This window comes from Chiloscyllium plagiosum, unplaced genomic scaffold (genome assembly GCF_037043375.1).
Source record: "Chiloscyllium plagiosum isolate Xiang-an unplaced genomic scaffold, Cpla_swu_hap1 HiC_scaffold_5, whole genome shotgun sequence".
Lineage (NCBI taxonomy): Eukaryota > Metazoa > Chordata > Chondrichthyes > Orectolobiformes > Hemiscylliidae > Chiloscyllium > Chiloscyllium plagiosum.
In genome coordinates, this window is record NW_028270143.1 from 99,594,073 (window position 1) to 99,666,161 (window position 72,089).

Below are 72,089 nucleotides of genomic sequence, written 5' to 3' on the forward strand. Positions count from 1 at the left end.
TTTGCCAATTTGCCTTGCATTGGATTTTCAAACAATAAATCTGAGATTGGGTAAATTTGGCAGGCTGGCTCTCTCTCATCACATCTCCTTCCAATGGAAGGACAGCAGCGACTGGATTCAGGGATAACATTTCCCCAGGTCAGGGTGGGCTGCAGACAAAGGGACTATGCTATCAGGTAACACGGTAGATCATGTTGGACTGAGATCAGGAGACATATCTTTGCTCATCCATCATAAACATTTTTTTTTCTGCTGTGAGAATCTGGGTAGGTCTGTGCATGGCAGTGAATCCAGCGTGTGGAAATCAATACATCAGTGCATCACCTAGCATGCATGGGACCTCCGAGTGGCTGCACTACTGCTCAGCTTAGAGGGAGCATTGCTCAGAAGGTAGTACACCTGTGGGAGTCTCTACTATGGATAGCAGTAAAACAGAGGCAAAGTCACTGATGATAAGGAAGAAATGGATAGACTTTGAGAAGCTAAAGTCTCAAGGGGTATGGGCAGACTGTGGGATTATGACTCTGTGGTACAGGATCAACCAAGATCACATTGAATGGCAGAGTCGGCTTGATGCACTGAAGGGTCATCCTACACATATGCGAAGACATGCTTTGTGCCATTTTGAGCTTGGATGTCAATGTGACTTTAAACTCATTGAAATGAACAGATGGAAAATCACAAAGGAAATACCAACTTCTTCAGGTCAAATAGTGATTTAAGCTCCCAATGCAGAAAACTGCGCCTGTGGTGTACATTTATTAGATCTACTCCAACACAAGTGTTAAGACCAGAAACATAGCTAATGTTAGTAACTAATGTAATAGCTAATGATAAACTAGCCTCCAGATCCCCGAGCTTGCCATTTTTATTCATGGTGTTCCTAGCTGAGACTACAATGCTGGAATACGTAGCCACATTAACACAATAAAACACATCAGATGCTGCAAGGGAGAAAAATTAGACAAAAAAAATGAATTCAAACCAAAAGAAAGATAATCAGGATGACACAGGAAATGTTTGGTCAAATTGGTTGGTTTTAAGAGCTGCTTTGAGGAGCAAGAGTTAGAGGTGGGTAGATGTTTGTGGATGGATGTTCAGAGCTTAGGACCTACAAATGGCTGAAGATACGACTACCAATGGTGTAACAAAGGAAGTGGAGTGGTATAAGAAGAATATATAGAGTTTGCAGAGAGTGGTCGTGCAGAAAAATAACAAGCATTCAAATTAGGAGCTAGAGTAGGCTATTCAGCGCATCATGCCTGTCCTGCCATAGAGTCATAGAAATGTACAGCACAGAAACAGACCCTTCGGTCCAACTCATCCATGTCGACCAGATATCCCAACCCAATCTAGTCCCACTTGCCAGCACCCAGTCCATATCTATTCAAACCCTTCCTATTCATAGACCAATCCAGATGCCTTTTAAATTGTTCAAGCCTCCACCACTTCCTCTGGCAGTTCATTCCATACATCTACCACCCTCTGCATGAAAACGTTGCCCCTTTGGTCTCTTTTTTATATCTTATCCCTCTCACTCAAAACCTATGCCCTCTAGTTCTGGACTCCCCGCCCCAGGGAAGAGACTTTGTCTATTTATCCTATGCCCCTCATGATTTTATAAACCTGTATAAGGTCACCCCTCAGCCACGGATGTTCTAGGGAAAAAGAGTCCCAGCCTATTCAACCTCTCCCTAAAGCTCAAATCCTCCAACCCTGGCAAAATCCTTGTAAATCTTTTCTGAACCCTTTCAAGTTTCACAACATCTTTCTGATAGGAAGGAGACCAGAACTGCATGCATTATTCCAAAAGTGGCGTAACCAATGTTCTGTACAGCCGCAACATGACCACCCAACTTCTGTACTCAATACTCTGACCAATAAAGGAAATCATGCCAAACACCTTCTTCACTATCCTATCTACCTGTGACTCAACTTTCAAGGAACTACGAACCTGCACTCCAAGGTCTCTTTGTTCAGCAACATTCCCTAGGACCTTAACATTAAGAGTTTAAGTCCTGCTAAGATTTGCCTTCCCAAAATGCAGCACCTCACATTTATCTGAATTAAACTCCATCTGCCACTTCTCAGCACATTAGTCCATCTGATCAAGATCCCATTGCACTCTGAGGTAACCTTCTTCGCTGTACGCTACACCTGCAATTTTGGTGTCATCTGCAAACTTACTAACTATAACTCTTATGCTCACATTCAAATCATTTATACAAATGATGAAAAGTAGTGCATCCAGCACTGATCCTTGTGGCACTCCACTGGTCACAGGCCTCCAGTCTGAAAAACAACCCTCCACTATGACCCTCTGTTTTCTACCTTTGAGCCAGTTCTGCATCCAAATTGTTAGTTCTCCCTGTATTTCATGAGATCTAACCTTGCTAACCAGTTCCCATGGGGAATCTTGTCGAATGCCTTACTGAAGTCTATATAGATCACGTCCACCACTCTACCCTTATCAATCCTCTTTGCTACTTCTTCAAAAAACTCAATCAAGTTTGTAAGACACGATTTGCCATTCAATAAGATCAGGGCTGATCTGATTGTAGCACAAATCCGCATTTCTGCCTCCACCTGAGAACCGTTGGGTCTCTTGTAGGTCAAAAATTTATCTGCCTCTAAATTATTAAATGACTTTGCCTGCACCACCCTGTGCAGAAGAAAGTTCCAAGATTCTTATGCCTCTATGAGGAAAAAAAGTCCTTATTTCTCTTAAAAAGAAGAGCCAATGATTTTTAGATAATGTCCCATTTTAAACTGCGTTATAGAGATATGGATGATGTGAGGTAAAGGAGGGATTTGATGGGTTGGCATCTGACTCAACTGCCTAAAGTTATTTTCAGAATTAATTTTCATTCAAAAAATTACCTTTTTTTAGCCAATATTCATGTTCAAAACCTTGCACAATGGAAATAAGAACAGAAGTAAAGGCATCAGTTCTTAAGATGGGGTCACCACTCGGTTTTTGGCTTTGCAACTTCCAAACTATAAAGCTTTCATTTCCTTCCAGCATTTTAACATCAAACTGATTTGTGATAAATAACAAACTGAGTGTTGACTGTAAATTGACAGGAAGATTGTGTGGTACTCTTCACGGAGGTATTATTTGTGATAATGCAGAGCAGTAACGTACTGCTTTTCTGGGTCGTTGATTCATCAGTTGTGGAAAGGTTTGGACTGCTTGATCTGAAAATATGTAGTGCATGAAAATAGTTAATTACTGTAGCAGAGCTCAAGCCATGGACATTATAATGATTTAATGTGAGGCTTCGATTTCAGTTGCAACCCAAGCTTTTGTTTGCACATCTATCAGAGAATGGATACACTGCAGAAGGAGGCCATTTGGCTCACCATATCTTCGCCAATTCTATTAACTAGAACCAATCTTTTGCCTTTTCCCAATATTCTTACACACCACTTCTATCCAAATAATTATCCAGTGCCCTCTGACCTGATGTCACAGTGTTAGGTCAACCTATCAACTTTCTGACAGAGAGTAAACTTAAATAGAGTCATACAGCTGTACAGCACGGAAACAGATCCATCGAGCCAACTTCTTCTGTCAACCAGGTTTGCTAAACTGAAGTAGTCCCATTTTCCTGTGATTGGCCGATATCCCTCTAAATATATCCTCTTCATGTATTTGGCTAAACAGCTTTTAAATATCGTAACTGTACCAGCCTCCACCACTTCCTCTGGCAGCTCATTCACAAACCGCCCTCTTAGTGAAAAAATTGCCCCTCGGGTCCCTTTTAAATCTTTCCTCTCTCACCTTAAACCTGTGCCGTCTAGTTTTGAACTCCCTTATACTGGGAAAAAGACCTTGGCTATTCACCTCATCTATGGCCCTCATGATTTCATAAACCTCTATAAGGTCACCCCTCAGCCTTTGATGCTCCAGGCAAAAAAGAAGATAATTCTTTTTCAAGAAGGTGTAAGAAGGCACTACCTTTCCAAGGTAAAAACAATGACTGCAGATGCTGGAAACCAGATTCTGGATCAGTGGTGCTGGAAGAGCACAGCAATTCAGGCAGCATCTGAGGACAGGCAAAATCGACGTTTCGGGCAAAAGCCCTTCATTAGGAATAGAGAGAGGAGGAAAACTTCTTCAAGGCAGGCATCCTTGCAAGAGGATTCACAGTAGGGTTAAAATCAACGAGGTAAAAACAATGACTGCAGATGCTGGAAACCAGATTCTGGATCAGTGGTGCTGGAAGAGCACAGCAATTCAGGCAGCATCCGAGGACAGGCAAAATCGACCTTTCCAAGGGCAACTATGGACAGCCAATAAATGTTGGCAGAAGGTATTTCTCCATGAGTGAACTTTTAAAAAGTCTTTCAGGATATGAGTCTCACTCCCAGACATGAGACATTCCTTTATATACCCCTGAGTGTTCAGCTGCTTTCTGGTCATTGTAAAATGCCACAAATCATTTTTAATTGCTTTTCTCTCAAATCTAAAACCTAAGGCCTTAAAGTTATTCGATGAGGTTTTAAACATTAATAGTCAACTTATTCCTGGTATAATAGGGTTAACTAATGAAGAACAATTTGAAAGATTAGGCCTATACCCATTGGAGCTTAAAATAAGATGTGATTTTATTTTAAGATCTTGAGAGGACTGAATAGGTTAGAGACCTAGTGGATGTTTCGTCTCATGAGAGAGACTAAAACTAGGAGATGTCATTTATTCATAAGAGTCCTCCCTTTTTAAGACAGAGATAATGAGACTTTTTATCTCTCACAGGGTCAAAAGAGTGTGGGACCCTTCTTAAAGAAGATGGTGGATATTGGGTCTTTATATTCATTGAAGGCTGAGCTAGATAGATTTCTGATAGGCAAGGGAGCCAAAGATCATGGGATATGGACAGGAAAGTGGGGTGGCACGGTGGATCACAGCACCAGGGACCCAGGTTCGATTCCCTTCTTGGGTGACTGTCTGTGTGGAGTTTGCACATTCTCCCCGTGTCTGCGTGGGTTTTCTCTGGGTGCTCCGTTTCCTCCCACAATCCAAATAAGTGCAGGTCAAGTGAATTGGTCATGCTAAATTGCCATAGTATTAGGTGCATTAGTCAAGGGTAAATATAGGGTAGGGGAATGGGGCTCAGTGGGTTACTCTTCAGATGGTCAGTGTGGACTTGTTGGGCTGAAAGGCCTGTTGCCATACTGTAGGGAATCTAATCTAATCTAATCAGTGAAAGTGACAGGGCTACCAGAGCTTATTGAATGGCAGGGCTGGCTTGGACGGCCAAATAGGCCTACTTCTGATCCTAAGTCCTGTGTTGTTCGCCTGTATTTTATTATGACAAACAAAGATGGCAAACATGGTCAGATTGAGACCTTGAAGTTATCAGTGGATGTTTCAGTAGCAATTTGGTGGATCTATGATCTAGCAGAATTTGATTCAAGATATCGTCACTTTGCACATAGTTCAGGTGCATTAACTCACTACCAGGTCTGAGCTTTGGCTCAGAAAAAGCATTCTTGTCTCAGAAACAGGAAGGTTGAACTTGTATGTATAAGACCTAATGGAGCCATTTGAAGAGAAGGGAAGCATTCTTAGCTAACATTTATACCTCAATCAATATTACTAACAAATAAATTATCCCTTCATTCTCTTTGCAGTGTGGAAATTTCTCAACATTACAATGGTATCTATATTACAAAGGTATGAAATTGTTAAAGTCTATCCATGCAAATAACATCACATCACATAGGACATCAGACTGTAGAGCTTATGCTGGCTATTTGAAACAACTATTCAATTTGCCCCACCTCCACCCCCATATTACATTTGAATCAAGGATTACAGTTTGAGTCATTGATTTCAGGAAATGATATCTTGGTGGCCCTGGAATGGTCTCTGCAATGATATTACCTTAGATCTGCTTCCTGTCCACAAGCGTTCATCTGAGCACAGACCAAGCAGGTCATATTGAATTTGGCAGGGTGACACATTCCATCCCAGCATGTCAACATTGGATTGGCTCAAAGTCCCATTTGAATAAAGGTTGTGCTGTAGCATTTGCCAAGAATTTGAAATACTTTGGAGAAAGACGATTTATTTCCATACCAAGTATCAACACAAAAGCAAAAGATCAACTCACTTGACCTCAAACCCATCAGATTCAGACATTTTGATTGTGGCAATGCAATTTAGTGAAATCTGTTTCTAACATTAAATATAATTATCCTGTTCCTCATTTTAAAAAGGCATGGTGAAAATGCTGATACCATCAATTTTAAATGCAGTCAATCAATAGAATTAAGTTTTGGTCTTCTTCTTCATCGTAAGTAGTCCCTTGAGACTGAGGGTGATTTTCACTTTCAAGTTGTGGTCCTGAGGTAAATAAACAGTCCAGTGCTGGACTGGCACATCCAGGTAGGGCAGGTGGCGTATGAAGAGCTGGGATGCTTGGGCTTTCACACCTTCCTTCCCCCAGGGGGCTTATGGAGCTGGTAGAGATGGTTGGCCTCTTCACAAATGTGTCATTGCCAGTTTGGGCAATTCTGGGCAAGAGGTTGCTGTAAGTCAACAGCTTGTTGCATTTTGACGGAGAGGCTTTTCTCAGCACTTCTGGTCATTGCTTCCCTTGATGAAGCTTGGAATAAAGAAAGCAGAGTGTAGAGAGAATGCAGAGCTTGGAACTGCTGGAAAAATACAGTAGATCAGGCAGTAGCTGTGGAGAGAAAGCAGAGTTACATAGAACAACATAGAACATAGAACAATACAGTGCAGTACAGGCCCTTTGGCCCTCGATGTTGCACCGCCTTGTCATACTAATCTGAAGCCCATCCCATCTACACTATTCCATGTACGTCCATATGCCTGTCCAATGACGACTTAAATGCACTTAAACTTGGCGAATCTACTACCGTCGCAGGCAAAGCATTCCATACCCTTACTACTCTCTGAGTAAAGAAACTACCACTGACATCTGTCTTATACCTATCTCCCCTTACTTTAAAGTTGTGTCACCTCGTATTTGCCGTTCCCATACTTGGAAAAAGGCTCTCCCTGTCCACCCTTTCTAACCCACTGATTATCTTGTATGTCTCTATTAAGTCACCTCTCAACCTTCTTCTCTCTAACGAGAAAAGCCTCAAGGGCCTCAGCCTTTCCTTGTAAGACATTCCTTCCATACCAGGCAACATCCTAGTAAATCTCCTCTGCACCCTTTCCAAAACTTCCACATCCTTCTTATAATGCGGTGACCAGAACTGTACACAATACTCCAAGTGTGGCCGTACCAGAGCTTTGTACAGCTGCAGCATAACCTCCTGGTTCCGGAACTCAATCCCTCTATTAATAAAGGCCAAAACACTGTATGCCTTCTTAACAACCTTGTCAATCTGGGTGGCAATTTTCAGGGATCTGTGTACATGGACACCGAGATCTCTGCTCATCTGCACTCCCAAGAATCTTACCATTAGTCCAGTACTTTGCAATCTGATTACTCCGGCCAAAGTGTATCACCTCACACTTGTCCACATTAAATTCCATTTGCCACCTCTCAGCCCAGCTCTGCATCCTATTTATGTCTCTCTGCAACCTACTACATCTTTCGTCACTATCCACAACTCCACTGACTTTAGTGTCGTTCGCAAATTTACTAACCCACCCTTCTAAGCCCTCATCCAGGTCATTTATAAAAATGACCAACAGCTGTGGACCCAACACCGACCCTTGCAGTACACTGCTAGTAACTGGGCACCAAGATGAACATGTTCCATCAACTATAACCCTCTGTTTTTTTTCAGCAAGCCAATTACTGATCCAAACTGCTATGTCTCCCACAATCTCATTCCTCCGCATTTTGTATAATAGCCCACTGTGGGGAACCTTATCGAACGCCTTGCTGAAATCCATATACACCACATCAACCTGTTTACTCTCATCTACCTGTTTGGTCACTTTGTCAAAAAAGTCAATCAGATTCGTTAGGCATGACCTACCCTTCACAAAACTGTGCTGACTGTCCCTGATCAGATTATTCTTTTCTAGAGGGTTATAAATCCTATCTCTTATAACCTTTTCCAACACTTTGCTTTCTCTCTGCAGATGCTGCCAGACCTGTTGTGTTTATCCAGCAATTTCTGTTTTTCTCTTGGAGTAAAGTGTTTGTTTTGCAACATTTGTGTCAGTCCCAAAGACTACAACAAAAAATAAGGTGAACCAATCTTAGTTGGGATCATTTTACATTCTAAAATTAGCCTTCCCTCTCCAGTCACCACTTGGCCCCATTTAAAAATGATTATTCTTTTCCATTTGTGGCTTCTGTGCCTGCATTTTGCCAATTTAATGGTTGGCATTTCTCTTCTATTCCTAACTGGCATGAAAGCAGCAGGACAATTTGTGGGTTTAGTTAATAACTGGCAGGCTGAGCTAACCTTCTATCCCAGAGAATTTGGATTCCCCGATCCATCAGTGAGAATAGGCAGGCGCTGCATTGTATCTGTCAGTGGAAGCATTTTCCATTGAAGAGCTCCCCAATCACTTAGCTTTTGAAGCTGCAACAAAAACAGGAATGGGGAAGGGACTTGGGAAAGCTGTTCACTGGGTATCACACTTTTAGTTTGAGGTCCTGCTGAGGGATGTGATGGGCTGCAGTGAAGTGATTCTGCCAAAGGATAGAAGAAAGAGGGTAACATCTCAAAACCAGCAGGCATGAATGGAAGTGACCAGGCATGTTCACAGCTGAAGTGTGCTTCCTCCAACCTGAGTATAGACCAGGAAGTGGATCCAGGATCTCAGGAGGACAGGAAAGCTCAAGAGTCATATCACTTGGTGATAACTTTCCCAACATTCTACTGTAAGGCAGCCTTCCGAACAACACACCTCGCAAGCCTACTTATTCCTCATTTCCGTGTCCCAACAGCCAACTATTCACACTCAACCTCAACAGATAGCTGTCTTGCACCCAACCTTCCCAATCACCTGCAACAAGTGATACCCTCCCTCCTCAGCACAAATGCCATTATGAATGGTAGAAGGTCTGAGCATAAAGGCTGTGGCAAACTTTCCACATCATTGAAGAAGATATTTCTGCTGTGCATTCAAATCCTGTGACCCTAATACATTGTTGACAGATTGGGAAACATAGCTGCAAATATCAGTACCCAAGGCTAAACGTGCCTTTATAAATGCTTCTCACCCCATTGAAGGGGGTTCCCCATGAGCCTCAGAACCCACCATGGGAATCACTGAAGAAGGTGAGATGACCTAAAGATCCCAACCCTATGTTGAATTCAACAGATGTAATATCCCGTGGGCAGGCAAAGCTACCTCACCTGGGCTGGGAAAGATCCTGGCATTGTCTTCACATCTTGAGGTGAGACGTTGTTTTGCAAGCGCTGTTCTGGAACTTGTCATTTCTCATTGGAACAACAGGTCTCCTTGAATTTTGAATCCCTTGAGTATATATCTGTGTATAGGAGACATAAATAGTTATCAAAGTCAAAGCTTGACAACCACAGATCAATACTGGTTTCCCAGTAAAAGGCACCTGGTATTTTATCAACAGACCCTTTAAGGATCTGGATAACTTAATTAGCAGGGGTATTAAGACAGGGAGAATTATCAACAGATGATTGAATGTTTTATGGATGCAATAAATCTTTTGGTTGCTTTGCTGTTCAATCATTGCTAATGCTCCTGAAAGGAACTTAAATACAGCATTTCAGACCTCCAACCTTCATTATCTTAGCATTCATATTGTTTCAAAGAAGTTTAGATAATGCAGACATCATTTATTGCCCTTCACCAATATCATGAATACAGAAGTTCATTAAACAAAATACATTCAAGGGATGTTTGAAATAGTCAACAAGTCATGTTGTATCAGGTTGATAAATTTCTATCAGAATCAATTCTAACCAAAGGTCTTGACGCATTCTCCTCACAGATGCTACCTCATCTGCTAAGAGGTTCCATAAATATTTGCTCCTTCATTCAGATGCCCAATGTCCACTGCATTTTGATTTTATATCAGTGAATGGTCCTTTTCTAATTTCTTATTGTTTGATGGTGCTGTGCTCAAATTGGCTTGTTTTTTGCACTACAACATGTGACCGCACTTTGCAATTATTTTTATTGTTTACATCAGACTTTGGAACATCTTGGGTTCACGAAAGACTAATGGATATCGTTACAACAATATTTAGACGATAAAGTTCAAAATAAATTTAGGTCATTGTCAAAGCATTGGCTTATGGTGACGAAAGAGTCAAATTTCATTTTGTGTTAGTTTGCTTTCAGTAATGTTTATTTTTTCTTTTGGAGTTTGTGTTCTCTAATTCCGTATGTTTCATTTTTTCTTGATAATGGAAAACCTGCTCTTTAATGTGCCTTTGACTATCATTTACTATCGGAAAGTCATTTCCAACAATGGAAAAGAAACAAAGAAAATTCTGGAGAAGCTCAGCAAGTTTGGCAGCAACTGTAGAGAGAGAAAACAGAGTTAACCTTTTGAGTCTGGCATGACTCTTCTTCAGATCTATTTTGTCTTTAATCAAAAAGGATACTTTTTAATTAGCATACTAAATAATTTTCAGTCGCACTTCAGAATGCTTGCAGAACCAAAAAGGGGAAATCACACTGTATTCTAATCTGTAAATAGTCAGGGAAGGTGAGAAAGCTTGTAAGTGGGCAAATTCCTGAGATATCCAAAACAAAATTTCAGTATGGCAGAGGATTCAACTATCCTAAGACTAACTGCGCCAGAATCAGTGCAAAATTCTTAAGATTCATTCAAGTGTTATTTCAGTGACTACACAGTAATCCCATCAAAAGATGAGCAGCTTTGGACTTAGTTTTTAGGGGATGAAGCTGGCAGGTGAAAAGGGTATCAAAAGGAGACTTTGGTGGTCATGATAATTTGATTAGATTAAACATAGCAGTGAATAGGTCAGTGATAGACCTAGAATAAAGGTACTCAATGAAAGAAAGAACAATGTTACTCAGCTCAAATTTACTTATGCAAAAATGGACAGAAGCAACTATCTGAAAGTGTTGAAGTAGTGGGAGGTAAACAGAGAGGAGTTAGTCAAAGCTCAAAGCAAATGTAGTCACACAAAGAGAAAAGGTGGAACTCACAGCCCAACATTGCAGAAAATGTAGGGTATAGAATACAGCTTTGAAATGAGGAAAGCAAAGAGAAGACGTGGAGTCATCGAGTCATTCAGCATGGTAACAGACCCTTCGGTCCAATCAGTCCATGCCAAACATAATCCCAAACTAAACTAGTCCCACCTGCTGCTTCGTGCCCAAATCCCTCCAAAGATTTCCTATTCATGTCTTTACCCAAATTTAAACATTGCAATTGTGCCCACATCCACCACTTCCTCAGGAAGTTCATTCCGCATGGAAACATGAAAAAAATTGGTAAGTTTAACCAGTTTACAATTCGTAAAGAATAAGACGATAAAAAGAGTAAAGCCTATCAGAGATCTGAAAGGAAACCAGATCTGGATGAAAAAGGTGGAAGGATGGATCTTTCTTTTGGGCCATGCTCCATGAAATAGTCAGAACAATGCAAACATTGCAGTTAAGATCTTGGTTGGAATAAACAAATTGAGAGAGCAAATAAATTAGGTGTTTAATCTTCAATTATTTGTAAATAAATCATTGGGCCCAAAGTATATTCTAATCTATTAGGGAGAATCATAGCTGAATCATTTAAGGTGTTGGATTTCCCGGCCCATCCCCTGGCTATAAAGGTATGAGGTGTTGGATTTCCCGGCTCATCCCCTGGCTATAAAGGTATGGCAAACAGATATCAAAAGTAACACTGGCAGTGGCTCCATAATGGGAAATAATGAACTGGAGAAAGACTTGGCCCACCTTTTCAGTAACAGAAAGTCCTGCTTCAGCTGCCAATCAATTGGAGGCTGGACATTGTCTAACATTTTCATGCAGAGGCAATAGAACTGGATCCAAGCTTTGCTTGGGTGTTCAGTGATCTTGTTTGGGTTAGTCAACAGGCCCCGCTAAAGGGGGTGGGGCTAGAATTTGAGGGACCATTTAGGGAAGTCAACATTGGGGACAGGGTTTAAACCTTCAAACTTCATTCCATTAAGGGGACCCAAAACTTGAGTGTCAATCCATCAAGGGGACCCAATCAAAAGAGACTCCCTAACACCCAACTCCTGCCCATTTCCCACCAGCATCTATAGGGAAATCTGTTAAGCTGGGCTGGATGAGGCCCTTAAGAGGGCACTCATTGTCTGCCCCTCACCAGCACTGATACAATTACAGTGACTTAGGGGTAGACCATAAGTAGTGGGCAACTTCCTACTGGATTTAACATGGGCTCTCCTGCCCACCTTCAAACCTATCACCTCTCACACGCTCACACCTTCCAACATAGCTGTCCAATGCCTCACTGCCCAGAAGTACCACACATATATAAGCCCATGTCCTCTGTGATTCATTTCTCTTTTCATCGTGGGCTATTTCTAACTTCAACACTGGCCACTGCTGAATTTCTGAGACAGTCAGAGCTGACAGGAAAGCAGTTCGTATAGACATTCTCAATGGTGGGACTTCTTCCAATGGAAGGGCAGAAGTCTCATTCTCTGCTGGCTCAGGCCAACTACAGCATGATAATGGTGGCTTCATTTTCCAAGTTTGCTGGCTTGCAAGAAATCATACGATTTAAATTATTTGGACAGGTGACAAGGAAAGTTGATGAGTACAGTGCTTCTAACATTATTCACCTCTGGATTTCAATGATGCTTTTGACATGGTCCCACACGTTAAACTGGATAGCAATATAAAAGTGCACTGGTCCAAGGGAAATTAACTAATTGGATCTAGCAAAGGGAGCAAGGGTCAATAAGGCTATGGGAGGTTTTGTGATTTGAAGGATGTTTCCAGTGGGATACTTCAGGGCTCAGTAAAGTCCTGGACATGGCTTTCTGTGACATTAATGGTTTAATTGCAATGTTTGCAAATGAAACAATTGTCCATGTGCTTGATAGTGAGGAATAAAGCTTTAGCCTACAGGAAGATATCATGGATTGGTCAGGTGAAATTAACAGTGACAACAGGAATTCAATCTGGTGAAATGTGAGACAATGACACTTGGAGAGGGTGAACAAGTCAAGGGAATACACAATTAATAACAAGTTTCTGAGAAGTATAAGGGAGTATATGTCAACAGATATCAGTTAGTTGAAGGAAAAAGAGATAAAGTGCTTAAGAAGGCACATGGGTTACCTTCCTTTATTAGCTAAGGCATATAGTGCAAGAGCTAGGAGGTTTTTGCTATACTTGTATAACAGACAAGTTTGTTTCCAGCTGGAAATCTCTGTGCAGCTGTTGTCAGTACACAACAGGAAGGATGTTATCACATTGGCAAGGGAATAGAGGAGAATTACAAGGTTGTTGTCAGGAATGGAACATTTTAGCAGTGACAAGAGATTGGATAGGCGGCGTTTTTTTAGGAACAGAGGCAGCTGGGAGAAGGTTTAATTGAGATGTATGGGGCCTTGATAGGGTGCGTAGAAGGGCCCATTGTCTTAGCAGAGAGGCCAATACCTAGAAAATATAGACTAAATATAATTGGTAGAAGGATTAGTAGGGGACTGAGGAGATTCTCTTTTACCCAAAGGATGCCAAGAGTCTCCAACTCATTGCCTGAAAGCATGCTTATGGTAGAAACTCTAACTTCATTTAAAAAAAATACTTGGATATATGCTTGAAGTGTCATAACCTACAGATCTACAGATCATTATGGAACAGTGGCGTTAAGTTGAATGGCTCTTTTTTTGTGTGACAAGCATGGAAAAGACAAACAGCCTCTCATTTTTACCTTAAATTTTGACAACGGATTCTCTTTAAATCATTAGTACTGATGAATTGTAGCAGATTCTATAAAGTAGAGTGTGATTGCAGTTCATGAAAAAATAACCAGCTGAGTGAGTGGTTTGTCATTTTTTTGGTGGTATCAATTGGGGATGCACGGTGACCAACTAGAGCAAGTAAGAATTTTTACATTAACATGGTAATTCAGACATCTTATTTCTTTTTGGTAAATGTTTTGGTGATAGAAGATATATTTCTCTCATGCTGCTAATTTTAGCCAAATATTGCTTTGAGTAAAAATTGGGAGATAAACCTGTAAAATACCAGTCATACTTGGTAATAAATGTACTGGTTGTGCTGGAGCTCCATTTTTAAGTGTACAAGACAATGCAGAGGAGTGTGTCACATTTGCCAGTTTGATTGGATGTTCCTTCTGAGTTCCTATTTTATACTTGCATCATTTTGTGGTAAAATTAACAGCAGAAGAAACTTGATTCCAAAATATTCTGTGTGTTTTCTCCAGTTAGCGGGGTACTTATGTGATAGTGAATCACACTGACTGAATCAGCTGCAGGACACAGTGTTGTGATTAAATGTTTTGTGAAGCAGAGATGTGAAAAACCCACCTCCATTTTCTCAGCCAAAAACAAGCAAGATGAATATGTTGACTGAATGACCCTGATATTTATGGTGAGATGTAGATGGTGCAGGAGAGGCTGGAAAATGTGTGGAAAATGCTTTGAGGCTAATGATGCAAATTTCTTCCTATCTGCTCCATTAATTTTGAATGTCTCTATTGAGAAACAGAAAAACAAGCAAAAAAAATTCATCCCTCATCCCCCACTTATTTCCCATGCCAGCTAATATCTGCACCCTCCCTTGATCCCTTGACCTTTCATGCCAATTTATGTCCCCTATTCTTGTTCCAATGGCCTATACATACCAACCGATGCCTGATTACTAAGCCCCTCGATCCTTAGGCCTTCTAAGGAAACCCTTGGTCCTAACCTATCCCTATCCCTCTTCTTGGCCAACCAAGGTCTCTACACACTGCATGACCCAAAATAAGAATCCATGGAAACCTATGTCCCTCTAATTCATCCCCATGTCCCCTTTTAGACCATATGTCAACTTAGTGCCAACACATGCACTTACCTACCACATTTTACACATACTAATGTCAACTCATCAAATATCCACCATGTGAGAATATCCAGGAATTGATTTCTATTGATGAATTCACTTTTTAATAAATAACACTTACTGATTAAAAAAAACTTTAATATATTTAACATTCTTTACTCCCTTATAAAAGCAAACAATGGAATTTATAGTCCAACTTTAAAGAGTTTATGACCACTTGGAACTGTCAATCACATCACAATGGGGCGGCACGGTGGCTCAGTGGTTAGCACTGCTGCTTCACAACACCAGGGTCCCTGATTTGATCCCAGCCTCGGGTGACTGTCTGTGTAGAATTTGCACATTCTCCCTGTGTCTGCGTGGGTTTCCTCCTACAGTACAAAGATGTGCAAGTCAGGTGAATTGGCCATAGTGTTAGGTGCATTAGTGAGAGAGAAATGGGTCTGGGTGGGTTACTCTTCAGAGGTCCGGTGTGGACTTGTTGGGCCGAAGGGCCTGTTTCCACACTGTAGGGAATCTAATTTAAATTGACTTACACCTTATTTTGAGAAAGAAAGGTTGTGAAATCAGTCATTCAGCATTAATCACATAATGATGGTTCTCATGCTTATGCTACTATAAAGAGTGAAATAGCAATCAATACGTTTTAAAATGTTGAATAGTGTTTTCTTTTTCAAATAATTAAAGCATTTATATTCCCTAACAGATTGCACAACCTTTACACAGTTTTTTTTGACAGCTCCTTTGGTCATTCAAATCAGTTGACAATTCCACTCAATTTATATGCACTTTATGCACATTCATGTCTACTTTTAGCATTTCTGAATATCGCTTTATCTCTACAAAGGGATACACTTATCTTCCAAAGAACTCTGTCAGCTTGAAATCATCTTCTGCCACATTTAAAGTATAAGTCGTTTTGGACATCCCAATAGCAACATCAGCTCAAACTGAGGCAAGTGTCTTTAAGATGAACAGTTGCCCATCTGCACAATGGATATGCAACTCAGAACATACCTTTATTCCATTCCAAAAACACTCTGCAAAATTTGTAGGTGCTATGTTCAGAGGTAGAACTTCAAAATTCAAGCTTGCATTGCCATTTCCCTAAGGGGAAGGCAAAGGCCTAGTCGTATTATTGCTGGACTGTTAATCCAGAGGCCCATATGATGTTCTGGGGTTCAAATCTCATCATGGTAGAATTTGAATTTAATTTTAATTGATTGTCTGGAATTAAGAATCCATTGTCGATTGTCAGAAAAACCCAACTGTACACAAATGCGAAGCTGCCGTCTTTACTTGGTCTGGCCTACATGTAACTCTAGACCCACAGCAATGTGATTGACTCCTAACTGCCCTCTGGGCAATTATGGATGGGCAACAAATTCTGGCCTAGCCAGTGATGCCCTCATCCTATCAATGAATTAAAAAAAACACTGGAGAGGATCTGTGCAAAATTACGAGTCTCAATTTCCATATGAAAAGCTTTTAATTTTTTATTTTATTGCCATCTAGTTCTCTGGTTGGTATAAGTGGACAGTTGTTTACAACAACAACTTACATCTATAAATCACTGATAATGAATGAAAATCTGAAGATGCTTCAGAGGAGCATTACCAAATAAAATATGGTATTGAGGCATGAAAAGGAGATATTAAGAACCATAACCAAAGCATTTTCAAAGATGTAGTTTTAGGAAGTGTTGTGAAAGTGAAAGATGAGGTAGAGATGAAGAGAGGTGTAGTGAAATGTTATGAAGATTTGGGTGTACTGTATCTTTAAGAGAGTTAAAAGCTAGCAGTGACAGAACCAATTGTTCTCAATAAGATACAATGTATCATTTGGTTCAGAACAGATAGCACTGGCTGAGTTGCTAGAGACAAAAAAAACAAATTTGAATTTGTCCAATTGGTTTAAGGTATACCCCAAAGATACCAAATTCCATTTGAATTGAGTAAATTGACAATCTTAAAAGCCAATGACACAATCCGATGTTTTGGGGGCTGTAAGACTGGAGAAAATTGAACAGCTGGGAGGAGAACTACTAAGCCAAAGACATCTGCAGACTGCCCAGAAAAATAGGTCTCTGACAGGTGCCTTTATAAATCAGTAACCTGTGAAGCAGAATCCCTCAGAAGAAGAAAAGAAGGCAGGAATACAGAGAGAATAGAAAGCTGCCTGGTTTTGAGATTAAAAAAGTCTTGTTTTGTCAATCTTAATCGGGGGTTTTATCGGACCAGTATTGTAGAAGAGGAAGGTAAAAGATAGGTTAGAGGAAGGAGTTGTGAATAGTTGTCAGTTGATTATTCTGTTATGCTTTAAGAAATGAATTTGTTAATTTTTACTTTGAATAGTTTTTGGCCTCTCAAATTTTGACAGATTACTGCATGGGATAAATCTTTTCTGTGTTGCTGGTTTAGATTAAGCAGGAGAGTTTACCCCATGTCATAACAGAAATCATTCCAAAGAAATCATTCCAAATCACTCCACTGCCTTGTCACTGAAGGCAGTGGAGCAGTTAAAATTACAGATTCTCAGTAGGCCAAAATAAGGTAAGTGGAGATTTCCTAAAGTGTTGTGAGGTTAGAGGAGATTATTTTCATCAGGAGGTGTTAGGCTATTGAGGGATTTGAAAACAAATGAGAATTTCAAAATCAAGATATTGCATGACCAACCACATGTTGGTCTGTGAGAACAGGGGTGATAAGTGAACACGATTTGTTGTGAGTGAAGAGATATGCAGCAGAGGTTTGGATGACCTCAAGTTTAGGAAGGGTAGAATGTGGAAGACCAGCCAAAATGTGTTAAAGTAGTCAAGTCTAGAAATAACAATGGTGTGAGTGAAGGTAAGACAGAGACCAGGTCTAGCAATATTATGAAGTTGGACATGTGTGGTCTTAATTAACATTGAGATCTCTATTGTACCTCCCAAATGTACCATGATTAACAAATTTTGAATCAGATACATTTGTTAGATTCAGGGATTTTTGATCATACCAGTCTGAACCTGAGTCCAACCATAATGGGATTGGTTTAGATAGACTAGAATATTACTTTCGGCAACATTATTCCTTTTGAAGATGACTGAATTCACAAGTTTCATAATATCATAAGGTCATAAGATAAAGGAACAGCATTAGGCCAGTCAGCCTATCACGTCTACTCCACCATTCAATCATGTATGTTATGTTTAACTATTCTCAATCACTTGGTCTCCACAGCCCTCTGCAACAATGAGTTCCACAAATTAATCACTGATATCTTGAGACATTAATGTTTTGTTTTTCATTGTTTTTAAAGATGTGGTTTTTCACTGAAACATAAATAAATAATTTTGCAGATATATTTTAATAGTAAAACAGAAGTTTTACTAAATAAAGATAAAATAGAATAAATCAAACTATTAACATATAGCAAAAGTTTAAAAGGTTTCAAAACACAAAGTAAACTAGATTAGATTAGATTAGATTACATTACAGTGTGGAAACAGGCCCTTCGGCCCAACAAGTCCACACCGCCCCGCTGAAGCGAAACCAACTCATACCCCTACATTTACTCCTTACCTAACACTACGGGCAATTTAGCATGGCCAATTCACCTGACCTGCACATCTTTGGACTGTGGGAGGAAACCGGAGCACCCGGAGGAAACCCACGCAGACACGGGGAGAACGTGCAAACTCCACACAGTCAGTCGCCTGAGGCGGGAACTGAACCCGGGTCTCTGGCGCTGTGAGGCAGCAGTGCTAACCACTGTGCCACCGTGCCGCCCACAAAAAAAAAATCTAAAATCTAAACTACAATCCCACTAATCCCAACAACACTCTTTTATAGCACCCAAACACTTGATATAATTCTCTTCAATATTAAACAAATCATTTGACTTAGGTGCGATTCAATTTTGTGGTTTGAAGAATTTGATCACATCTTCCACGAACCATTTTTACAGTTGAGCATAGACTTTCTCAGCTTTAAATACATCACTCAGGGTTTTAACCAACACTTCCAGTCTGGTACCTTAAACTTAAAACTCCTTAAACCTAAACTCTTGGAATATGAGGAGAATTTGGAGACAGAACTGGCTCAAAGATAGAAGGCAGAGGGTGGTGGTGGAGGGTTGTTTTTCAGACTGGAGGCCCGTGACCAGTGGAGTGCCACAAGGATCGGTGCTGGGTCCACTGGTTTTCATCATTTATATAAATGATTTGGATGTGAGCATATGAGGTATAGTTAGTAAGTTTGTAGATGGCACCAAAATTGGAGGTGTTAGTGAACAGTGAAGAAGGTGACCTCAGATTACAGTGAGACCTTGATCAGCTGGACCATTGGGCTGAGGAGGGGCAGATGGAGTTTAATTTAGATAAATGTAAGGTGCTGCATTTTGGGAAAGCAAATCTTAGCAGGACTTATGCACTTAATGGTAAGGTCCTAGGGAGTGTTGCTGAACAAAGAGACCTTAGAGTGCAGGTTCATAACTTCTTGAAATTGGAGTCGCAGGTAGCTGGGTAGTGAAGAAGGCATTTGGTATGCTTTCCTTTATTGGTCAGAACACTGAATATCAGAGTTGGGAGGTCATGTTGTGGCTGTACAGGACGATGGTTAGGCCACTTTTGGAATATTGCGTGCAATTCTGGTCTCCTTCCTATCGGAAAGATGTTGTGAATCTTGAAAGGGTTCAGAAAAAATTTACAAGCATATTGCCAGGGTTGGAGGATTTGAGCTACAGGGAGAGATTGAATAGGCTGGGGCTTTTTTCCCTGGAGCAATGAACGCTGAGGGGTGACCTTATAGATGTTTATAAAATCATGAGGTGCATGGACAAGATAAATAGACAAAGTCTCTTCCCTGGGGTGGGGGAGTACAGAAGTAGAAGACATAGTTTAGGGTGAGAGGGGAAAGATATAAAGGAAACCTAAGGGGCAACCTTTTCACACAGAGGGTGGTACGAGTATGGAATGAGCTGCCAGAAGATGTGGTGGAGGCTGGTACAATTGCAACATTTAAAAGGCATCTGGATGGGTATATGAATAGAAAGGGTTTGGAGGGATGCTGGCAAGTGAGACTAGATTAGGTTGGGATATCTGGTCAGCATGGATGAGTTGGTCTGTTTCCGTGCTGTACATCTCTATGACTCTATGACTCTGAACCTTCTGCAAATCCTGCTAAATTCATAAGCTCTCAATGTTTCCCAGAATCAAAAGTAAACAAAATAAAACTGATCTTTTTAACTGAAAGCCTAACACACATATATTTATTTTGTTTGCTCATAAAACATCTCCCAGTGTACATGATTTGCCATGAGTATGCAACAAGTATCTCCCTTATCCTTTTTAAAAATTAATCACCATGGCTACAGAAATAGTTACAAATTAAGCAGTCAACTCATTCAGACATACGGATCAAAATCCACACACAGTAAGGTGAAAATGACTCTAAAATAAATATTAAAATATTGATAAATTACGCATCTTACAGAAGAACATAAGGCATAGGAGCAGGATTAGGCCATTTGGCCCATCGAGTCTGCTCTGCCAGTCGATCATGATTGATCTGTTTCTCAACCCCATTTTCCTGCCTTCTTCCCATAACTCTTTATCCCCTCATCAATCAAGACCTTTCTATTTCTGTCTTAAAGGCAATCAATTACTTGACCTCCACAGCCTCTGAAGTAATGAATTCCACAGATTCACCACCATTTGGCGAAAGAAATTCCTCTTCATCTCCATTTTAAAGGGTCATCCCTTCATTCTGAAGTTCTGCCCTCGGGTTCTAGTCTCTTACTAGTGAAAGCATCTTTTTGATGGCTAGTTCATCCAGGCCTCTCAGTATTCTGTAAGTTTCAATCATATACCACGCATCCCCCGTCCTTCTAAACTCAATCAAGCACAGGCCAAGATTCTTCAACAGCTCCTCAGATATCCCTGGGATCATTCTGGACCCCTCCAAGGCCAGCACATCCTTCCTTCAGTATGGGGCGCAAAACTGCTCCCAACATTCCAGCGGTCTGACCTGTGCTTCAGCAGTTTTCTCTGCTCTTGTGTTCTAATCCTCTCAAAATGAATGCTAACATTACGTTTACCTTCCTAACTGCCAACTAACCCTGCATGTTAACCTTAAGAGAATCCTGAACTCGGACTCCCAAGTTGGTTTGTGCTTCAGCCTTCTGAAGCCTTTCCCTTTTTAGAAAATATGCCCCAATTGCTCCTACTAAAGTGCATAACCTTACACTTTCCCACATTCTTTGCCATCTGCTACTTCTTTGCCCACTGTCCCAGTTTGGGCTAGTCCTTCCACATCCTCCCCAGTTTCTCAACACCATCTGTCCCTCCACCTATCTTTGTGTCATGTATCTTCATTTATCTTTGTTTCATAAAAAGTCCAAATGTGTATCATTGAGCATGAGGTAATAGTGATTGCCTTTCAGACAATTAAGAAGTGATTCTCAAAACTGAAATTGGAGAACTATTCTTTTTCAGTGGGATCAATCTAAAATGAGATTGTTGCTTTCCTTTGAAATTTCTACATGGCGACCTTCTTAATGAATCTAGACAGTGAATGCAACAATGAGTTGCAGAGTCGAGTGAGGTATCAGTTTGAAAGAATTAACAATGGCTCCATTTAGTCGCTCACTTTGCATAGATACAATGAGTATCAATGAAAGGTTAATCTAGCGAGGCTCATGGAGCTGATCTCCAGTAAGCGAATTCTATCTCACCAAGAACGTTTGATAACATCTGCTCATAAATCTTGGAATATAGCTTTAGTCTTGGAATTTCCCAACAACTGTAGAATGTATCAGGAAATTTAAAACTAATGTGTGCCACACACAAAGCCACACAATTAGTTCAGTGACTCATTTCCATGGTTATGCAGCTCTGCACAAAGTACGTTTGTGCCAATGAAGTTGAAAAGTCAGGCTGTCAATTTTAAGAATCTGTTTCTCAGTGTGAACAAATTTGTTGACAAATGATGAATAACTGACCATTGAATTTGATGCTTCATCCTGTTAAAGTACTATGATGGATCAGTGCTAACCCTGAGTCAAACAGACCAGGATGATCCCAAGCTTTGACTCCAGGACTACCACAGGAATGAAAATTGGATTGACTGGGCTTGAACTTGCTGGAATTAAGAAGACTGAGAGGGGATCTCATAGAAACATACAAAATCCTGATGGGATTGGCTAGTTCAGATGTGGGGAAAATGATGCCAATGTTGGGGAAGTCCAAAACTTGGGGTCAAAATCTGCGAATAAGGGGTAAAGCATTCAGGACTCAGATGAGGAAGAGTTTCTTCACTCAGAGAGTTGTGAACCTGTAGGATTGTCTACCACAGAAAGCTGTTGGGCCAGTGCATTAAGATATGTTCAAGAGAGAGCTGGATGTGGCCTTTGTGGCTGAAGGGATCAAGGGGAATGGGGAGAAAGCAGAAATGGGATACTGAGATCGCATGATCAGCCATGATCATGTCAAATGGTGGCGCAGCCTTGAAGGGCCGAATGGCCTATGCTTGCACCTATTTTCTATGTTTCTATGACTGTGTAGAAACAGGTAAAATAGCCAATGTGCCATTGGTTGCATTACCACTGTTCTTGGGTAGGGATGGGAAGAAATTGTTTCAAGTCAATCAGTACCCCTGATAAACAAATATGAACTGTTGTTACCCTTTGACTATTGAACACTTGTCAACAATCATTGTAAAATTAATTTTGGATCATTCTAGGAAAGAGCCAGCAGAGAAATGATGTAATGAATAATATCCTTTCATGGCCCTATTTCGAACATAGTCACTTTAGTGAGGTTTTGGAAAGCTGTATTCAAAGCACAAGTTTCTTAAATCATATGTCCCTTTAAAAACAAGCACATATGCCAATGCTGTCCAGTGAAATTTGCATCTTACAAAATCGGCTGGAAACAATTGAAATGCTGAAACTTTTTGAAAATGCAACAGGAGCAACAATAACAGAGATATTAAGAAGTAGATTCTATTAAATTCTAAAGCAGTGATTATTGATTGTTTAACTTGAAGAATAGTCTCTTTAGTAAAACAGCAAAATGAAATAATCTCTGAATAACAAGAAATACTCATAAGCTGAGCTATTCAACTAAACAAGCAGGCACATTGTTTAACACTGTAACAAGCTTTCAAATGTTATTCTGTGAGGTTCATGTGGATAAGTAAGTCATAACAAAGCAAATGATGCATGACACCAGCAGATACCCATGTGCGATATTGTGGAATCTCTGTGAAACCTGGCTTCATTAGTGCTTTGTAGGCAATTGGGAGGGGGGTTGGGTAAGTGAGATTGTTTAAGAGAAAGTGAGGACTGCAGATGCTGGAGATCAGAGCTGAAAAATGTGTTGCTGGAAAAGCGCAGCAGGTGAGGCAGCATCAAAGGAGCAGGAGAATCGACATTTCAGGAAGAAGGGCTTATGCCTGAAACAGTCGATTCTCCTGCTCCTTTGATGCAGCAACACACTTTTCAGTAAGTGCGATTGTTTCACTTGTTAAACAAATGCATTGAATACCTTTAACATTCTATTCGGCTTATCTTTGGAAAAATTGAAATATCAGTGGGGCAACACCAAATTTGGTGCTGCTATAAACCATTCTAACTTAAAAATGAGCTGATAATCAAGCCAACATATCATTCAGTTTCCTCTGTACCAATTTGCAGATATATCTCTATCTGAGTGACCAAAGCCCCCAGAGGGAATGGAAAGAATTATTGTGCTTATACACACATTGGGATCAGATGTCAATGATAAGACTTTTGATATCATTTTCATTCCGGCCTGCCCTCCATCTGATCCTTCTCACCACTACAAATCAGAGGTGGCACAGTGCAGAAAATGGCCATTTAAGAACTATAATTGAGAGGTTTCTCTGTTGTAGTCAGAGAAGGCGAGGTGGATGTTCAGAATATAATCCTATGACCTGTTACTTTAAAGTTTTCAGACTAACTGCTTCCATGTTTAAAGCAGTTACTGCTGTAGATTTTGCAGTTCAGATATAGTCATTGTAAAGTATTACTTTTTTCCACTCCTGGTGTCTTTTGGTGTGTTTCTGTGGGACCCTTTACATTTTCCCTATTTGGCAGCACAGTAGCTCAGTGGTTAGCACTGCTGCCTCACAGCACCAGAGACCTGAATTTGATTCCCGCCTTGGGTGTAGGACAATGAGGAGTTTGCACATTCTCCCTGTGTCTGTGTGGGTTTCCTTTGGGTGCTCTGGTTTCCACCCACATTCCAAAGATGTGCAAGTTAGGAGAATTGGCCATGCTAAATTGCCCATAGTGTTAGGTGCATTAGTCATGGGTAATTATAGGGTAGGGAAATGGGGCTGGGTGGGGGTCGGTGTGGACGTGTTGGGCCAAATGGCCTATGTCCTCACTGTAGATAATCTAATCTTGTCCAATTTTAAGATTCCAAATTAGAAATGTGTTCACTGGAAGTCATATGTTGCTGGCTGCCTACCAACTGAATTGTACTAAGAACTCAAACCAAAATGGAGTGGATCCATCAATGGCTTCTCAAGAGGATGTTGTGTATTGCCCATTTGAAAATTGATCAAATCAAATCCAGCCTCATTATGATTGGTTTCAAGAACAAAGAACAAAGAACCAAGAAAATTTATAGCCCGGGAACAGGCCCTGCGGCCCTCGAAGCCTGAGCCGATCCAAATCTACTGTCCAATTCCTAAACATCTGCTCCCCACCTAATCATGCACCTGTCCAGACGCCTCTTAAATGAATCTACCATGCTTGCCTCTCCTACCTCTGCTGGCAATGCGTTCCAGGCACTTACCACCCTCTGTGTGAAGTACTTGCCATGTGTATCTCCCTTAAACTTTTCACCTCTCACCTTGAAAGCATGACCTCTCGTTATTGAATCCTTCAACCTGGGAAAAAGCTTATCTCTATCTACCCTATCTATACCCTTCATGATTTTATAGACCTCAATCAAGTCACCCTCAATCTCCTTTTTTTCTAATGAAAACAAACCTAACCTATTCAACTTCTCTTCATAGCTAGCACCTTCCGTACCAGGCAATACCCTTGTAAACCTTCTCTGCACCCTCTCCAAAGTATCCACATCCTTTTGGTAATGTGGTGACCAGAAATGTACACAGTATTCTAAATGTGGCCGAACCAATGTCATGTACAATTTTAACATGATCTGCCAGCTCTTATATTCAATAGCCCATCCGATGAAGGCAAGCATACCATATCCCTTCTTGATCACTCTATCCACCTTTGCAAGCACCTTCATGGTACAATAGACCTGAGCCCTCAGATGTCTCTGCTCATCAACTTTTCTCAAGGCTCTTCCATTTACTGTATACTTCGCTGTCGCATTAGACTTCCCAAAATGCATCACCTCACATTTGCCTGGATTGAACTCCATCTGCCACTTCTCTGCCCAACTCTCCAGTCTATCTACATCCTCCTGCATTCTTTGTGTCATCTGCAAACTTGCTGATCATATCAACATTGCCCTCTTCCAGATCATTTATGTATATCACAAACAACAGTGGCCCCAATACTGACCCCTGTGGAACACCACTGGCCACCTTTCTCCATTTTGAGAAACTCCTTTCAACGACTACTCTTTGTCTCCTGTTGCTCCACCATTTTTTCATCCACCTAGCCAGAACACCCTGCACACCATGTGACTTCACTTTCTCCATTAGTTTACCTTGTGGAATCTTATCAAATGCCTTGCTAAAGTCCATATATATGAGATCTACAGCCCTTCCTTCATCTATCAACTTGGTCACTTCCTCAAAGAACTCTATTAAGCTGGTAAGGCACGATCTCCCCCACACAAAACCATGTTGTCCATCACTGATAAGCCCATTCTTTTCTAAATATAAATAGATTTTATCCCTCAGTACCTTTCCACCACTGACATCAGGCTCACTGGTCTGTAATTACCTGGAAAATCCCAACTATCCTTCTTGTACAGGAGGACAACATGAGTAATTCTTCGGCCCTCTGGCACCTCACCTGTGTTTAAGAATGCTACAAAGATATCTGTCAGGGTTCCAGCTATTTCCTCTCTCACTTCCCTCAGCAACCTGTGATAGATTCCATCTGGTCCTCAGGATTTGTCCACCTTAGTAACCTCTAACCTACCCAACACATTTTCCCTACTTATGGCAGGAATTACCAAGGCAGACTCTACATGACTGCCAACAATCACACAAAGAGGATGGGTAGGAAAAGACGAGTATGATGCCCTTAGCCAAGTTCAGACTTGGCTCTGTTGATAGAGCATTTGCTTATGAACCTCAAAGTTGTGGATTTGAGTCCTCCTCCAGGATTTGAGTGCAAGACTCATCTCTGCAGTACTGAGGGAGTGCTGTTCTTTTGAATGCAGTACTTAACCAAGGTTTCATCTGCTAAGTCAGGTAGATGTAAAAAACTGCAAAGCACAATTTCAAGGCAGTTATCCCTAGTGTGCTTGCCAATATTGAACATTCTACCAAAATCATAGTTCATTAAGACATTGCCGTTTGTGAAACCTTGGTGCTGTGTTTTCTTCATTACAGCAATGACTACACTTAAAATGCACTTAATTCATTGTAAGACACTTTGAATCATCTCATGGTCATGCAAATCACCATAAAAATGAAAGTCTTTTGTTTTCACAATATGAAAAATAATAAAGGACAGGATAAAAAGTTCATCTCAAAACATGAACTCTGCTTCACTCTCCAGAGGCGCTGTCAGACTTGCTCAGTGTTTCTAGCACTTTCAGTTTTTACTTTTAAGATAAAACATATGTTTATCCAGTACTAAACATCGACTCCATTAGGTCCTCTTTAAATATTCCTATGTGTAAGCTGAGAGGCTGATGTACAACCCACTAGAGAAGCATCAAATGAAAGTCACTGCACAGATCAGAGTCTACGACACAATTGTGAATGCAATAACTTAGTACTCATTATTAAGGCCCATACACCAAACACTAACATGGTGCAACACAAACAAAGGCCATTCAATCCCTTACATCTTCAATTTGTTTTCTGCATGTGAGATGAGGAGAATTGGCTGCAGTATGAGGACCTAAAATAGTAGTCGGACACTTAAGCAAAGCTAAGGGTTGTGAAGGAGTGTACTATTTAAAAACCAGAGTGCTGGAGAAGTGAAGGGGAGCCACAGCTGAGAGCAACAGCTGATAAAAACACATTCCATGCCCCTTGCAATTTGTTATTTAGATAGCAGTTCCCTTTCCAATAAACAGACTTAAGTTTTGGCTCCTCTTGTTGAATTTAAGTTTCATTTGCGATTAGACAATATGGAATATTTCTTGATAGCTCATTGATCAATGGGCTGGTGAAATGCAATCTGCAAAATAAACTGATAAACTCAAAACAATAGGAAGTGTTCCCTACAAAACTATTATCCACAATTTGGGTTATTGGCTTTGCCCAAGAAGTCAGGTTTGAATTAATGGCATCCAATGTATTCCCGAGCCCCGTGCTAAAGCCAGTTGGAGAATTATGAGAAAGTTCAGCTTGACATGGCAAACAAGTCTGGATATTGCAAGTCCTACCTCTGAACATCACACCTTTGAATTTCACAGGATGGGAATGGAGTCGGGTCAGGATTTGAGCATACAGGGCTCACTGAGGCAGCTGACCATTTAACTCATTGGCTATCTCGTGGTTTTGGGCAGCCAGAAGTTGAAACTCAAAATGTCCAATGTATACCTGCTAAGAGGAAATCTGAACCTTGTGCACCTCTTTGGATAGCAAGGGTACCCATTTGGACAGATAGAGTCCTCCTTTGGCAATGATCTTGGGAGCCCTCCATTTCTGTTTTCAGCAGCAGGAAGAGCGGGAGTTTGGACCAGGGGCCTGCTGGGAAAGGTGAGTCACTAATTTAAATCCTTAAAAGCTTGCCCCAGAGGTTCCTGGGAAAGGAGGGACTCTTTTTTTTCCCCTCAGTTATAGAAGTGAGTGTTTTCTAAACCCAAGAACCTACCCTTGTAGGGTCTCCCACCCATCCACCTCCATGAACCTTAAACACCAGTGACACATCAGGCAAGCTTCTCTTCCTTTCTACTTTCTTATATGGGGACTAGCAGGGTTGGCTGTGCAGGGAGAGGAATGTCCCTCCTGCATGATGTTTGAGGTGAGGGACACCATTAGTGTCCCATCTATGTGCATCTGCAGGAAGTGCACCCAACTGTCATCCTCCAAGAGCATGTTAGAGAACTGGTGCAGGAGCTGGATGAACTTCAGATCATTCGGGAGGCAGAGTCTGTGATAGATAAGAGTTACAGAGAAGTAGTTACTCCTAGGCCAGAAGAAAGCTGGGAAACTGCAAGAAGGGGGGAAAACAGTCAGTACAGGGATCTCTTGTGGTTGTTCCTATGAAAAACAAGTATACCATTTTGGATACTGTTGGGGCGACGACTTACGAGAGGCATGCTTTGGGGTGCAGATCTCCGGCACAGAGTGTTCCTGTTGCACAGAAGGGAAGGAGGGAAAGGAGGAGAGTGTTAGTCATTGGGGACTCAATAGTTAGAGGGTTAGATAGAAGGTTTGTTGGGAACGAAAGAGACTCACATTTGGTGTGTTGCCTCCCAGGTCCATGATGTCTTGGATTGTGTCTTTGGGGTCCTGAAGGGAGAGGGTGACCAGCCCCAAGTCTTGCTCCACATAGGTACCAACGACATAGGTATAAACAGGGATAGGGACGTAAGGCAGGATTTCAGTGTGGAAGCTGAGAGCCAGAACAAACAGAGTTGTTATCTCTGGTTTGTTACCCATGCCACGTGATAGCGAGGTGAAGAACAGGGAGAGATATCAGCTGAACACATGGCTGCAGGGATGGTGCAGAAGGGAGGGTTTCATGTTTATAGATAATTGGAGCTCATTCTAGGGAAGTCGGACCTCTACAAACAGTCGGTCTTCACTTGAACTGGAGGGATACAGATATCCTGGGTGGGAAATTTACTACTGATATTTGGGTGGGTTTAATCTAGCTCAGCAGGGGGATGGGAACCTGTGGTGTAGTTCCAATACAGGAGGATGAGAGTAGGGAGGACATGGACAGGATTTCACAGTCACAGGAGTGTGCTGGCAGACAGCAAGCTGGTTTGAAGTGTGTCTACTTCAATGCCAGGAGTATCCAGAATAAGGTAAGTGAGGTTGCAGCATGGATAGTTACCTAGGACTTTGATGGAGACCATTTTGGAGACATAGATAGAGCAGGGTCAGGAATGAATGTTGCAGGTTCCAGGTTTAGATCTTTCGTTAAGATCAGGGAAGGTGGTAAAAGAAGGGGAATGTGGCTTTATTAGTCAAGGACAGTATAACGGTGGCTGAAAGAACTTTTGACAAGGACTTGTCTACTGAGGTGGTATGGGCTGAGGTTACAAACAGGAGAGGAGAGATCACCCTGCTGGGAGTTTTTTACAGGCCTCTACAAAGTTCCAGGGATGTGGAGGAGATGATTGGCAAAATGATTCTGGTAGGAGTGAAAGGAACAGGCTGGTCATTATGGGGGACCTTAACTTCCCCAACATTGACTGGAAATGCTGTAACTCTAGTACATTGAATGGATCAGTTTATGTCCAATGTGTGCAGGAGGGTTTCCTGACACAATGTGTCCAAGAGCCAACAAGAGGGGAGGCCACACTGGATCTGGTGCTTGGTAATGAACCAGGCCAGGTGTTTGATTTAGTGGCAGGTGAGCACTTTGGAGAGAGTGACCATAAATCGGTTACGTTCAGTTTAGTGATGGAAAGGGATAAGTACATGCCACAGGGCAAGAGTTATAGATGGGAGAAGAGCAATTATAATGCGATTAGGCAAGATGTAGGAGGCATTGAATGGGGTAGCAAAATGCAGGGGATGGGACAATTGAAACATGGATCTTGTTTAAGGAACAGATATTGCGTTTCCTTGATAGGTATGTCCCTGTCAGGCAGGGAGGAAGTGATAAGGTAAGGGAACTGTGGTTTATGAAAAAAACTATATCTCTTGTTAAGTGGAAGAGTGAGGCTTATGATGTTGAGACAAGATGGTTCAGATGAGGCAATGGAAAGTTACAGATTAGCTAGGAAGGATTTAAAGAGAGAGGTAAGAAGAGCAAGGAGGAGACATGAGCAGTCTTTAGCAGGTAGAATAAAGGAGAACCCTAAAGCTTTCTATTGGTATGTGAGGAATAAAAGGATGATTAGGGTAGGTAAAGAGCCAGTCAAAGACAGAAGTAGAAAGTTGTGTGTGGACCCTGTAGAGATTGGAAAGGTGCTAAACGAATATTTCTCATCTGTTTTCACTCAGGAAAAGGAGAATATTGCAGAGAAGAAGCCTGAGATACGGGCTATTAGACTAGAAAGGATCGAGGTTAGTAAGGAGGAAGTGTTATCAATTCGAGAAGGTATAAAAGTAGATAAGTCTCCTGGGCCCAATGGAATTTATTTGAGGATTCTCTGGGAAGCTAGGGAGGAGATAGCAGAGCCTTTGGCCTTGATCTTTGAGTCATCATTGTCTACAGGTTTAGGACTGAAGGATTGCAAATGTTGTGCCCTTGTTCAAGAAGGGCAGCAAAGATGACCCAGGTAATTATAGACCAGTGAGCCTTACTTCTGTTGTAGGAAAGGTTTTGGAAAGGATTATATGAGATAGGATTTATAATAATCTAGCAAGCAACAATTTGATTGGAGATAGTCAACATGGTTTTGTCAAGGGCAGGTCGTGTCTTACAAGCTTTACTGAGTTTTTTTGAGAAGGTGACCAAGCATGTGGATGACGGTAGGGCAGTTGACTTGGTGCACATGGACTTCAGTAAAGCCTTTGATAGGCTACATGGTAGGCTACTGGAGAAAATGTGGAGGCATGGGATTTAGCAGTTCAGATTAGAAACTGGTTTCTGTAAGAAGGCAGCGAGTGGTGGTTGTTAGAAAATATTCAGCCTGGTGCCCGGTTACGAGTGGTGTGCCACAAGGATCTGTTTTGGGACCACTGCTGATTGTCATTTTTATAAATGACTTAGACACAGACATAGGTGGATTGGTTAGTAAATTTGCAGATGATACTAAAGTCAGTGGAGTAGTGGACAGTGTGGAAGAATGTTGCAGGTTACAGGGGGACTTGGATAAACTGCAGAATTGGGCTGAGAGGTAGCAAATGGAGTTCAATGCAGCTAAATGTGAGGTGATTCACTTTGGGAAGAATAACAGGAAGGCAGAGTACTGGGCCAATGGAAAGATTCTTGGCAGTGTGGATGTGCAGAGGGATCTTGGTGTCCATGTACGTAGATCCGAGAAAGTTGCCACCCAAGTTGATTGTGCTGTTAAGAAGGCATACGGTGTGTTAGGTTTTATTGGTAGAGGCATTGAGTTCCAAAGCTGTGATGTCATGAAAGTTTGCAAAATTGGAAGTGTAGTGGACAGCGAAGAGGGTTACCTCAGATTACAACAGGATCTTGACCAGATGGGCCAATGGGCTGAGAAGTAGCAGATGGAGTTTAATTCAGATAAATGCGAGGTGCTGCATTTTGGGAAAGCAAATCTTAGCAGGACTTATACACTTAATGGTATGGTCCTAGGGAATGTTGCTGAACAAAGGGACCTTGGAGTGCAGGTTCATAGCTCCTTGAAAGTGGAGTCATAGGTAGATAGGATAGTGAAGGTATGCGTTTGGTATGCGTTCTTTTATTGGTCAGAGTATTGAGTACAGGAGTTGGGAGGTTATGTTGCGGCTGTACAGGACATTGGTTAGGCCACTGTTGGAATACTGCATGCAATTCTGGTCTCCTTCCTATCGGAAAGATGTTGTGAAACTTGAAAGGGTTCAGAACAGATTTACAAGGATGTTGTCAGGGTTGGAGGATTTGAGCTATAGGGAGAGGCTGAACAGGCTGGGGCTACTTTCTCTGGAGCGTCGGAGGCTGGGGGGGTGACCTTATAGAGGTTTATAAAATTATGAGGGACATGGATAGGGTAAATAGGCAAAGTCTTTTCCCTGGGGTTGGGGAGTCCAGAACTAGAGGGCATATGTTTAGGGTGAGAGTGGGAAAGATATAAAAGAGACCTCCGGGGCAACGTTTTCATGCAAAGGGTGGTACATGTATGGAATGAGCTGCCAGAGGAAGTGGTGGAGGCTGGTACACTTGCAACATTAAAGAGGCATTTGGATGGGTATATGAATAGGAAGGGTTTGGAGGGATTTGATTAGATTACTTACAGTGTGGAAACAGGCCCTTCGGCCCAACAATTCCACACCGACCCAGACCCAGACCCATTCCCCTACACCTAACACTACGGGCAATTTAGCATGGCCAATTCACCTAACCTGCACATTTTTGGACTGTGGGAGGAATCCGGAGCACCCGGAGGAAACCCACGCAGACACTGGGAGAATGTGCAAACTCCACACAGTCAGTTGCCTGAGGTGGGAATTGAACCCAGGTCTCTAGCGCTATGAGGCAGCAGTGCTAATCACTGTGCCACCATGCTACCCACATATAGTCAAGGGTGAAAAAAGATTTGCAGGATTAACAGCAATACTAAAAGACTCTGCCAATCAGACATAAGGTGTTCTCCATTTCTTGACGCTGAAATTGTCGGAGCAACATCGAGGGCCGAAGGTCCTGTTCTGCGCTGTATTGTTCTATGTTCCATGCTCTATTTTATGGGGCGATCAGGTGTCTTTGGAATGTTTAAAAGTAGGCAAGAATTTTTACGAAAAGCTTAAACTCTTCCCAGAGTACTTGAGGAAGTGGCTCTAGAGATTATGGCTGCATTGCTGGCCATGTTCTAAAAGTCTGTTGACTCTGAAACAGTTCCTACAGATTGGAGGGGATCTAATATAACCCCTCTGTTTAAAAAGGGAGACAGAGAGAAAATAAGGAAGTATAGACCTGTAAGTTTGACATTGGCAGTAGCAAAAATGCTAGAGTCCATTATATAAGATTTAATATCTGAGTACTTGGCAGATTCAGCATTGGATTTATGATAGGAAAATCATTCTTGTCAAATCTACTGGAATTCTTTGAGGATGTAATGCATAGAGTTGATGCAGACATGCCAGTGGATGTGGTTTATTTAAACTTCCAGAAAATGTTTGGCGAAGTTCCACACAAAAGATTAGCATGTATGCTTGGGTGAGGGACTGTGAGGGGATAAAGGTTGAAAGTATTTTTTTTTGTTTATTGCTTATTTCAGTAACTTCAATACAGGTTTTCCACAGTTTCACGATAAGATAATTTTTACTTTACTGTCCATGATTCCAATGACTGATCCCTGATTCTGGAGAATGTGGCTCATACACAATTCCCAGAAGCATGAAGATTAAATGGGATTCAAAATTCAGCATTCCTGGTCAAGTTCCTGTTCGATCAGCTTGTTTTGGCTGTTGCATGCCTTCATTAAGCCTGGATAATCTTTTGGAAAATGTCTGCAGGGGTACTGCATCATCCACCTCCAAAACAGCAGAGGAGCAGTTTGATGATCCTCAATCTTCATCTTCCATCTGTCGATGAGTCAGAACAAAATCCACAGCCTTCCACCTTCAGACAAGCAACCTCATACACGAGTTAAGGCAGCATGGATGATTTAGGCTAAAGGATCTGTTTCCATGCTGTATGACTCTTGACTCAAGATTCATTTTATACGACTTCGTGTCGACTTTGATGGTCTGTATTAATTTTGTGCTTTTAGTAACTTAACCCAAACACTCAAGTTGGTCTCCAAAGGAATATGCGTTTTGAATAACATGGTTTTATTTAATGTGCAACTTTCACCAATGTTGCTACCGCATCATTTGTACTAACTGTATGTGTTGATGGCCCAAGATTGGCCTCTGTGCAATCCACTTCAGCACTCAACAACATCTCCTGGCCTGAGTTCAAAAGTTGCCCGCCTGTGAGCCATAAATCCGGGAAGCCATTTTCTTGAAATTGGGCTTTGGAGCTGGGAGTTCTCCTCACTGTACATCTTCAACTCACAGGTGAAAATCCAGCCCTTATAGAACATATAACATAGAAAAGTACAGCACAGAACAGGCTCTTTGGCCCATGCAGTCATGCCGAGGTTTAATCCTAATGTAAAATATAATAACTTAACCTATGCACTCCTCAACTCACTGCTATCCATGTGCATGTCCAGCAGTCACTTAAATGTCCCAAATGACTCTGCTTCCACCACCACCACTGGTAACGCATTCCATGCATTCACGGATAACTGCGCAAAGAACCTACTTCTGATATCTTCTGTGTACATTTCCCCTAATATCTTAAAACTATGACCCCTCATACCCATCAATCCTGCCCTGGGGAAAAGTCTCTGGCTATTGTCTCTATCTATTCCTCTCATTATCTTGTATACCTCTGAAAATAAAAAGCTAGTAGAGTTGAGGCATGGTAGAATGGCTCCCATCAAGACAATACTAGTAAATCACAGGAGACCATCACACCATTGACAACCTCACTTCCATGGCAAGGCCATTCTGTTATTGTAGGTTCTTCCAATTCTAATAAATTTAAGCCAGATCATCTTGTTGGATTCCAAGTGCTAGTTGCCCTCTGTTACAACAGTGATTGCACTTCGAAAGGACACTATTGACTGTTATACCCTTTAGGGAGCATAAACACAAGCACTGACTCATTGGGCTGAATGGCCTTTTTATATGCTATAAGTTTTATGTAAAATCATTTGGAGGCATCCCAGAAGAGAAAGATGCTAGATAAATGAAATATATTTTTCTTCTGATGTGCACCCTTAAACTATCAGAGCACGTGCTTGAAATTGACTGCTAACATCTGAATAGTGCATGAAGTAAGATCATAAAAGACTGTGGACATCAGTTACTCACATCAATGTGCTGCGGAACACACCTGGCGCCTTGACTCCTGCCAAAGGCATGGATTCCTCATGGTAGATGAACTACTGATTGTGCCCTGACAGAAATAGGAAACACTTCAAGTCAAAACAAACCTCCAGTGACTTTGTAGGCTGCCTGACTGTCGGAAATGCACATTCTCACTGTCCTAATCAATTCTTGCCATCACCAAACACACTGTCTAATCCTATCGCAACGTTGTGTAAGTTATAAGGTAAGTAAAATGTCAATGAGCGACAACAAATCAAAACAAACAGTCTCGACAACTGCTACTGGCTGCCTTACAATAGACAATTATCTCCACTGTATTAAAGACCACATATTTTCCACTTTGGAATAAAAAAGAACTTTTATTTAAACAAATGAGATGGGATCTCAGAGGTATTTTCTACTTTCAATTTAACTCTTATTCCATCTATTGTTCTACATTTTAATCCCAGCAAACAAGTTTCCCTTCAATCATACATTGGACTGAAATGGCCCCTATCAATATCACAAGTTACATCCTGAGTGACCGAAAATAATTAATTTTTCTCATTCTTTTTAACTGGTTTGCAGACGTTGGCATGTTCAATGACACCCATCCTTCTCCATTGTCTGTCCTCCACCATCCAGCTAGGAGGAAGTGGTTTCGTCTGGTTCCACACTTATCTAATCCACCATTGCCAGAGAATTACCTGCAATGGCCTCTCTTCTGGCTCAAACCTTGGTTTCCCTCTTATTTGTCATCTACATGCTTCCTCTCAGTGATCTCATTTGTAAACACGATTTCAGAGTTAACCTGCTGATGATACCTAGTTCTACCTGGAGTACTATGTGCAATTTTGGGTCCCATATCTCAGGAAGGATGTACAGTAACAGCCCTGTAGCGTGTTCAGAGGAGGTTCACGAGAATGATGCCAGGAAAGAAAAGCTTAGCATATGAGGAACATTTGAGGACTCTGGGTCTATACTCGATGGAGTTTAGAAGTATGAGAGGGGATCTAATTGAAACATATAGAATACTGAATGGCCTGGCCAGAGTAGATGTTGGGAAGATGTTTCTGTTGGTAGGAGAGACTAGGACCTGAGGGCATGGCCTTAGAGTAAAGGGAAGACCTTTTTGAATGGAGATGAGGAGAATCTTCTTCAGCCAGAGAGTGGTGAATCTATGGAATACATTGCCGCAGAAGGCCAGGTCATTGAGTAGATTTAAGACTGAGATAGATAGGGTTCTTGAATATCAAGAGTTATAGGTAGGAAGTGGGAAAATGGGGTTGAGAAACTTATCATCCATGATTGAATGGCAGAGCAGACTCAATGAACTGAATGGCCTAATTTCTGCTCATATTCTAATGGTCTTATGGTTTCCCCACTCCTTGTCTTGACCCTTCTATTTTCTCTCATTAGTCCAACACCTAATCTTGGAGAAGCAGAAACTTCCTGCAACAACATATTGGAAAATCAAATGCGTTGTCTTCAGTGCAAATCACAAATCTACTCCAAGCCACCATTTCATTGTTGCTTGATTATGTTCTCATGCAGTTTCAATCATGCTTTTGTTACTTCTAGACTTGAGAGTGCTTATGCTTTCCTGCTCTCCTATTTAACACCCTCTGAAAACTTGAGCTCATTCAAAACTTTGCTGCCCATATCCTGAAATAAAGCAAGTTCTGTTCATCCATTACCACCATTTTTGTAATATTCATTGGCTTCAGGTCCAGAAATGCATCATATTAAAACTCTCATCCAGTTTTCAAATCCATCTGTGCTTCATCTCCCTTCCTCTTGCAGTATTCTCTTCCAACCTTCCAGATTCTGAAATAACTGTGTGCTCAAACTGACCTCTTGCACATCCCTGATTTTAATTACTCTACCATTGATGGCAATGCTTTCAGTTGTCTCAGCCTTAAGCTTTTGGCATTCCCTACCGAAAGCTTTTTGCTTCTATACCTTGCAACTTTGAGGTGTCAGTTAGTCATTAATATGGGTTCAATCCTTGTACTGGCTGTGGTGGTTTGAGGAAGTTTGCTTCCCCACTTTAATCAACATTCATGAAATAGCTACCCTCAAGCAGTAAATAACCAGTTATGTCTCTCTAATGGTAGGAGATACCTATTGCTGTTTCTGAACTCTGACTCCTTATTTCCCCACTTCTTTATTCTCCTTAAAACCTAAATGTTATTCATCTATAGAACATAGAACAATACAACGCAAAACAGGCCCTTCGACCCTCGATGTTGTGCTGACCTGTGAACTATTCTCAGCTCGTCCCCCTACACTATCCCATCATCATCCATGCGCTTATCTAAGGATTGTTTAAATCTCCCTAATGTGGCTGAGTTGATTACATTAGCAGGTAGGGCATTCCACGCCCTTACCACTCCTGCGTAAAGAACCTGCCTCTGACATCTGTCTTAAATCTATCACCCCTCAATTTGTAGTTATGCCCCCTCGTACACGCTGAAGGTCTATGTGTCAAGTTTCGGTTATTAGTATTTAAGTGAAGTGCGTTTGAATATTTTACAATGCTAAAAAGTTGCTATGTATATCTAAACTTTTAACATTGTCAAAATAATAGATAGATATATTACAGTCATCAGATATTATTACATTTAACGTACATTTTACAATTTACGTTAAATGTAAACTGTAAGTCTGCTTTTGGAATTTTCTGCTAAAGATTTTCCTCATCTGAATAAGCAACAAAATTTCACGGATTTAGTTCTTTTTGCTGTGTGTAATCCTAGTTCCTTTGGACAGTCTGCTGCTTCATTGTTACTGCATGGTTCAGATTCCAGTATCAAGTACTGAGATGACTAATTTTGCTGCATTCTTCTCAGAACCAGTCTGCTGCAGATGCACAAATGTCGACCAAGAAAGCTCACAAAAGCCGGCCAACAACTTCGTAAAAGTTAGCACAGTCCCTGAAAAGGGGACCTCTCAAAACCAGTTCTGAATTTTAGCCCTATGAGGCGCAATTGAGGTGTGGTGCTGAAATTGCAGTGGAACTGAACAGGTCAGAACAAATGTTACAGAGATAGCCAGAGTTTGATCATGTTATTTATTTAGAGAAAAAGTTCAAATAGAAGACAGCAGCTTGCAGCCGGGGTAGAAGTGTAATTTAATGAGGGGAAATGTGAGCACTGAATGTGTGAGAATGGATCTCTCAGAGGAGATGAGGGCTGCTCCCTCATTGGAGGAATTTTGGCAATTGCACATTTTCTGACTATTCAAGCCAAAAGTAGTTCCCACAGATATAGAGAATCTAATCTAAAGAATCTAATCATATAGTTACAGATATTTTAGGTTTGGAAAGTAGCTGTAGGAATTGCAGCAGAATTCCATAAGACAAAAACAAAATGGTTGGGTTAATGTTCTTCTTCAAAATAATGGATAGGTATATTACAGTCATCAGATATTATCACCACAGCAATTCTGGTCTATATTTCTCTCTTAATTGATTGATAAAGGATCTGTTTGTGCAGCAGAAATTTAAAAAAAGTTATTAATTTTTGTAATCATTTATTTAAGAAAAGTGAATGTGATTTTTCAGGAACTGGCAACAACAGCTGGAGCCTGAGCTAAGCCTGACAAAATTTCTGTGGATTTGCAATTTATTACGTTCTAACTGATTATCAAAACCACTCCCTGTGCTCACCCAGGTCAGGTGACCAACACCAACATCTGCCTGACAACAAACTTGAATGATTTGGTTACTAAGGGGTGGGGTTATGGGGGTGTCCAGTTGATCGTGCAGGAAGTATGAGGTTAGACTGTGAAATGTAAGAGCAGATGTAGGCCAGTCAATCCATCTGCTCAGCCAGCCAATGCAATCACGGCTAATCTGATCATTTTCAAACCTCCCTAAGGGTCCCTTTATTTTTTTCATGAATATTGTTTCTGGAAGCTTTTCCACTATATTGATTAGCATGGAGTTACTAGGAATATTATTAGACTCTCTGAAATGGCGCCTAATTTGTGACATGATTTGTTTCTATCTTCATCATCTTTCTTGGGACGCAAGCCAACATTTCTTGCCCACCGCAACTAATCTTTGAACTGAATGGCTTGCCAGGCCATTTCAGAGGGCAGCTAAGAGTGCCCTCTGTGAATATAGAGAGGCATACAGTCCAGATCAGGATCAAAAAGTGGCACTGGAAAAGCACAGCAAGTCAGGCAGCATCCGAGGAGCAGGAGAGTCAACGTTTCAAGCATAAACCCTTCTCATCCCTGATGAAGGGCTTCTACCTGAAATGTCGACTGTCCTGCTCTTTGGATGCTGCCTGACCTGTTGTGTTTTTCCAGTGCAACACTTTTCAACTCTGACCCTCCAGCATCTGCAGTCCTCACTTACTCCATGCTATACAGACCAATCAACGACAGCAGATGTGCTTCCCTAAAGGATATTATTGAATCAGCAAGTTTTTAAACTGAAATCTTATCAGCCACAAAGTGGGATTTGAACCCATGCTCCCCAGAGCAATAGCCTGGACCTCTGAATTATTAGTCCAATGGTATTGCCATTGTCCTGCCACATCTATTCATGAAAGCTACATCCTTGACCTTGTTCCCCTCAGGCATAAGGACTTGACTCCTGAATCCCAATACACCTGCTACATACAGGCATCACCACTGCACCCCCTCTGTCAGGGTGGTAGAGGTATTGGGCGCCCACCTTCTCTGGGCTCCATGTTGATGGCTGGTAAGGGCCTCATCCTGTCCTGGGTGCTATTTAACCCACAGCAGAAGGAGTCTCAGATTAAGTGGACAGTATGGTAGCTTTAGGTGCATGGACCATGATGGTTTGGGATGGGATAGAAGCAGTTGGTGCAGGAGGAGAGCTTCCTTTGCAAGTCCACTGAGCTGAGGCAATCCCTCTTGCAATCATAATCTTCCTCCAGTATATCAAGTCTTGCCACCCACCCAATCACTCTTGCTCATCAGCCTGGTTCTGAAAATATTCTGGATATAACTTGGAGCCTGGCTTCCTCTTCTCTGGGACTACCTGTAGTCCCAAGCAGTATTTCTACTGTTGCTGCTGAGATGACAGAAATGCTAACCGTCCTGATTCTGACAGCCTTGAAAAAGAGGGACTTCCTCTTGAGAGTGGGACTTGAGCCTTAAGGCAATTCGTGCTGCTCCCAGTGAGAAATTGCAATGGGCCCCCATTAGTATTGTCCCTTTCACTGACCTTTTATCTGGGGGTGAATTTGGGACTGTGCTCCTATAAAGTCCAGCTCACTGTAAGCTTGAGACAGTTCCTAACTCACATCAATCACCCGTAACCTCTGCGCTGACCAAGCAACTTTGAAGCTAGGGTAGAAACTAATTTTTAGACTCAGATTAGGTGAAGTGGGGAATCATAGGCAGGAGGGGAGGATATGAAAGAAAAAAAAGTGACCAGGAAACTGAAGGGAGATACATTTCACAGTAAGGTAAGCTTATTTTAAGCACACCACGGAATTGTCGTAAATGAAATTAATGGCAACGAATTTACCAGCAAGTCTCTGGTGAAATACTGTTCAACTTTGTTTTATCAGATGAATGTGGGTCAGAGCTACAAACAAGAAGCAGTTATTCAGCAGTGGTGTGAGGAACCAGTGCTCATACGTGACTGTGGTGAAATCATAAATGCTGTAGGCACTTATGAGTTATGAGGGTTTCTTGTGTGGTGAAAGAATACACTGAGGTATTCTGTTTATTCTATGGGACTGAAACATGCCTGGAGCCTTGGACAACCTTTAAGTCATTCTCTTCTGTTAAAACTAATTGTCAAGTGAAAACTTATAATTGCGCCGAAGAATTAGCAGAAAATTTTCCTTTTCACACGGAGTAAATATTTCTTGACAGCAAATGCAGTAAGCTAACTGCAGGTATCTTCTTTTGTTTAAACTATATTAATGACTATATTAAACTAACGCAGACATGAATTTATTGTGGTGTAAATACTGCACTGGGAATATTAAACTCTCAAACTATTTAAATATTAATATTGTAAACAACCCAGTAAGGTGCTGCTGTTGTGCCATAGTCTCCTTTTTTACCACGCTCTCTGTTCTTATACAATTTAGGCTCTGCATTGCTTAGTTAGTCTATCTTCAGCCCTGTTTCCTGAAATCATGAGGTTCTGTGTCTTCTTCATCTATATTGCAAGAGTAAATTTACTGACCTGGAGCTTGCTTTGAAGTGCTGGTACTCTGATCCATACTCCTGCAAAAAGAGAATTGACTATTTTCTGTCTTTCAGAATATTTCATGCATTTATGATGCTGCCTACTTGAGTCAATAGGAAGACTCTCATCCTTGTTTTGAAATGTTTCCACATTTTTCCCATCCTTGGTAACACACTCCATGCCACGTCCCTCTGCAAACTTCACACTCCTCCATTCTGACTGTTCGCACACTCTCAATTCTTATCGCTGCCACCACTCACTACTAAGACCTTTAGCTCTGACATCCCCTTCAAGATTTCCTTCATGAAACACCACTAGGCAACAATAGCCACCTAATAGTATTAACATTGAACCGAATCCAGAGACTCAGCTGATATTCTGGGGACACAGGTTTTAATCCCACCATAGCAGATGGTTGAATTGAAATTTAATAAAAATCTGTAATTAAGAGTCGAATGATGGTCCTGAATTCATTGTCGATTGTCAGAAAAACCCGTATGGCTCAGTATTGTCCTTTAGGGAAGGAAGATGCTCACCTAGCCAGTGATGCCCTCTTCCTGAGACTGAATTTTTAAAAATTCCTCCTTAGTGTATGGTTCTTTACTGAGCTCATTTAATATCTATTTATGTTGCTCAATTTGACATTGACTTGATAATACTTCTGTAACAGAAATGTGGACATTTCGCAGTGTGTAAAATGCGATGCGTGTTGTTGTTAATGATTTTCTGAGAGATGTGGTTACCTGTTGACCCATTGGTTTTACCTTGCTACTTGGAGAAAGCTGAACGTGAGAGTCCATCAACAAATGTATTTGTGCACACTGCTTTGTCACTGCACAGTGTGACTGAGTGAGACGTAAACGTAATTATGCACATCTAATATCTAGCACTGACAGCAAGGCTGTGTGAAGCAGGTGTAAAAGATCACTGACATATACACATATGTCGTATATTTGTCCCCGGTGCAATTTTCACCATGTGTGGGAGTAGCAAGGCTGTGCTATTAGGCAACAACAGCATGTGCTTGTCTGCTTGGTCTGGGACCATTGGCTCAATGCTGCAACAAAGGATTTTCCTGCTTTATTTGGCCAGATTTCTGGAGTCGGGCTTGAAACCATGACCATATGATAAATGCGCAACTCTCATTTCCAACATCTTACTCTCTGCATTCTAAAGTGCATTCTATTCCTATTGTGCTCCTTGTTAATTTGTTCAGTTTGATTTGGGCGCATAATCTAGGCTGATTGTTTAGCGCACTATAGACAGTGTTGTCTTTTGGTTGAGATGTTGAATCATTTGGTTGTTCAGTTCTTTTTTATGTTCATGGGATGTGGATAGAACTAGCTAAGCCAGTGTTTAGGGCTCATCCCTGATTACCCTCGATTGTTTGATCTAAACCTTTAATTGAAATGACGGAGATTCTGATGGTGGCCAGATGAATGTTCACTCCAATGATACTTCAAAGCTGCTAAGTATGTATGTCTGGCTGTGCAGCAGTCATGAAGATATTAAGCTGGCCTCTCACAAGATGTTTTCTTGATGATTCCACATACACATGGCTGAATGAAAGAATTTAAAATTGCTGAACGTTGAAATAAATTTAGAGGAGTTGTTGGCTCAGATGTCAACCACACCAACAGGACCAACAGTAACAGTCATTCAACTCACTCCTGTGTGCAGGACCTTGACTGTCAGAATTGTCTGCTGTTACATTCAGAAGAATGGCTGGAAGCATTTTGATGCATCTCGAGCAGTCAAATGTGCTATGTTACATAAACACCAGTACTTCCTTACGAGCATTTTACTTGAGTGATCCAGTCTTCGCGTTATGGATTGTGGCATTTATTGGCATGCCTCACTTGACAACTTGATCTCTTGCCTAAACTAACTAATTGAGAAGTCATTTCCTCAGAGAAAGGGGATGGGGAGGAGAGGGTTAGTCATAATATTTTCTCAATGTGACAGGCTTGGAAAGATGTGTATTATGAGACTTAGATTTAACAGTGCAACCTCCCCATCGTTGTGAGGAAGACCAAACTGAGATCAGCAGTGGTTTCTGTTTCTCCTTATCAACACACAACTGCAAAATATGTCTCACTCACTGTTGTGCAGAGGGACTTAGGAGTGCTCGTACATGAATTGCTAAAAGTTCATTTGCAGGTGTAACAGGTAATCAGGAAGGCAAATGTAATATTGGCTTTCATTGGTAGGGGGATTGAAGTTAAGAGCAGGGAGGTTCTGCTGCAATTATACAAGGTACTGGTGAGGCTGCACCTGGAGTATTGTGTGCGGTTCTGGTCTCCTTATTTGAGGAAGGATATACTGGCTTTGGAGGCAGTGCAGAGGAGGTTCACCAGGTTGATTCTGGAGATGAGGGGTTACCCTATGAGGAGAGGTTGAGCTGCCTGGAACAATATTTGCTAAAATTTAGAAGAATGCAAGGGGATCTTATAGACACATATAAAATTATGAAATGGATAGATAAGATAGGGGCAAGCAAGTTGCTTCAGCTTGTGGGTGAGACTAGAATCAGGAGACATGGCCTAAAGATTAGCAGGAATAGATTTAGGTCAGAGATGAGGAGGAACTGTTTTTCCCAGAGAGTAGTGAATCTATGGAATTCTCTGCCCAAGGAACCAGTAGAAGCAGCTTCATTAAAAATATTCAAGATACAGTTCGATGGGTTTTTGCATGGTAGGGGAATTAAGAGTTTTGGGGATAATGCAGGTAGGAGGAGCTGAGACAATGGATAGATCGGCCATGATCTTATTGAATGGTGGGAGAGACTCGATGGGCTGAATGGCCTACATCTGTTCCTGTAGTTTATGATCTTATATTCACATGTCAGTGAAAGGCTACGTGTAACAGAGGTTGTTTGGCAACATGAATTAAAAGTAGTTCCTTTATTCCAATGATGTAGGAAGATTAATTACTGACCTTAATTACACTAACATCAGCATTATTTGCATTAACCATTCGTCTTTTCTACTAACTTAGTCAGTGAAAATGTCTCTTTTCTTTTTCACTGTCAATTAAAATTATTTAAAAGACTACTCCTAGAATGACACCTAGATAATTGCATTTGACCGCAGAGGATCAAGGGGCTCATTTTCATTCCCTTTCTTCCAGCTATGAAAAGTAGCCAGAAGAGATTTTTATTAAACTGAACAAATTGCTAATAAAATCATTAGGTGTTTCAGCTTGCAGAACTGGATTTTCCACCTGGGAATGGGAAGCAGAAATCAGCACTGTTACCAAGCCGAGAACCTGCCTTTGGGAGTAAAGAGGTCACTCCTGGGGAATTTTAATGGTACATCCACTAATTGACATGAGACAGGTGAGTGAAAGGGAGTGGGTCACAACATGGGAGTGCACTCTGTCCAGCTTGAAAAGAAAACAATTTAGTTACGAAAGGGATTCAGCAAGCAGGCTACTGCAACCTTCAAAATGAAACTGTTGGCTGCCCAGAAGGAAATTTGGTATACAAACAATCATACCTGGAAATGAGCATATTGGACGTCCATTTTGAAGTTTACTGGATGAGTCAGCCATTATGCCTCGTTCTTCAGTTTTATTAGTTTTATTGCACCCAGACCAACAATGAAGGTCTCTCGCCCTGGCTGGAGAGCTGACTCTAGACTCCCTGAAGAAGGGTTACACTCAAAACATCGACATCTCCGCCTCCTGATGCTGCCTGGCTTGCTGTATTCCTCCAGCCTCCTGCTTGTCTATATTGGGTGACCACCTTCAGTCATCGAAACTGGCACCTACTGGTGCAAGAAACTGGAGGTTGAATGGAAAGTTTTAATTGGAATCTTATAAATGGATTTAATTAGGTCCTCAGTGAGCCTGATTAGCCACTTGAGTGGGATATCTGGTCACCTTGACCGTGCTGTTATGACCTTAGTGAAATTGAATATCAATATTCAACATGCATCATTTGACGTTAATACCTGTTTATCTTGGACTAAAAATGCTGGGTCCACTGTTGTTTCTCATATACATAAATGATTTGGATAAGAATATAGGAAGCATGATTAGTAAGTTTGTGGATGTCACCAAAATAAGTGATATATTAGACAGTGAAGAAGGCTATCTAAGAGTACAACAAAATCTTGACCAACTGGACCAATGTGCCAAAAATTGGCAGATGGAGTTTAATTCACATAAATGTGAGGTGGTGTATTTTGGTCAGGCAAATCAGGGCAGGAGTTACACAGTTAAGGGTAGGGGCTTGAGGAGTGTTGACGATCAGAGGAACCTCAAGATGCAAGTGCATAGATCCTTGAAATTTACGTCACAGGTAGATGGAGTAGTGAAGAAGGCATTTGGCATGCTTGCCTTCATTGGTCAGCTCATTGAGTCCAGGTATTGGAATGTCATGTTACAGCTGTACAAAACATTGGTAAAGTCACTTTTGGAGTACTGTGTACAATTCAGATCACTCTGCTATAGTGGCATTATTAAACTGGAAAAAAGATTTCCAAGGATGCTGCCAAGACTAGAAGGTTTGAGTTATAATGAGTTCCTTATGGAAGGGAATTGTTTGCAGTTTTCTGATGGGCATGATGTAATAAGTGGAGTGCCACAAGGTTAGTACTGGTGTCTCAGACATTGCCAATGTATAGCAGTAACTTGAATGAAGGAACTGAATGCACAGTTGCTAAATTTGCTAATGACACTAAAGTTGGTAAGAAAATAAGTTGTGAAAAGGGCACAGTGAGACTGTAAAGGGAGTTGGACAAGTTATGTGATAAGTTATGTGGCAGATGAGTTATAATGTGGAAAACTGTGAACTTGTCCTCTTTGGCAGTAAGAATTGAAAAGCAGCATATTATTCAAATAGAAGCTGCTTCACAAGGACTCATTTATGTATTTCCAGCAGCTTAACAACAAATTCCCTGTGAACAACAGAAAGACAGAAACCAAAATGCAATTTTTCCATCTTCCTCCTTATGAGCAAAGTAAATGGCTCATCGCCTTCAATGCAATGCTGCCCTCTGTAAAAGTAAACAATAACTCAGCATATGTTTAACTAATCTATTGATGGAGAATTCAAGATTATCCACAAGTGTTGCCATTAGTGAGGAAAACAAAGGAGGCAGCTTAGCAGCTGTGACTCAGGTTCCACACTCAGAACGCTAAAAATTGTAAACTGCATTTAGTCTCCACATCTAAGGAAGACTACAACTGGATTGGCAGCAATACAATGAGAATTTCTGTGCCTCAAAATGAATGGTTGAGAAAATTGGGCCTATATTCTCTGGAGTTTAAATGAATGACAGACAAACTCATTGAAGCAAACAAGATTTTGAAAGGGCTTGATATGGTAGATACTGAGAGGCTGTTTCTGTTGGCTGTGTCCTATAGAACAGTAAGACATAATCGCAGGGTAGTGAACCAATTATTTAGGATTCAGATACAAGAAATTCTTCCGTTCAAATGTTTGCAAGCCTGCTACTACACAAGATTGTAGTGCTCCATCATTGAAGATGTTTAAAGTTGCTCTGATAGACCTTTTGGGTGCTGAGGGGATCAGGAGCTATGGGGAAAGGTCAGGGAAGTGAAGTTGAGGCAAAAGATTGTATAGTGGAGCAGGTTCAAGAGGCCCTATGGTCTACCCCTGTTCATATTTCTTACATACTTTTGAATTCTGAGAATAGGACTTCAAATGTTAATAGAAATGTCACCATGAATCCTGGTGAAGCTACAATAATTGGAGAACAGGAATATACAAGTTCAAATCCCAATTTTCAAGCACTCTCCATCCCCTCACAATTTTGACATAGTTTAAAGAGCCACGGAAACAGGCATAACTATCAAAGGGTTTGATAATCCAGTGCTGGAGTCCTGAAGAGCTTTTTAAGAGGAGGCCATGGCCTAGTGGTATTATCATTGGACCGTTAATCCAGAGACTCTGGGATCTCTGGTTCAGTTCCTGTCACAGCAGATGATGGAGTTGGCATTCCATAAAAATCTGGAGTTAAGACTCTAATGATGATCATGAATCTATTGTCAATTGTTGGAAAAAAACATCTGGTTCACTAATGTTCTTTAGGGAAGGAAACTGCAATCCCACCTGGTTTGGCCAACATGTGACTCCAGACTCACAGCAATGTGGTTGACTCTTAAATGCCCTCTGGGCATTTAGGGATGGACAATAAATGCTGAGCCAGCCAGTGATGCCCTTATATTGTGAATGAATAAAAAAAAATCAACTCTATAGAAGGCTGTTTGATTGGCAAAAATACTATCTGTACCCGTAAACAGGGTAAAGGAGTGACATGACCATATCTTTTGGGTAGAGATTGTGATGAAGATAGTGCAGGAGGTGAAGCACACACTGAGTTGGGATCATTTATACACCACAGAGAGCTTGGCAATGGTCCTGAAGTAATTGTGCAATTTAAACAAAACCAAAGAGGAAAATGAATGTCATTGTGAAGTAATATTATTTTATTGGAGGCAGTTCAGAGAAGATTCACTACGATGATCCCCACTCTGAAGGGATTGTCTTAGACCACAGAAAGGACATTTCCCCTCATCAGAGAGATAAGGAGCAGAGGTCTGAGAATGAAGGGGTGCCAATTTAAGACTGAGATGAAGAGGAATTTCCTCTCTTAGAGGGTTGTGAGTCTTTAGAACACCTTGCCTTTTGGGGGCTGAATCCTTGTGCATATTTAAGGCTGAGAAAGATAGATTGATCAGTAGGGGAACAAGAGTTATGGAGAATAGGCTAGAAATTGGATTTCAGGATCAGCCAAGATTCTATCAAATATGGAGAAGGCTGGAGGGGCCAAATGGTCTACTTCTGTTCCTATTTTGTATGGTTTTATGGTCTTAAATATACAGTACTATGTAAACTTACAGAGTTCTGAATTTTTCCATCTGAGATTTGGCATAAATCCGTGTCCCTTTTATTTTGCCCTAGTAATCCATCTTGATCCTAGTCTCCCAAACACAATTTATTCATTACTTTTCATCCTCAACCATTATGCAGTTGTCAATATGATGTGGAACTCAATTGAATTTAGGGGATGCCATGCTTCCACTAAAATTTGTTTCACTTTGGACCCTAACTGATGGTGCCCTAGGGCTGGATTTAAATCGATGTCCAGGGTAATAATTAATTTATTAGATAGTCTTTGATATGATTCTGTATTTGAGGGTAGTTTAAGCCATAACAAGTTAGTATGGTATAAAAGCCAAGAATAACATGAAGATTGACATTCTTGAGAGGCCTCTGGCATGCGTGGTGTGTGATGCCCAGTCAATAAAACTTGTCATGAGTGTTAGTGCCATGCTGAAGACTTGTACATTCTTGAGTTCTGTACATAGCCGTGAAGAACTTCAGTAAAGAATTTCAATGCAGTACTGTCAATCTACAGTAGGCTGCATTGAATTATATACTACTCGTCTTAATTAAATATACTGGCTATGTCACTAAACACAGCCAAGTGTTGCTGATTCATGTCCTCCTTCTTCCTGCTGGTGTATCTATTAATGCCATCAATGACAGCAGGTAGTATCAGTCATAAAATCAACTGGGAGATTACCTTGTCCAGCTAAATGGAAATATATGATAAATTTTCAGTGAAAAACATTGTAGAGATTTGGAACAAAATCTGGGATCTAAAAAGTGGAAAATCTCCATAGGTTCAGTTTTAACAAGAACTTACATTAATCGAGCTCCTTTCATGTCATGAAATGTCAGAAAGTGTTTCTTTGGAACATTATGAGCCAACGTATGCTATTGAGTCACACAACAAGATATTTTATCTGGTGACCTATAACTGGTCAAAGACATAACCTTTAAGAAGTGTCTGAACAGAGGAAAGTGAAAATAAATAGACCAGAATTAGAAAAGGGCAGGTATCGAAGAGGATGAGGGAGACTACAAGGATTGGTAGGGTAAGGGAATGCAAGGTTTCTAACACAAGAATGAGCATTTTAAAACAAAGATTTTTCTTGACTGGGAGCCAATGTTAAGTGCACAGGGCTGATCAGGAACCAAGACTTGCTCAGAGTTAAGACACTGGTGGAAGAATTTTGATTGATCTCGAATTCACAGAGGGAAGAATGTGGGAAAGACGCCATGTTGGAATTGTTGAGTTTACAGGTGGTGAAGGCTTGGGTGAGGGATTTCAGCAGCAGATGTACTGAAGCAGGGTGAACTTGATGTTACCGCAGTAGAAATAGTCTTTTATGAGTCTGAGAGATGATGCAATCATAACATCACAATCTCACTTTCGGATGAGATACCAAGATTGTGAACATGCTGATTTCATCTCAGATTGTTATGAGGGAGAGGTTTTAATGAGGAAGCAAGTCTAACTCATCCTTCTATATTTCTTAGATTTTCCAAAGTTTCTCAAATGTCCGTTCACTTAACAGTATTCATAATATTTGGCTCATTGAGTCAGCAATGGCAAAAACTACTCTAAATCTATGCTAGACCCACGTTCCAGCACTAGGCCTGTAGCCTTGAGTGTTATGACATTTCCAGTACTCATACAAGTACTTCTTAAATGTTATGTGGTTTCCTGCCTCTCTCAAGCAGTGCATTTTAGATTACCCACCATCTTCTGGGTGAAAATACTTTTCCTCAAATCCCTTCTAAACCTCCTGCCTTTCACCCGAAGATTATGCCCCCTTGTTCTTGATCCTTCAAGGAGGGAGAGCATCTTCCTTCAATCCACCCTGTCAATGCCCCTAACAAGTTAGGAAGTTATTAGGAAGCACTTTGACACACAGTAAATATTTGGAACTAAAGAAGGAGCAGGATTCTGAAGCTTCTACCTCCAAATAAACCTGTTGGACTATAACCTGGTGTTGTGTGATTCTTAACTTTGTCCACCTCAGTCCAACACTGACATCATCATTACAATTAAGCTGTCCTGCTTTTTTGTTGCTGTTAAATTCCTGCATTGCACACTAGCCCATCTGCAAGATTCGGCTTTGCCAGTCTGAATGCACTTTCTCAACAGTTGGTGAATCTAAGTATGTGCTGACAGCAAGAAAAAAATGGTCTATATAAATTGCAAAACCTGATTTGCTGGATATGGGTCATTTCATTTGGAGAGTATCAAGACTTCCGATGGGTTTCATTAATGTGAGACACTTGGCCTAACATTGAATATTGAATTCAATTAGCTTTATTGTCACGTGTATTCACATGAATAGAGGGAGCAGTTTACAAGTCACCACTTATGGTACCATCTTGGGTACAAAGGTATGTAGGTACAGACTCTTGAATACAAATTCTTAGGAAAAACAATCCAGAAAAATAAAGAAATAAAAAGTCCAACATTACAGACCATCAAAGTGCAAAATCATGGTAATAAATTAGAAAAATAAAGAAATAAAACTTCAGAATAATACTTCCACAGTAATATAAATAAAAAGAGGAAATGATTATCAAATATAAAAAACAATTTAAGATAAATTCCACTTAGTCCATTTCACGGTTCTGGGCTTGAGGATCCGAACCCCGTTGGAATTCCGGGCTGGACCCCCCACAATGTTGAAGAAAACGTAGCGTTTGTCACAGCCAAACCGAACTGACAAAAACGGAAAAAGTCACTGAAGCTGCTGAAAGGAATCCCAGTCATAGTACACAGTGTACCATTTGTCATCCTTTTCCATTTGTGATAAGCATCTGTATTTCACAGGGATCTGCATTATTCCTCCTTAGCGTTTGTTGATACATCTGTACAGGGTTGAAATGTCTAGGACTGGCCCCAACTTCCTATCATATCACTGGGCGAAACATCCCTGCATCATTGACTCCCTGAGCTAAGTGGTTAACGCACCTTCCTCAGCCATGAGGTATTCAGTTGGTGCACAAACACAAACACATTTTGTATAAAATGTCATTGCGTGTCTTCTTTGCCACCTGAATGATTATTTGCCCATCTGCTGCCCACAAAATAATTTAAAAGCTTTCCCGATTTCATTTGTGTTGTTGAAGCCACTGTTGCAATCTGAAATGTCAATCACTGTTGGACTGAAGATGAATCACTCAGCTAGTAGCAACTAATTACTCTGATTAACAAGCTTTGTTTTACGGGTGTCAGCCCTGAGGGGTGCAGATTTCAAATGTGATTTGACAGAAGCAACATCTGCAAACAATGCCATAACCCAAAATGTTTTGTTTAATGGCATGCTGCCAAAATAAGGTCAACATCATCCTAACAGACCATAAGGTTGCTCTCTCATTAGAGAGAGAGATGACTGGTGATGGTTTAACCTGAGGGTCACCATGCCTCAGGCGAGGAGAAAGGTTGAGAAGGAGAGTCCTTTATGGTAACTTCAACCAGTGCAGGCACTGAACGCAGGCTATTGACATCACAAACCAACCATCCAGCTAACTGAGCTAATCTGGCTCCCAAAAGAACTCTCTGTCAACATAGGCTTGGAATTTCTGTGAGTTTTTAGAAAATTTTAGGAAGACAAGTGAGCCAGCTGCTACTTGACTCCTTCTATCTGTTAATTGGCACCTGGTCAATATACCTCTTGATCATTATCATTAATACAGATTACCTGGCTATCACATCTTCCTACCAAAGTGTATCAGTTCATGTTTCTATGTATTAATCTGCCATCCATCTACCTGTTCCACCCATCTACCTGTTCCACCCATCTGTTTATGTTCTCTTGCAATCTATCACTACCCTATTACCAAATTCAGCATCATGTGCAAAGTTTGAAATTGTGCCCTACACATCTGCATCATTTATAAATGTGGTTTGTATGATTTTACGGTATCAACAGCTGGGGAAGGCCCAGTATTTACCACCCTCCAGTCTGAAAACAGCCATTCTCTTGCCACCAACGTTCCCTTTAAGCTGTTTCCTCTGTGAGGATCGGTGAGCTGATGCATAGCTTCGAACTCCAGGAGCTGCTGCCACACACAAGCCTCAGAGGTCCAGGTGCAGTGAGGAATGGTGGGGAATGTTACTTGCCTCTTAGCCAAATTTATATTCATGCTGCCAATATCGCTTTCATTCCAAGGCCTTCAAATGGACTGGCCAGTCTGTTATGTGGCACTTTATTAAACACCTTTTCAAAGGTCTATTGTTGTTTAAGGTTATAGTTCTGAAGGAGTTAATGTTCAGGTTACATTGACCTTTGACCAAAGTGGTGATGGCGCACATTTTTTTGGTTGGAGACTGTTGTGATCCATGTCTCAGATGTCTTCTGTTCAGATCCTAAGAGTCCTTAATAATTGTGTCTGACTAGTAACTTGAGACCTGGACCTAGTGTTCTTACGTAATAAGCTACACGTTATCTAAGGCAAATGTCTTTTCAGTTAAGACTTAGCTAGGGTCTATCCTGAACAACCAATAATTAGACAGTGCCTAGACATAATGTAGACAAAGGAGGATTGTGCCAAACCAGTACACAATAACTTCTACTCCAGAGCTGAAAATGTGTTGCTGGAAAAGCGCAGCAGGTCAGGCAGCATCCAAGGAGCAGGAGAATCGACGTTTCGGGCATGAGCCCTTCTTCAGGAATGAGGAAAGTGTGCCAAGCAGCCTAAGATAAAAGGTAGGGAGGAAGGACTTGGGGGAGGGGCGTTGGAAATGCGATAGGTGGAAGGAAGTTAAGGTGATGGCGATAGGCCGGAGTGGGGTGGGGCGGAGAGGTCAGGAAGAAGATTGCAGGTTAGGAAGGTGGTGCTGAGTTCGAGGGTTGGGACTGAGACAAGGTGGGGGCGGGTGGGAAATGAGGAAACTGGAGAAATCTGAGTTCATCCCTTGTGGTTGGAGGGTTCCTAGGCGGAAGATGAGGCACTCTTCCTCCAGGCGTCGTGTTGCCATGGTCTGGCGATGGAGGAGTCCAAGGACCTGCATGTCCTTGGTGTGGGAGGGGGAGTTGAAGTGTTGAGTCACGGGGTGGTTGGGTTGGTTGGTCCGGGTGTCCCAGAGGTGTTCTCTGAAACGTTCCGCAAGTAGGCGGCCTGTCTCCCCAATATAGAGGAGGCCACATCGGGTGCAGCAGATGCAGTAAATGATGTGTGTGGAGGTGCAGGTGAATTTGTGGTGGATTTGGAAGGATCCCTTGGGTCCTGGGAGGGAAGTAAGGGGGGAGGTGTGGGCACAAGTTTTGCATTTCTTGCGGTTGCAGGAGAAGGTGCCGGGAGTGGAGGTCGGGTTGGTGGGGGGTGTGGACCTGACGAGGGAGTCACGGAGGGAGTGGTCTTTTTGGAACGCTGATAGGGGAGGGGAGGGAAATATATCCCTGGTGGTGGGGTCCGTTTGGAGGTCACGGAAATGACGACAGATGTTTCGATGTATATGGAGGTTGGTGGGGTGATAGGTGAGGACCAGTGGGGTTCTGTCCTGGTGGCGATTGGAGGGGCGGGGCTCAAGGGCAGAGGTGCAGGAAATGGAGGAGATGCAGTGGAGAGCATCGTTGATCACGTCTGGGGGAATTTGCGGTCTTTGAAGAAGGAGGCCATCTGGGTTGTTCGGTATTGGAACTGGTCCTCCTGGGTGCAGATGCGGCGGAGACAAAGGAATTGGGAATATGGGATGGCATTTTTACAGGGGGCAGGGTGAGAGGAGATGTAGTCTAGGTAGCTTTGGGAGTCGGTCGGTTTATAGTAAATGTCCATGTTGATTCGGTTACCCGAGATAGAAATGGAGAGGTCTAGGAAGGGGAGGGAGGAGTCTGAGACGGTGCAGGTAAATTTGAGGTCGGGGTGGAAGGTGTTGGTAAAGTGGATGAACTGTTCAACCTCCTCGTGGGAGCACGAGGCAGCGCCGATACAGTCATCGATGTAGCGGAGGAAAAGGTGGGGGGTGGTGCCAATGTAGCTGCGGAAGATGGACTGTTCCACACATCCTACGAAGAGGCAGGCATAGCTGGGGCCCATGCGGGTGCCCATGGCTACTCCTTTGGTTTGGAGGAAGTGGGAGGATTGGAAAGAGAAGTTGTTTAGAGTGAGGACCAGTTCAGTCAGTTGAAGGAGGGTGTCAGTTGTGCCAAGCAGGCTAAGATAAATGGTAGGGAGGGATATTCATCATGGACATCCAGTCCCTGTACACATCCATCCCCCATCATGAAGGACTCAAAGCCCTCCGCTTCTTCCTTTCCCCGCCGTACCAACCAGTACCCTTCCACTGACACCCTCCTTCAACTGACTGAACTGGTCCTCACTCTGAACAACTTCTCTTTCCAATCCTCCCACTTCCTCCAAACCAAAGGAGTAGCTCATTTCCCCTCCCCCCACCTTGTCTCAGTCCCAACTCTTGAACTCAGAACCACCTTCCTAACCAGCAATCTTCTTCCTGACCGCTTCGCCCCCACCCCCACTCCGGCCTATCACCCTCACCTTAACCTCCTTCCACCTATTGCATTTCCAACGCCCCTCCCCCAAGTCCTTCCTCCCTACCTTTTATCTTAGCCTGCTTGGCACACTTTCCTCATTCCTGAAGAAGGGCTCATGCCCGAAACGTCGATTCTCCTGCTCCTTGGATGCTGTCTGACCTGCTGCGCTTTTCTAGCAACACATTTTCAGCTCTGATCTCCAGCATCTGCAGTCCTCACTTTCTCCTAGAACTTCCACACCAGATCAAGATTCTCCTGTATCTCAACAAAAAAAACTCAATCTACTTGGTATGATACATTTTCCTTTAACAAATGTGTGCTGCTTTCTGTTAATTTTCTAGTCTTGTTGACTTTGTCCCAGATTACCATTTCTGAAAGCTTTCCTACCACAGAATTTAAATGGACTGGCTGGATCCCTATACCATCTGTCCAAGCTACTAGTGTTTCAAATAGTTCCAATTTGAAACATCATAGGATGCTTTTCTGCATAAAGGACATATTTCAAATTAGTTTATTGTTGTATAAGGATATGATCCTTAATTATCAGGACTGTACTCTGCGTCTTCACGATTCTATTCATCATAGTACAGAAATAAGGGAAATCCAAGAAAGAAATCCATGATATTGTTTTCATAGAACATTATCCTTTCAAATGCTTTGTAGCAACTTCAGACCACTCAGTATTATAGTATCATGGAATTTGCTTCCATTGTTCACAGCCATGCAGAATCCCACCTTACACTAACAGCTGTCCGTCACTATCATTTCTTGTCTTCTGCATAGTATACTTGTCATAGTGCCACTTCTTTTACAAAGGTGGTGTCTTTGCTCTGGAACTCAGCTCAAAGTAAAAGATATTGCAAAATTCTTAATTTTACCTCTCATCTACAAACATAGGGAAAAGCTAGGGACAGATTGATCATTTTAGTCCTTTACTTCTGTTTTACTCAGGAGAAGGAGACACAGAATGTGGGGAGAAAACAGTGAGATTCTTGAGCAGATTGACACAGAGAGTAGGAAGGTATTGGAGGTTTTGGTGAGCAAAAGTGGACAAATCCTCAGGTCTGCATGAGTTGTATCCTCGGCTGTTGTGAGAGGTGAGGGAAGAAATTACAGGGGCTCAAGATTTAATTTGTATCTGGCCACAGGTGAGTGCCACAGGACTGGAGGATAGCTAATATAGTTCTACTTTTCAAGAAGGGTGGTAGGGATAAATGAGACAATTACAGATTGCTAGTTGGTGATATTACCACAATACCTTCTGTACATATGTAAATACTCATATAAGCCCACTTTGTAATTGGCTGTAGTATTTTCAATCATTTAACAGCCAGTGTTACAGTTAGACACAGCAAGGTGGATTTTATTTTCCCATTTAGCAGGAGTATTCCACATCGGCTGCAGGCAGACCCTGCTCATACTTTCCTGGAGTTCTCACTGAAACTGGGCTTGTGCCTTGTTCCTGTAGCCCACCAGTAGGAAGACAAGTTGATTTGAAGCTAAGTCTTGTTACATGAATTACAAACTGTGTCAAAAGACAGCATCCATGGATTAGAGCTGCCAGCTCTGATTGGATGTACTGCTGGAGATTCCATTGTATGACCTGTCATGTCTAACCATCCCCATTCACTTAAGCGGCATTTTTCCACCTTACTTAATATTCTTATCAGTAATAAATTAGCCAGTTCAAAGAAAGTCATAATATTTTTAATGCTCCCATAACTAAAGTACAGCAGATTCATCTTGAATATTTAGAGGCTCCAAAACTACTGTGAAGGGTTGGCAACACAGGGCATAGGCATTAATGCATCAATATCAGCGTCATGCTTATTTTGATCATTTTTAATGCGTTTGGTAAGCAGATATCCTACTTTTATTTATATTTTCCCATTTAGTTCTGGTACATGTAGACTCAATATTTTAACTCCTTCTATATAGAAAAATCTCATTAGACTTGCATAGTTCTCTCCAAATAAAAATAAACTTCTTCAAGATTAATTGCAAAAAATTATTGAATTGAATTATACATTACCTATTGTTGTCCTGTGTCCTCCTGATATGCTCTTGTTAGTTTCTGCGAAATGTGGCTTTTCCAGCCAGTCTGGAGAAAGAAACTTCTGATGTTAGCTTGCTGTGAATTTGGAGCATTTTCTTTTTGTTTTTATTCATGATTTATGGTTATAATATTGGCTTGATTTTATTTCTGTCTGCGGATAAGCAATTTTTGTGAGAACAATGGCCAATTTGCTTCCATCTATTGAAAGGGGCAAGAATGGGCAGTTCATAACCAGAACGGAAAGTGCAATTGGGAATGATAAATCTCTCACTAATCAGACCGAACAAACTGACCTAACCGAATCGCCCACACCCACTATTTCTTATTTAAAAGCAACTATAAAAAAGATTGATAATAATTTGTTCTTGGCATTTTTTTCTTCTTGCATATTTATTTTCCTCACACTAGAGGTTTGTTGAGCTCATTCAACTGACCTTACAGTTTGATTCACAGACTTCCTTGCAGTAAACCCTGAGAAAGTTATGTAGGGTTTTTTTTTGCCCCCGTTGAGAATGGTCTTCTAATTCTTCAGGTTTCATGTGGCCATCTCACTTATTTTCGCACTGTGCTGTGCTACTTTTGCTGTGTTTGGATTACAGCAGACTTGCACTTCCTCTGTCTCACAGCCAGCCATGAATCAGGCTGGAATTTGGTACGGGGCCTGTCAAAAAGGCTGTGACAAGAAACAGCTTCTCAGGAAAGAACCCATGACAGCTTAATCTACATGAGAATACAACCCTGTCTCAATCAGCTACAGTATAATTTGTACAGAACCGGGAGAATTCAAACATATTAATTTTTTTAAACTGGTAACTATCTTTACTGGCTGGATCTGCCAGTAAATCTTTTATTTCTGGAGGGGTATCATATGGACAGTTTATTTCCACAGAATTTGCAATGTATTGGTTATCCAGACACAGGCCTCAAATCTTTCCCATGGTAAATGTTTTTCCACCTCGTAGCCTATGATGTCAATGTAAAATGCTCCTCAAGCTTCCTGGACTAGTTACAAACAAATCACTGGAGACTCGAAACATCTGGGGCCTTAGCCAATTGCATTCCTCCATGAATACTGGTATCTCAATTTTCTCTTTGTTTTTTTTAATTGACATTGTGCAATTTGAGAAATTTATAACCAGGGAGGTTTCTGAAGGATCAGGGGTGTAATTGGAAGTACCTGCCTCTTACTGCACACTGAGCGCATTTATATCAGCCTGTCAATGTTTCGGAGCAGAGGCCATTAATCAAACTTTCAACAGGGAGCAGGTATTTTACCACAAGAGAGTAGTATTTTGTCATTTGCTTTGCCGGAAAATAGTCAGGAGCTCTCCCCCATCCCACACTCCAGCCCCTCTGATTGTTTGCCTTACATAACATCAATGTTAGATTTGGATGCCACAGCTTCCATCTATCCTTGCTACTGCAATATTTGTAGCATTGGTAAATAGCTCATCTAACACTTGTCCACTGGACTGGACAGCACTAATTCTGAATGCGATCCCACCGACTTGTTCTTTATTAAAGTATCTGCGCGATCTCAGTGACACAACCCGTCTGAAAGCAAGCAGTTCCTTCTTTGCCATTAGCTTACTTTCTTTATAATACAGGATCCAACGATAACAGGAAACTTCTATTCCAGGCACTAGAGGTAAAACGGTTACAGAGCCATGTCAACGGGGGAAAGACTTCTGCAAGATGCTGTGTGCTGAGCTCATGATATGAATTGTGCAAAGGCATGCATGGTGATTTGGTGATGTCACTGGGGGTTAAAATTATCCTGCAGATGCCTACAAGCAATGCTTAAAGGAATTTAACTCTTCCATGAAGCAATCCTTGCTCCCCGCCAAGATTGTGGTTTTCCTGAGGCTGTGGTAATATGGTTTGCCTCTAACAGAGATTAATTATGAGCCACACAGCTTCTCCTCAACCATTAATAAGACCATAAGTGCATTGGTGATATGATATTGTTAAGGTTTTAACATCCCATCCAATCCCAATCCACCCATTTTTATGTAGGTGAAATTACCTGCATTAAAAACTTTAAATATTTTTCATTTTAACCTTAATAGCAAGAGGCCTAACACGTAAGGCAGATGACAGGGTTGGGAACGTGGGACTGGGATATCATAGCGATTACAGAGACGTGGCTCAGGGATGGACAGGACTGGCAGCTTAATATTCCAGGGCATAGATGCCATAGAATGGATACAAAGGGGGGCAAGAGAGAGGGAGGAGTAGCATTTTTGATTAGGAATAACATTCTTGCTCTACTAGGGTGGATATTCTTGGGAATACGTTCAGGCAAGTTATTTGGGTGGAACTGAGAAATAAGAAAGAGATGATCATCTTATTGGGATTGTACTAAAGACATCCCAATATTCAGCAGGAAATTTAGAAACAAATTTGTAAGGAGATCTCAGTTATCTGTAAGAATAATAAGGTGGTTATGGTAAGGTTTTTAAGTTTCCATCCATAGACTGTGCCTGTGTTAAGGGCTTGGATGAGAGGCATTTGTTAAGTGCATATCACAAAATTTTCTGATTCAGTATGTGGATGTACTTACAAGAGAAGGTGCAAAACATGACCTACTCTTGGGAAATAAGACAGGACAGTTGGGGGCTCCAGCATTTTCCCCTCCACTGATGGCAAGCTGATTGGCCCATGATTCACCATTTTCTCTCTCCCTCCTTTTTTTTAAAAGAGTGGAGTTACATCAGTTACCCTCTAGTGCATTGGAACTTTTCCAGGGACCACAGAAAGTTGGAAAACGATCATCAATGCATCCGCTATTTCTAGGGTCACTTCCTTAAGTACTCTGGGATGCTGAACATCAGGCTCTGGGGACTTATCAGGTTTTAATTCCATCAATTTCAAATAAAGGAATGGCTAGAAAATGGGAACCCTTCAAAAATTAGATAACGAGAGCCCAGAGAGAATATGTTCCTATTAGGGTGAAGGGCAAGGCTGGGAGTGTAGGAAATGCTGGGTGACTACAGAAATTAAGGTTTTGTTCAAGATTAAGAAGGAAGCATATTTCAGGTGTAGACAGCAGAGATCAAATGAATCCCGAGAAAAGAATAAAGGCAGTACGGGACCAGGTGGACAATGGGGACTAGTAGATGTAGTGTATCTGGATTTCCAAAAGCCATTCAACAAGGTGCCGCACAAAAGGCTGCTGCATAAGATAAAGATGCTTAGCATTATGGGCAATGTATGGAGAGAGGATTTAGTAATGAACAGGAAGCAAAGCATGGGAATATATGAATGCTTTTCTGGTTGGCAATCAGTAATTAGTGGTGTGTATCAGGGATCGGTGTTGGAACTGCAATTATCCAAAATTTAAATAAATGATTTGGAGTTGGGGACCATGTGTAGTGTGTCAAAGTTTGTGGATGTCACTAAGATGAGTGGTAGAGTGAAATGTACAGAAGACTGTGAAACTTTGTAAAGGGATGTAGAAAGTGAGAGAGCAAAGGTCTGGCAGATGGAGTACAATGTTAATAAGTGTGAAGTCATCCATTTTGGTAAAATAACAGTAAAAAGGACTATTACTTGAATGGTAAAAGATTGCAGCATGCTGCTAAGCAGAGGGACCTGGAGGAATCAGAAAAGGTTGTTTTGCAGGTGTATCAGGTAATTAGAACATAGAACATAGAACATAGAACAATACAGCACAGAACAGGCCCTTCAGCCCACGATGTTGTGCCGTCCACTGATCCTCATGTATGCACCCTCAAATTTCTGTGACCATATGTATATCGAAGAGTCTCTTAAATTTACCAAATGACCCTGCCTCCACAACTGCTGCTGGCAACGCATTCCATGCTCTCACAACTCTCTCTGTAAAGAACCTGCCTCTGACATCCCCTCTATACTTTCCTCCAACCAGCTTAAAACTATGACCCCTCATGTTAGTCATTTCTGCCCTGGGAAATAGTCTCTGGCTATCGACTCTATCTATGCCTCTCATTACCTTGTAGACCTCAATTAGGTCCCCTCTTCTCCTCCTTTTCTCCAATTAAAAAAGTCCGAGCTCAGTCAACCTCTCGAAGAAGACAAATGGAATTTTGTCCTTCATTGCTGAAGGGATTGAGTTTAAAAGCAGGGAGGTTGTGTTGCAGCTGTACAAGGTGCTGGTGATGCCACACCTGGAGTACTGTGTGCAGTTTTGATCTCCTTACTTGAGAAATGATGTACTGGCAATGCAGGGGGTACAGAAGAGGTTCACTAGGTTGATTCTGGAGTTGAGGGGGTTGGTTTATGAGGGGAGATTGACTGGACTGGGATTATGTTCTTTGGAATTCAGAAGAATAAGGGGAGAATCTTATACAAATATATAAAATTATGAAGGTAATAGATAAGATGGAAGTAGAAAGGCTGTTTCAACTGGCAGATGAAGCTAGAACAAGAGGGCATAGTCTCAACATTAGGGGAGCAGATTTAGAACTGAATTGAAAAGGAACTTCTTTGCCCAGAGGGTTGTGAATCTATGGAATTCCCTGCCCAGTGAAGCAGTTGAGGCTTCCTCTGTAAATGTTTTTAAAGCAAAGATCGATAATGTTTTGAACAGTAAAGGAATTAAGGGTTTTGTGAGCGATAAAGTATGTGAAGCTGAGTCCACAAAAAGGATTAGCCATGATCTTATTGAAGGGTGGGGCAGGCTGGAGGAGCCAGATGGCCTACTCCAGCTCCTGGTTCTTATGTTCTTATGTCAGAATATACTTAAGAGGGAAATCAGGAGGACAAAACGGGGATATGAGATAGCTTTGACAAATAAGGTTAAGGAGAATCCAAAGGGATTTTCCAAATACATTAAGGACAAAAATGTAATTAGGGAGAGAATAAGGCCTCTTAAAAATCAGTAAGGCCGCCTATGTGTGGAACCCCAGAATATGGGGGAGATACTAAATGAGTTTTTTGCATCAGTGTTCACAGTGGAGAGGACATGGAAGATATAGAACGTGGGGAAATAAATAGCAACATCTTGAAAAATGTCCATATTACAGAGGAGGAGGTGTTGGACATCTTAAAATGCATAAAGGTGGATAAATCCCCAGTGCCTGATTAGGTGAACCCTAGAACTCTGTGGGAAAAGGAATCTTTAGTGTGGGGGAGTTCAGAACCAGAGAGCATGTGTTTAGGGTGAGAGGGAAAAGAAAAGGAACTCTAGACCAGTGAGCCTGACATCGGTGGTGGGCAAGTTGTTGAAGGGAATCCTGAGGGACAGGATTTACATGTACTGTACAACCTCAATTATTTAAACATCAATTATCTGAATTTCGGATTATCCCAACAAGATCTCAAGGTCCTGTAAAAACGGCATTAGGCAACTCAGCATTCAGTTATCAATTATTTGGCATTATGGCGTACATTGCCGGATAACCAAGAAATGTTCAATAACCGGCACTCAATTTGCCACCTGTTTATGGTCATATCAGTTATCCGAGTGATCAATTATCTGAACAAAATACTAATTTCCCCACTCTTTTCATTCAGATAATCTTGGGTCTACTGTATTTGGAAAGGCAAGGACTGATTAGGAATAGTCAACACAGCTTTGTGTGTGGGAAATAATGTCTCACGAACTTGATTGAGTTTTTTGAAGAAGTAATGAAGAGGATTGATGAGGGCAGAGTGGTGGACGTGAACTATATGGACTTCAGTAAGGCGTTCGACAAGGTTTCTCGTGGTTAGAAAGGTTAGATTACATGGAATACAGGGAGAACTAACCATTTAGATACAGAGCTGGCTCAAAGGTAGAAGACAGAGGGTGGTGGTGGAGCGTTGCTTTTCAGACTGGAGGCCTGTGACCAGTGGTGTGCCACAAGAATCAGTGCTGGGTTCACTGCTTTTTGTCAATTATATAAATGATTTGGCTGTGAATATAGGAGGTATGGTTAGTAAGTTTGCAGATTACACCAAAATTGGAGGTGTATTGGACAGCGAAGAAGGTAACCTCAGAGTGCAACTAGATCAGATGGGCCAATGGGCTGAGAAGAGACAAATGGAGTTTAATTTAGATGAATATGAGGTGCTGCATTTTGGAAAGGAAAATCAGGGCCGGACCTATGCTTAATGGTAAGGTCCCGGGGAGTGTTGCTGAACAAAGAGACCTTGGAGTGCAGGTTCATAGTTCCTTGAAAGTGGAGTCACAGGTAGATAGGACAGTGAAGAAGATGTTTGGTATGCTTGCCTTTAATGGTCAGTGTGTTGAGTGTAGGAGTTGGGAGGTCATGTTGCAGCAGTGCAGGACATAGGTTCGGCCACTTTTGGAATACTGTGTGCAGTTCTGGACTCCCTGTTTTAAGAAAGGTGCCATTAAATTTGAAAGGGTTGAGAAAAGATCTACAAGGATGTTGCCAGGATTGGAGGGTTTGAGTTATAAGGAGAGGCTGCATAGACTAGGACAATTTTCCCTGGAACATCAGAGGCTGAGGGGTGTCCTTATGAAATCATGAAGGGCATGGATAGGATAAATAGACAAGTTATTTTCCCCAGTGTGGGGGAGTTCAGAACCAGAGAGCATGTGTTTAGGGTGAGAGGGGAAAGATATAAAAGGGGCCTAAAGGGCCACTTTTTCATGCAGAGGTGGTGTGTGTATAGAATGAGCTGCCAGAGGAAGTGGTGGAGGCTGGCACAATTGTAACACTCAAAAGGCATCTGGATGGGCATATGAATATGAAGGGGTTAAAGGGATATGGGTCAAGTGCTGGCGAATGGGACTAGATTAGGTTAGGATATTTGGTCGGCATGGACGAGTTGGACCGAAGGGTCTGTTTCTATGCTGTACATCTCTCTGACTCTGTTAAAGGTTACTATCAGTAAAATGAATTTTAAAAATTGCGTTCCAAAAGTTGACATTATGGAGAGTGATGGATTAAGAAATACCCAACTTGCTGTATTAAATTAAAACAGAAAGAACTGCAGATACTGTGATTCAGAAACAAAACCAGAAATTACTGGAAGACCTCAACAGGTCTGGCAGCAACTGTGGAGAGAAATCAGAGTTAACGTTTTGGATCGAGTGACCCTTCCTCAGAACTTGACCCGAAATGTTAACTCTGATTTCTCTCCACAGTTGCTGCCAGATCTGCTGAGCTTTTCCAGCAATTCCTGATTTTGTTTGCAACTTGTTGTGTTTTTTTTTACGGCTAATTATTCAGTCAGTTCATGTCTTTTTGTCTGTGATAAATGCAACAAACAACAGAGTCAATGGAGTATGGGGTTACAGTGTGTGGCTGCAATGGGCCGAATGGTCTTTTCCTGTGCTGTAAACTCTTTAACTATATGACCAGCAAGTGTAGCTGAGACCACAGTCAGATCAGCAATGATCATATTGAATTATAGATTAGGCTGGAAGGGCCGAATAGCCTACTCCTGTCTGCCGTCTTTGTTCCTATGAATCACATCAACTAGTGATGTCTGTCCCTGTTATCATGGTATCACTTCAATGTGGTGAAATGATTGTGGAGACTGAATAAGACTTTATTGTGAACCAGGTCTCAGACTCTCCAGTGATGTTATAACTACCTCCCAGTTTTATGTTATGATAATGACATTTCAATAAACTAAATTGAAACTGCAAAATTGTTTATTGTTGCTAAATTTTTGGAGATTTGATTTTGTTTTTAAAGTTTGGTTGAGCCTTGTTAGCTGAAGAAAATCAAAGAGTTGAACTAGACATTTCATTCCTCTGTCACCTTTCCCCATTGCGTCCAGGACCTGGGTTTGTACGAACTACAGACTGATGGGATGAGTGTCCTTTTTGATATCTATATGGATCTAAAGGGGAAACTGTTTGGCCAGTCTCAATCCAGTTCCTCATAGGAGTGAGTTCACAGCACAAGAGTAGCCATAATTTGGCATGAATTCATGGTAAGTTGGCAAACACACTCTGAAAGTAAATACCACATTTCCGAGCACTCACATCCATCATGGTTTTGAGTGCAGTTAAAAAAAAGGAAAATTGAGTCATCTTCAGCAGGAATTTTGGTTCCAATTTTTCTTTAGTTACAGACAATTGAATTTGGCAAATATACATAATGGCCTGCTGCATTTTTACTCAAGTATTGTGTCAACTTGGATTTCATTTTACCTGGCAACAATCTGTTTAATTGTATAATATCCCTCCACATATACATTGACCAAATGTACACAGTCAGACAAACAAAGAGACATTCTCTCTTTCTCTCTCTTTCACACTCACACTTACACACACAAAAACACACACACAGTTGGACAAACAAAGATGTTTTCTGTATTCCTCTCTCACACGCACAGTCAGACAAAAAAGTGACATTCTCTTTTTCTCTCTCTGACACACAAACTCACATACACATAGACATACACACAGACACACACCGTCTCACACACACAGTCAGACAAAGAGATGTACTCTCTCCTCCTCTCTATGTATCACACACATGCATACATACACAGTCATACACACAGTCACACACACAGTCAGACAATGAAAAGTTCTCTCTCTCCCTATCGCTACATCTAACACACACAGATGCATAATTCTGCACATCCTTCAGGAGTGGGCTTGGTGCTCTATAAGGTAATAGATCTGAAAGGGTTAATGTTAAAGTTCCATGAACTCCATCTAATCTGACATAGAACATAGAACATAGAAAAATACAGCGATGTTGCGCCGATCAAAGCCCACCTAACCTCCACTAGCCCACTATCCTCCATATGCCTATTCAATGCCTGTTTAAATGCCCATAAAGAGGGAGAGTCCACCACTGCTACTGGCAGGGCATTCCACGAACTCACGACTTGCTGAGTAAAGAATCTACCCCTAACATCTGTCCTATACCTACCACCCCTTAATTTAAAGCTATGCCCCCTCGTAATAGCTGACTCCATACATGGAAAAAGGTTCTCATGGTCAACCCTATCTAACCCCCTAATCATCTTGTACACCTCTATCAAGTCACCCTTAAACCTTCTTTTCTCCAATGAAAACAGCCCCAAGTGCCTCAGCCTTTCCTCATACGATCTTCCTACCATACCAGGCAACATCCTGGTAAACCTCCTCTGCACCCATTCCAGTGCCTCCACATCCTTCCTATAGTATGGCGACCAAAACTGCACACAATACTCCATATGCGGCCGCACCAGAGTCTTATACAACTGCAACATGACATCAGGGCTCCGGAACTCAATTCCTCTACCAATAAAAGCCAGTACGCCATATGCCTTCTTCACCGCACTATTTACCTGGGTGGCAACTTTCAGAGATCTGTGTGCATGGACACCAAAATCCCTCTGCTCATCCACACTACCAAATATCCGACCATTAGCCCAGTACCCCGTCTTTTTGTTACTCTTACCAAAGTGAATCACCTCACTATTTACCTACATTGAACTCCATTTGCCACCTTTCTGCACAGCTCTGCAACTTATCTATATCCTGCTGTAACCTGTCACATCCTTCCTCACTGTCAACAACTCCACCGATTTTCGTATCATCCGCAAACTTGCTCACCCAACCTTCTAGCCCCTCCTCCAGGTCATTTATGAAAATCGACAAACAGCAATGGTCCCAAAACAGATCCTTGCGGAACACCGCTAGTAACTGCACTCCAAGATGAACCTTTACCATCAACTACTACCCTCTGTCTTTGGATTAGATTGGATTAGATTACCTACAGTGTGGAAACAGGCCCTTCGGCCCAACAAGTCCACACCGACCCGCCGAAGCGCAACCCACCCATACCTCTACATTTACCCCTTACCTAACACTACGGGCAATTTAGCATGGCCAATTCACCTGACCTGCACATCTTTGGACTGTGGGAGGAAACCGGAGCACCCGGAGGAAACCCACGCAGACACGGGGAGAACATGCAAACTCCACACAGTCAGTCGCCTGAGGCGGGAATTGAACCCGGGTCTCTGGCGCTGTGAGGCAGCTCTGCTAATCACTGTGCCACCGTCTTCTTCCAGCCAGCCAATTCCTAATCCAAACCTCCAACTCACCCTCAATGCCATACCTCCGTATTTTTTGCAGTAGCCTACCATGGGGAACCTTATCAAACGCCTTACTAAAATCCATATACACCACATCTACTGCTTTACCCTTGTCTACCTCCTTAGTCACCTTCTCAAAGAATTCAATAAGGTTTGTGAGGCACGACCTGCCCTTCACAAAACCATGCTGACTATCCTTGATCACATTATTCCTATCCAGATGTTCATAAATCCTATCCCTTACAATTCTCTCTAAGACTTTGCCCACAACAGAAGTGAGACTCACCGGCCTATAGTTACTAGGGTTATCCTTACTCTCCTTCTTGAACAAGGGAGCCACATTTGCTATCCTCCAGTCTATTGGCACTATTCCTGTAGACAACGAGGACATAAAAAAATCAAGGCCAATGGCTCTGCAATCTCCTCCCTTGCTTCCCAGAGAATCCTAGGATAAATGCCATCAGGCCCAGGGGACTTATCTATTTTCACCCTTTCCAGAATTTCCAACACCTCTTCTCTACATACCTCAAAGCCGTCCATTCTAATTAATTGTGACTCAATATTCACATCGGCAACAATGTCCTGTTCCTGAGTGAATACTGACGAAAAGTATTCATTCAGTATCTCCCCAATCTCTTCAGCCTCCACACGCAACTTCCCTGACGATGGCACACACAGCCTGTGTATGTCGAGAAGTAAATTAAGTGTACTTACTGCTATCATGCAAGCAGCTATCTTGTTAAATAAAAGAAGTCGCTTTTCTGTTTAGATCTAATAGTGACCCAGCCACTAACAAGAGGACGGAGACATCTTTCAATCCCTACTGTTTTTTGGCAGTGATGAATGTGTTGCCTATGCCACTTAACAAGGCTGATCGATACCTTCCAGCCACCAATTGGATTCATTTCTCCCATCAACCTAACAGACTGTAACCTTTACTTGTGTTCACCTATCACTACCTCATCCCTCCGCCCCTCTCCCCACCCAAAATCCTTCCCCACCATCCCCCCACTTTCTCTGCACCTCCCCTCACCCCAACCCCTAATCCTGAAGAAGGGTTATACCCAAAACATTGACTTCTCCACCTCCTGACGCTGCCTGGCTTGCTGTGTTCTTCTAGCGTCCTGCTTGTCTACTTTGGATTCCAGCATCTGCAGTTTATTTGTCTCTACCTAGATCGATATATGCTGCCAACCTCACTGCAGGCTGAGTGAGGAGGAAGGGTCCTTCCCGTTCAAGCCACTTCTGTTTGAAGAATATTCATCCCCACCTCCCCCACCAGCATACACTCACCACTTACTCCCTCCACTTTTACCGGGACCTGCTTCATAACTATGATGATCCACCTCAATGCCAAGGCTCCATTGCTGCTCCTAGTACAGGGGCTACTGCAATCCCAATATGGCCATTTGTAACATTAGCACTGTTTTGGCTGAAGAGCAATGGTCCTCTGGTTGTTCGATAGCTTGTGGACATGGTACAGCCAGAGTCAAAGGAAAGCCATGGCCAGGAGTAACCAGCATGGATAGAGGATTGGCTAACCAATAGAAGACTGACAAATTGGACGTCAACATTCAACCTGTAGTATGCCACAGGAATTAGTGCTGGGGCCACAATTATCTATAATGGATATTAATAACTTGTATGAGGAAAGTGAATGCACTAAAGCTATGTTTGTGGATGACTCAAAAATAAGTGCGAAGGCAAGTGAATAGGATGACACTAAAAGTCTGCAGACATATATAGACATGTTAAACAAGTGTGCAAAAATTTGGGAGAGGGAACAGAATATGGGAAATGTGAGCTTATGCACATTGGCAGGAAAATTAGAGGAGCTGAATGTTATTTAAATGAAGAAAATCTGAAAAAAGCTACAGAACAGAGGGATTTGGGACACCTTGTCCATGAAACACAAGAAGCTAACATCTAAGTTCATCAAGTAATAGGGAAAGCAAACATAATGTTGGGTTTTGTTTTGATGGGGTGGAGCCTAAAATACAATACAAGGCACTAGTCAGACCACCACTAGAATACTGCAAACAGTCTTATCAAAGGAAAGATATACTGGCATTGAAGACAGTCCAGAGAGATTTGCTCAACTGATACCAGGTATCAAAGGACAGTCTTATGAGAAGAAGTTAAGGAGGTTGGGCCTGTACTCTTGGATTTTAGAAGAATGAGAGATGACCCTAATAAAAATTCCAAGATTGACAGGATAAGTATGGGGAGATTATTTTCTCTGGTGGGGAAGTCAAAGACCAGAGAGCATAACCTCGCAATGAGAGATCACACATTTCAGACAGAGATGAGAAGGAATTTCATCTCTTAGAGGGCTGTGAATCTGTGGAATTCTTTACCACAGAGGGCTGTTGAGATTGGGTTATTATACATATTCAAGGCTGAGACAGACACATTATTAGTCATTAAGTGAGTCAAGGGGTTTAGGGAAAAGGCAGGAAAATGGCATTGAGGATTATCAGATCAGCCTCGACCTCATTGAATGGTGGAGCAGACTTGATGGACTGAATGGTCAGGGAAAGTGGGCTTACCCTGACTTTCAACTCGGAGAGATTTCTTGCTGAATTTAATGAATGTGCCTCATTAACCAAATGCTGCTGCATCTCTCATATCTGCTTCTAATCCATCTTACCACATGTTGTTCCCACAACAACCTAGCTCTCAGCAGATATCCGCTGAAAGACCAGTATCACTCGTGCATGTCAACTTTGAGAATCCTCTATGCAGCAAACAAACATTGGCAGCAATTCTGGCATTGCCCTACATTGGCACAGCAGTCACACAATTACACTGCTCATGGCACATATGGCATGGCTGACAATCCCTTGCACATACATACCCATTCTCTCATCCAAGTCACTGTTTGACCACCAGGTCACACAGCTAACCTGTGCTTAGCCATATCCCATCTAAACACCCTCTCTACATCATCCCTACTCAATGTGAACCCACATCTTGTCATTGTTGAGTAAGGGAACATCACATACAGGCAAACAATCAATGTCAAGCATGAGGTTTTGTTGACAGCCAGTAACACTAATCGCACGCAATGCAACCAAATGCTGGCAGTATAACCAATGACCAATTGTGTCTATGATAGTCTGCTACTCTCATCTCCTGGAATTGGGTGTCTATCAGGTCCTCCTGGCTTTCCATGCCTCTTAGAGCTGAGCTCCATCACGGACAAAGAAAGCTTTACCGTAGTCCCGTTCCAGGTCTCACAGTTCCTCAGAAACAGCACTTTGCTTTGTTGCCTGCTCCAAACATGCAGGGGATGCCATGTTAGGATGAAGTGGCACACTGTGTCTGGATTATGCTGGAGGGCCCATGAACTGGACCTTTGCAGTACATGGACAACATTACATCTGAACTTTGCCTCAGTTGGGGGTTGTTCAATAGTGTGATCAGCCATGATTGCAGTGGGTATCCCTTGTCCTCTTGAAGCCAGTCTTTTAAAGCCTTGAATGGGCCCTTAAATGCACCCAATGCATGAAACTGCTCCAGGATGTAGGAGTATTGGAAGCTACCAGAGTAGTGGACACATACTTCTGGAAGTTGTAACAGTGATCACAGAGCAGTTGAACATTGATTGAAAGGAACCTTGTGATTTCCCCCATCACCATCCTATTCCCAGCTTCTGTATTCCCTCCCCTCAGTGTTGACTCACGCACCCTGTTAGGCAGATATACCACTGCTGCCCCAACAGGCCCTCCCTTGCATCCTCCTGTAAAAACAAGTCCCTGAACTGCACTCGATGCAGACCTCTGACTGGATAGTTGAACTGTCCAGGCTGGAAATGTCAAATATTAAGGGGTATAAGTTGAAGGTGAAAAGGGGAAAATTTAGAGGAAACGTGCAAAGGAAGTTTTTTACACAAATGGTGCTTATTGCCTGGAATGAGCTGCCAAGAGAGGTGGTAGAATCAGATATAAATACAAACATTTAAAAGACATTGAGACAGACACACAAACAAGCAGAGAATAGAGGGATATGGACGATGTGTAGGCAAGTGGGATTAGTTTAGAATGGCAAATCTGAACAGCATAAACATGCTGGGCTGAAGAGCCTGTTCCTATACTGTACTGTTCTATGCTTTATCCTCAGTAAGGAAGCCTTTAAAAACCAGCAGAACTTAACTAGAAAAACAAGAAAGTGGGAGAAGAAAATGTAAGAGAGGAAGCTAGTAATATAAAAGGAGATTGCAAGAGTTTTTTTTAGATATTTAAAGGTAAGCGAGAGGCAAGGAAGGCCATTGGACCACTGGAAAATGAGGCTGGCAGAGCTGTAATGAGAAACAAAAAAAATGGAGAAGGAACTGAACAGATACTTTGTATCATGGTGAAAGACACCAGCAGAATGTCAGAGTGGGGTGTATGATGCCGGAAAAGCACAGTAGGTCAGGCAACATCAGAGGAGCAGAAGAATCGACTAGTATAGTGACGAAATGTCTGAAAACGAATCTTCCAGCTCAGCGAGCGAACCTACATCCAGAACCTCAACCTGAGCTACAAATCTTCTAAAATCTCATTAATTCTAATAGATCTGTCAGGCAGGATCTACCCTTGCTGAAAATGTGTTGCTGGAAAAGCGCAGCAGGTCAGGCAGCATCCAGGGAACAGGAGAATCAACGTTTGTCCTAGAGTGAACATACACTTTCTCCAGTTAATCCTCTTGTTCCTGATATATGTATAAAATGCCTTGGGATTCTCCTTAATCCTACTTGCCAATGACATTTCATAGCTGAAAATGTGTTGCTGGAAAAGCGCAGCAGGTCAGGCAGCATCCAAGGAACAGGAGAATAGACGTTTCGGGCATAAGCCCTTCTTCAGGAATCCTGAAGAAGGGCTTATGCCCGAAACGTCGATTCTCCTGTTCCTTGGATGCTGCCTGACCTGCTGCGCTTTTCCAGCAACACATTTTCAGCTCTGATCTCCAGCATCTGCAGACCTCACTTTCTCCTCAATGACATTTCATACCTCTTTTAGTTTTCCTAGTTCCTTCTTTAAGTTGTTTCCTGCTTCCTTTAGATTCCTCAAGGGCCTTGTCTGATTTCAGTCAAAGCTTTGCTGTAAAGCACAGTTTTACAGTTCAATTGTTGCCTATTTAATCTCTTTCATGTCCCTTCACAATCATGTTACCTATATCTGTTGCCCATAGGAATCTCAGAAGCAGGACTTTTTACTGTCTGAATTCCTGACAGGATTTTTCTCCACTTAAATGTCCCATCAAAAATTCAATTAGTTGGATAGTAAAATTACATGCAGATAATTTTAACCACGCCACTTACCATTCCACATACCCCTACCCCCTAGTAAAATATTATAAACTGAGAATAGGTTAGATGCTAACATTTGAAAAATGTCAAACCCACTCTAACTCACGTCTAGAATGCCCACTTGCAGTTTCAGTTGAAGTGGGAGACTTGAGATTCTGGGAGAAGTTGGGACTACTAAGGAAGACAGGGTGTGGACTCTGGTGAGCCAGGTAGGAAAGGTCTTCACCTCTGCTATTGGTGGAAATCTGAATAACATGAGAACATGGACAGTCCACAGTCCAAAGGGCCATCAGTATGGAGATACAACCCTCTCCAGAGAAAGTAGCATGACTCAGGCTGTGGCAGTTTTACACCACATTTATATGGTCGGGGATTAATATCTGTCTCATGGCCCTCAGCCTAACATTGAGATGATGCCACTGAGTTGATGTCAGCCTCCCCATGCAGTA

The 72,089-nt window shown here is 41.7% G+C and overlaps 1 long non-coding RNA gene across 3 annotated transcripts; it reads right to left on the bottom strand.

The window, feature by feature from the left end:
* Positions 1 to 6,076: 6,076 nt before the first annotated feature.
* LOC122550309 (uncharacterized) lies at positions 6,077 to 56,906 on the bottom strand. Of its 3 annotated transcripts, XR_015757128.1 has the most exons (6): positions 56,801 to 56,906; positions 56,343 to 56,411; positions 40,973 to 41,013; positions 34,795 to 34,879; positions 9,304 to 9,437; positions 6,077 to 6,692 (listed from the first exon to the last, which is right to left on the bottom strand). It is a non-coding gene; the product is annotated as an uncharacterized LOC122550309 (long non-coding RNA). The 3 variants fall into 3 exon arrangements; XR_015757129.1 differs by lacking the exon at positions 40,973 to 41,013; XR_015757130.1 differs by lacking the exons at positions 56,343 to 56,411; positions 56,801 to 56,906 and adding an exon at positions 44,473 to 44,750.
* Between the last annotated feature and the right edge of the window lie 15,183 nt (positions 56,907 to 72,089).